Source organism: Sminthopsis crassicaudata, chromosome 2 (assembly GCF_048593235.1).
Source record: "Sminthopsis crassicaudata isolate SCR6 chromosome 2, ASM4859323v1, whole genome shotgun sequence".
Taxonomy (NCBI): Eukaryota; Metazoa; Chordata; class Mammalia; order Dasyuromorphia; family Dasyuridae; genus Sminthopsis; species Sminthopsis crassicaudata.
The window spans coordinates 230,509,959-230,582,047 of NC_133618.1; the positions used below are offsets into that span (position 1 = coordinate 230,509,959).

Consider the following 72,089-nt stretch of genomic DNA (forward strand, 5'->3'; position numbering starts at 1 on the left):
AATTGCTGTTTGGCTATTAAACCTCTCCATTAACATGGCCTCAGCCTATCTTTCTAGGCTAATTGCACATTATTCACCCTCACACACTCCACACTCCTACCAAACGGGCCTTGTTATTCCTTGGCCCATGACACTGCTCCTATCTTTATGGTCTCCCTACTTGATGCTCCTTTTTGAAACTCTGGACTCCCTTCTAGGCTCAGCCCAGTTCTCCCTTCTCCAAAAAGGATGCCTTTCCTCATTCCTCTCCCCCCTTTCTGTACAATTATTTATTTTGTATTTATTTTCTTATCTGTGAATGTGTTCCTTCCAAGTAGAAATGTAAGCCCCATGAGGGCAAGAATTATTTTCATTTTTTGTCTTTGTTACCAGTGCATGTAAACGGTGTCTAATAAATTGTTTGCGAATGGGTTATAAGACTTTGGCTCCTCTCATTGTTTAATCCCAAATCACATTTTCCAACAAACCTTTATGGGAATTCTTTTTGTTTATGCTCATCAAGAGGTGCAGTGGATAGAGGGCTGAAAGAAGACCTGAATTCAAATCTAGACTCAGATACTTGTTAGCTGTATAACGCTGGGCAATTCCTTTAAATTCTGTCTCAGCTCTGTCATCTGTGAAGCGGGAATAATAGTTGTACCTACCTCGAAGAGTTGTTGTGGGCAGGATGTTCTTTGTAAAACTTTTCACACATCTTAAAATGTCACATTATTAAGTGCACGTTATCACCATCATGAGCAGTGGAAGGTGCTTGGTGCGCCAGCCAGGCTACAGGAAGCATGCTAAAAGTCCCAGCATGCTAACTGACCCCAGTCTTCCAACCATTTTAGCTGGAAAGACGCTGGTGTCCTGCCAGTCAGCCCAAGGCCTCCTTTCCTGGTCCTGCTTTGGGCCTCCCCTCCCCCATTCCTGGCCACAGCCTCTCCTTGGGGCGGCCCTTACCTGGTAGCGGTTTACTCTCTCCTGCTTCATCTGCTCGAATCTACGCTTCAGCTCCCCCTGCCTCTCTGTCCTTTTCTGGGCCCGTCCAACGTACAGGACTCGACCCCCGAGCGCCTTCCCATTCATGCCGCTCACAGCCTGGGAGAGAGAGTAGCCAGAGCTAGGAACAGACAGGGCCGCAGCAACACCTCTCCAGGTCCTGCATGAGCCTCTCCTAGAAAGCAGGCCATTCACCCCCGCCTCGGTCTCCCTATCACTGGGGAAGAGGTATGGCCCAGTGATTGAGATAAGAAGGCAAGGAACCAAGTCCTAGCCCGTCGAGTCACCAACTCAGTCATTTTTTAATTTTCAAGTGATCCTTCCCTCTTTTTAAAAATCTTTCTGGCAGAGGAATGAACCTTACTCTCAGCAGAATTGGCTCAAATAAAAAATAATATATATACTCAATAGGGGTACAGAAATCTCTCTTACCCTGCACAAAAATAGGAAGGCAATGGGATATGGGAGATAAAAAAGAGAGCATATTGGGGGAGGGAGTGGTCAGTAGCAAAACACTTTTGAGGGAAAGAGTGAAGAGAGAGAGTAAATAGGGGGAAATACAATTAGCAATAGTAATTGTAAAAAAATTTTCAAAGCAAGTTTTTCTGCTGGAATATTATTATTTTCTGGGAAATAATGAGCAGGAAGGAAAAAAGACCTGGGTAGTCTTCCATGAACAAAGTGAAATATACTGTATGTAAAAGTAATAGCAATGTTCTGGGATGTTCAGCTGTAAATGATTTTGTTATTCTCAGTAGTACAATCATCCACAACTTCTCCGAAGGACTTATGATGAAAAATCCTGTCCATACTCAAAGAAGGAACTGATTGAGTTTGAGTACAGATTGAAGCATTCTCTATTTCTCTCTCTCTAACATAAATTTTTCTTGAAGATTTTAATTTTCATTAGGGTGGGAGATCCACATTTTCTTTCACAATTTGACTTTTATGGAAATATTTTGTATAACTTCATATGTGGTTTTTTAATTGTGAGAGGTGATAAAGGAGAGAACTTATAACTCAAAAATCTTAAACAAATATAAAAAAATTGTTTTGAATGTAACTAGGGGAAAACATCAAATAAATTTATATATGCAAAAATAAAAACAGAAATCCCTCTGAGAATCAGCACAAAACTGTAGATAGAGGAAACAGGTCTGTAAATCAAGAAGACCTGGGTAGCCACAGTCAAGTTACTTGACTTCAAGGCTCTCAGACAACTTTCTAGGATCCCAGTTTGCAGATAAATTTGTAAACTCAGAGTGAGAGTGATCCTTCTAGTCCTCATTTTATAGAAGAGGAAACTGAAGTGTACAGAAGTACAGAGTGCCACTTAAACTCACACTGCTGAGTAAACATTAAAGGTAGGATCTGAACCCATTTTGGGGGACTTTAGTGTTCTTTCCACTTTATCATACTTAGAAGACATTTTCATCCTGAGAATTCCCTATAGGAGAATGGCAGGACTAGAACGCCTCTAAAAACAAAATAGTATATTTCAGGGTCTGTCATTCAAGGCTTTAAGGTTTTACCATCTGATATTCCAGGAATCTATGGAAACCAAGAGGTTATGGAATATGCGAAGAGGCAGACCTTTATTCTGTATCATCAGTGGTCATCAAGGAACAAATGCCAAGTCTAACATTTCTCAAAGGAAATGCAGGCTGAGCATCTAATACTTGGATATTCCAGACCTCACCAGCAAGAGGCCCCCTCTGGGGACTCCCTTGTCTTCTCCTCCCCTACCCCAATACAAGGAAGGGAGCTCCTCACCTTCTGAGCTTCCTCATGCTTCTCAAAGTTAACAAAACCGAAACCTCGGGAATGGCCATTTTCATCTACCATCACCTTCACACTCAGAGTCTTTCCTGAGAATAGGTAACAGCGAGTCAGGCTTCATGGACAGGGAGGGCCCATGACCTCCCACCTGTCCAGCCAGTCCCAGATTCTTACCAAACTGAGAGAATAGTTCCTCCAGGCACCGATCATCCACGTCTTCCTCAAAGTTCTTGACATAGATGTTGGTGAATTCTAGTGCTCGTGCCCCCAGCTCTGCCTCCCGTTCCTGCCGAGACTTGAAGTGGCCCACAAAACTGCCAAGGGGGAGCCCTCAAAGTCAGCATCACCTCCCCCGAAGACTGGACCCACATCTTTCAAGGCTCCTTCCTACTTCAGAACACCTCTGATTCTCCCCACCCCATGCTTCACACTCCCATAGCTTTTAAAGTTGCAGGAGACTGGCCTTGCTTTCTGTAACATTACTTACTGCTCATCTAACAATCTCCTGCTCAAAGGTCCTTTGACCTACTGGACAAAAGGGTACATACAGGCCTCCTCTGCATAGAATGAATCCACAGGAGTTAGAGGCAAATTCATGAACTCTTAAAATACCTAGTATGACCTTCCCCATTCCCCCCACTACTCTACTCCCATTATTCCCTATCCTTTAAGGCTCAGCTAAAAAAAATATTTTCTTCTTAGTCCACTTAACCCAATTTTCAAGTACTATTAAAATTTTCAGTTTACATCTCAGAAATCAGCAAATACCACAAATCATAGCTTAGTTTGTTTTGTTCATTGCCTAGATTTAAGAAAGCAAAGGAAAAATCGGCAAATGCAGAGTCAGGTTAAAAGTGTATCAGATATTCATTTTTCTTCCTTCTTTCTTTTCTGGAGAGTTGGATATTAAACTTTTACCAGAATACTCCCTTATCCATTACCTTCTTCCTTCCTTCTCCTCCCGCTCCCCACATTGTACTATCACTAATCTTTCACATCATTTATTTTCTATATCCTTTCCCTCTCCATTAGGCTAGACTGCTTAGATCTGGACAATGAGAGGCAATGTGACAATTAGAAAGAGCCTTGGATCTGGAGTCAGAACTCCAGTTCAGAACTACTTTTCTCATCTGTAATATGGGACTAACATCTATTCTCACAGTCTAGATTTGGGAAAAACTCTATAAACTAAGTCTTAAAATCTGTCAACTAGTATTTTTAAGGGCTTACTATGTACCAGGCAGCAAAATGGGACAGTGGCTAGAGGGCCAGATCTGGAGTCAGAAAACCTGAGTTCAAATCTGGCTGCAGCTACTTAGTGGCTATGTGATCCTGGACAAGTCACTTAACCCTGTCTGCCTTGGTTTCCCCATCTGTAAAATGAGCTGGAAAAAATGGCAAACCATTCCAGTATCTTTCCCAAGAAAACCCCAAATGGAATAAACAACAAAAAAGTATCAAAGACGCTTCTAAACACTGTGGATTAAAAAAAAAAAATCCCAGCCGTCAGAAAGTTTATAGTCTAAGGAGGAAGGTGACATGCAAATGTTGTACTAACAGGATTCAAGGTAAACTGAATATGATCATAGAAAGCATTAAGATTAAGTTGTTGCATATAAAATGTATGGGATTGCCTGTCATCTAGGGGAGGGTGTAGAGGGAGGGAGGGGGGGGGAAATCTGGAAAAATGAATACAAGGGATAATGTTATTAAAAAATTACTCATGCATATACTGTCAAAAGTTTTTATAATTATAAAATTAAAAAAAAGATTAAGTTGTTGGAGAAAGGTTTCTCTTTCCATCTTTATTCCTCTACCCTAATCCAATTTGGTAGCAAGAAGTCACTCCTGAATCAGAAGTCCAACCCATATTCTCATCTTGATTTTACCCATGCCTTATAGAATTCTGATTAAAGTCAACTTCTTCATCAAATTGTATAACAAGGGGGTCGCAGGAATCAAGGAAACCAAGAAAGTCAGGAGGTGGAAATGAGGAGGGAGAGCATTCCAGAAATGGGGGGGAGCCTGTGAAAATACCCCAAGTTGGGAAATGGAGTCTTGTTGAAAAACCGGACCAGATTGTAGAGGGCTTTTAAAAAGCAGAGGATTTAATAATTGAGTCTGGAGGCAAGAGGGAGTACCTGAAAAAAATTGGAAAGGAGAAGAGGCTTGCAGTGTAGAGATCACTTTGCCTGCTGAGGAGAAGACAGACTGGAGTAAGAAAAGATCTGAGTTTGTTGAAATAGTCCAGGTGTGGAACTGCTAAGGGCCTGGACCAGCATCGCATCAGTGTCCAAGAAGAGAGAGAACAGAAAAGGAAAAATGGTGTGAGGGTAGAAACTTCAGAACAGACTGGATAAGGGGAGGGAAGCAGGAATCAGACAAGTTTAGGGTAATGGCTGGATTCGCCAAGGTAATTGGGAGGAGGCTGTACCCTTGATACTAATAGGGAATTTGGGAAGGAGGAGGTCTGAGCAGAAAGAATACTCTGGTATTGTGAGCTCTGACTCCCTCAGACAGCCTCACCCATAAGCCAGAGGAAGACCTCAGTCTAGGCTCACCCTCAATCCTTCTAGAAGCTCCTTGTTTCACAGGCAGTGATGGAGAGGACCCTCTCTAACCGGAGACTCCACGCCATAGCTACCGGGGCCCAGCTCCCCTGAGCATCCAAGCTTGGCTTCCCAACCAGAAACCCAGAGATGCGTCCGCCCTCAAAGGCTACTCACACTTTTCGGTCATTAAGTAGCATCCCATTCATAGTGTTGATTGCTTGGTTTGCAGCTTCTTGTGTCTCAAAGTGGACAAAGCCAAATCCCCGGGAGCCGTTTTCATCACATACCACCTGTGATAGAGAGGGAGCAGGGTAAAGGGGGAAAACACAAAAGAAAACTCACTCCAGAGCATTACTACCATCCATGGCCACCCACAGTATAACCTCACTCAGCCATCCCTTTCTCTTTCCATCGTTACTCTCCTACCTTAAACCAGTTTGTTAGGAAGAAGCCAGTCCTGAATCAGAAGTCCAAACCATATTCTCATCCTGTTTTTTTTTAAATATATTTTTCTACACATTTATTTTGCTGTTCAATCATTTTGAGAGTTTCCAACTCTTCACTTAGTTTTCTTTTTTTTTTAATTAAAGCTTTTTATTTTCAAAATATATACAAGTATCATTGTCGACATTCTCCCTTATAAAACCTTGTGTTCCAATTTTTTTCCTTTCCTTCCCTCCACCCCTTCCCCAATTTAATATATGTTAAACATGTGCAATTCTTCTATAAAGTTTCCACAATTATCATGCTGCACAAGAAAAATCAGACTAAAAAGGAAAAAAAAAAGTAGAAAGAAAATGCAAGCAAACAACAACAAAAAATGAAAGTACTATATTGTGACCTCCTTATTCATAAAATTCAGAAAATCAAGTGCCTCCTTATGGGCTTGACACCACTGCTTATCCATAGAGAAAGTTTGACCCCTCCTTTTCTGGACCAATTTGCCCTTCCTCAGTCAGCTTGGACTTTCTTAGCCAAATGCAGACACCTGGAAGATGCTGATCCCATTGCAAATTAGAATTCCCACACTCAAGTGATCCACTAATGTCAACCTCTCCTCCTTAGAGATTACAGGTGTGAGGCACCACACCTGAAATCATTTATACTAATGAGGGAGAGCCTATGTGAGTAAGTGAGTAGAAGAGAAGACTCCGCTAAGATAAAAAGTGATCTCATAGGGGGATGCACTAGGACATAGAGGGGCCTGGGAAAGATTTCCTGCAGAAAGTAGAATGCAGATATCATCCAAATTAATTTTCAAGGCATCCCTTTTATCCCATGACTATGCTGTTCTGAAATCTGTCGTGACTTCCCTTTGTCTAAAAAATATAAGCCAAAATTCTTCAGCATTCCTGCTCATGTGGCCCTTAACACATTTCATATTACGCCTTAAATTTTAACCTGTGTATCTCTCTCTCTCTTGACCATGAGCTTCCAGGGACAAGGAAAGCGCTTTCCTCAGTGCACAACACAGAGAGCTGAGCACAGCCGAGAGATTTTTTCCAATGAGTCCTTCATTTCTTCAAAGAGCAAGGATAACCTTTTTAATGGATCCCTTATTTCTGTGATGTCTGAATCCTTCCACCTGAGCAGGCAAAAATTCATCTAACCTTTTTTATCCCATTTAGTTCTGACTGCTAATCCTTCAAAGATCCACCCAGGATGTGGGAGGCTTTCTTTGAGGTGTTTTACCATTACATGGATCCTAATATGATACTTGGGCCATCATCCCATCCACTAACCCTCACTTTCAGAAAACGACTGGTCCACATTCTTTTCTGACTACATATTTCCTAAATCTTTCTGTTCCTCAGGTACCTAATATTTTGCCAACTAAGCTATCCAGGCACTCAGGGGGAGACTGAAGATAAGGAGACAGTAGAGATGCTGGAGAAGACGGGAGGAAAGGGCTCACTTGTTTATGTAGAGGGGTCACTCAGTATCTAATGCAGGAGTAGAACTTGGGTCTTCCTGACTCCAAGCCTAGCACTTTACACAGTACCACTTATATGCTAAATAGAGAAATTATATGAAGCACCTAATGAGGGTTTTTTTGTTTTTTTTTTAAGAAGAACAGTGATAAATGCTGTGAAAACATGGTTTGGGATTAAGAAATAAAATCTGCCCAACATCTTACTTTAGAAGCTTTTCATTTATCTGCCTAAAACCCATATCCTAATTCAGAGTTCCTTACCTAGATAGTAAGTTTTCACTTATTTATCACAGACTTTTTTTTTCTCCCAGAAGAATCAGAAGGGGTTGAACATGAAATATACCAAACATTACATGGAATTGACCAGTATTTTGACAGGAAGCACATGAAGGCCTTTTCTACATCAATTACATACATTAATTTTTTGAAAGAGAAACCAGAATCTATGACAAAAATCCTTATCAAGCAGAGAGAGATCAACCAAGAATAGCACTGTCTTAGAAAAACACTCATTTCCAAAATTTTATGGAGGAAAACTGATACGTGCAATCTTGCATTTGCTGTTTTAATAACAAATAGCAGGGCAAGGAAAAATAAGTCTATGGAAATCTGGGACCTTGCAATTACGCCATATCACCCCTAAGAGAATTTAACAATAAAAAATGGAAAGACAACAACCAGAAAAAAACAAAAAAATAAATAAATAGACCAAATCTATCATTTGCTATTCCTATCTTTAAATCAATACCACTTCTAGCATCCTCCCTCTCCTTCCATCAACAGACACAGGTTGTCATCACCTCTCTGCAATGGCTCCCAATGACTGCCTGTCTTCAGTTCCTCCCTTCTTCTCCACACATCTGCCAAATTGATTATTCTTCAAGGAAAAATCTATTAAGGTCACTATCCTTCTCAAGAAGCTCTAACTCCCTCGAGCCTCCAGTGTAACATTTCTTCACACTATTTCCATAGTTGATGATAGTGGAAAAGTTGGGAGGATTTGGCTACAAAAAAATCTTGGCTTGCTACTTACTACATAATCAACTAACCTCTTAGAGATAAAAAGGGGAGGGGACGGGGACTGGGATAGAGGTTAAACAAGCATTCTCTCATTTGATTCAACACAGACAGGCTGCTACCTCTCATTTTATAAATGAGGAAACTGAGGCAAATAGAAATTAAATGACCTGCCCAGGGTCACACAGCTACTAGATGCCTGAGGCTAGATTTAATTCAGGTCTCCTAAACTTCAGGCCCAGCCCTCTTAGCCACTATGCCACCTAGCTGGGTTGGGATAGATGGCCTAAGGTTCCTTCCAGCTTTGGGGATTCATGATCTTAAAATCCCAGCCATCTGGGACAACCTGGTAGACATACATGATGTATCCCCTCTCCCTGTGCCTTTAAACAAGCACTCTCAGTCTCTCTATACAGCCCCCCTCAAGGAACTTATATTACAAGAAAATGTACATAGATGAGCAACTACAACTTTTCTCTCCCTTTCCACACACTTACCTATACATATTCTTAGGTATGTGCAAAATATACATTATATGTGCTTATATATCTATACACATTACATCTGCTCACATATACATAATTTGTATACACAAATGGGCAAATACAAGTTTTACATATTATAAAAATACACAATTCAGGTGTAAGAAATATGCATATTATCATTTATTGTACTCTTCTACTGTTTCTCTCCAATAATAACTAAGTTCCTTATAATCCCCCTATTTGTATATGTGTGAAATGTCTTTTACTACACCTTTTTTACTACAAAGCCAGATTTGCCATCTGAGGGGGAAAAAAACAAAACAAAACAAACAGCTTTTTTTTTTTTCCTTTTGTATTTTGATAAACACTGAAGAAAGCTGGGGCTGTTAAAACTTTTATCTTAGGTAAACTCGGAACTGATTTGTTGTAGAAACTCTTACTACTTTCAATACACAATTAGTAGTAATGGACTTTTTTATATCTGTTTTTAGTTTTCATTTGGACAAGTTCTATAATTAAAGCCATTAGAATAAAATCTCTGAACTATTTTAAAAAATGAAAGTAAGTTCCTTGAAAGAAGAAACCATTTCATTTTTGTATCCCCAGGGCTTAGCATACAATAGGTGCTTAAATGCTTTTTAAAAAGAAGTTTTCTTTTTTTGTCTATCACTTATATTTTCCAATGTATCCATCTCCTCTTCCCCTCCCATAGCCACCTTTTATAACCAAAGATAAAAAGAAAAGGGGGAGAGAGAAACAGTTCAGCAAAGCTTGATTATCAAAAGTCTAACACACTATGCAGATAGAGCCTCCCACCTCTGTGAGAATGCTGGGTGAGTAGATTCTTTAAGATGACCTAGGCAATAAAAAACAATTAGAAAAAATCAGAAACTTGTGTGGGAGCCCACAATTCAGAAAATGTAGGAAACCATAAATGATCCCCAAAAAAAAAAAAAAAAAAAAAAAAAAAGCAATTGAAGACACTGACTCAATGATCATTAACCCCCGTGCTACCTTTCCATCACTATAAAGTTTTCAGTAGAATTCCTATAAAAAGGAGAAGAGTTTTACAAGCCTATTTTCTCTAGCAGAAACCTTAAGCATCACACAATTGGCAGAAAGAAAGAAAATATAAGAATCCGCTATTTGTTGATTTTATTCCACCAAGTCAGTTTTTTAAAATGTACCTTCAAAAGCTCTCCTCCTACAAAGTATCTCCAAACCTCAATGAATGATTAATTGATGATTAACTTGTGAGCTACCTGCATATTAGAATATACTAATAATACATTAAAGCTGGAAATATTAACTAAATCAAGATCATCTAGAGAATGGAGAAAACAATCAGAGAGGGAAAGGTTACAAAGCTAATTAAGGGAAGATCCAGACCTGACATTTAGCTATAGGATCAGACTAATTTTCACAAAGTCAGTCGAATAGTGGTTCTCAGACCATCACCACTTTACAGCACTGGCCCCTCCATTCTATCAGTCCCACAGGTCAAATGCCAAACATGCCTCAGGGCTACCCCCTTCCATGATAGGTGCTTGGGTCCCCAACACTCATACCCACCATTTGCTGTCAGGGTAGCCTGTTCTTCCCTGGGTGTAGGCATTGGCCCAGGCAACAGGTAAAATCCTCAGAACCTAGAACCCACCTTACAAGAGAGGATGTTCCCAAAGGCAGAGAAGGTGTCATACAAGGCCTTGTTATCAATGGAGTCATCCAAGTTCTTGATAAAGATGTTGCCAATTCCTGATTTCCGGAGCCCTGGATCCCGCTGGGACCACATGATACGGATGGGCCTGCCTTTGATGACCTCAAAGTTCATGGTGTCCAGTGCTCGTTCCGCTAAACAGAAAGGAAAGGTTTTGGGATTCCAGGGAACTTTCTGCCTGGGGTAAGAGGGTCAAGAAAGTCCCCAGAGTGAAAAAAGGGATCCCTGAAGGAAGCAGTTCTCAAGTCCAATAGGCCTCATTAACATTCATTTTTTATTTTAAATTAAAGCTTTTTGTTTTTAAAACATATGCATGGATACTTTTCAGCATCCACCCTTGCAAAATCTTGTGTTCCAAATTTTTTCCCTTCCTTTCCCCCACCTCCTCCCCTAGAGGGCAAATAATCCAATACATGTTAAACTGTGCAATTCTTCTATACATTATTTCCACAATCATCATAACATGACAACTGGAATTGTTGGAATTTCATCAAAAAATGCAATGTTCCAACCTTCTGATTTTAGACAGGAGAAAATGGAGATCCAGGAAAAGAAAGGAACTGTGTTAGGTTCTAAGCCCTCTACCATCATATCACCTCAGACACTTAATTTGTGTGTGCCTTTAAGCAAGGCACAACTTCTCCAATGCATCTGTTAAAGGAGAGCAGTGTTACTTGTAATAGTTACCTTCAGGGTTTTCAAAGAGTGTTTTACAAACCATAACATACTCTAGAAATCTCAGTTATGGTGTGAGTGAAAGATTTTAAAGGGCTAGAAGGGAATTTAAATGGGAATGGGAAACACACATGTAGGCACTGGAGCCTGTGGTGAAAGGTTTTGTTTAAAATAAAAAAAAAAAAAAAAAAAAAAAAAAGGCTCAGAAGCTATAACATGTATTTCACTATTTTGTTTCAGATCAGCCTATTTCCTTCCAAGATGTCATTTCCACTCAGTCCTCATTTATATATTATCATTTATATATTACTTCAATGCTCTAAGTGCTTCACAATTTTTAGTATCTAATTTGATTTCCAAAACAACCTAGGAAGGTAGCTGTTACGACATAGTCCTTCCCTATTCAAAAAATGTACTGTGTATGCATAGTAGGCACTCAGTAGTAGTCCCCGACTTTAGGAGCCCTTTGTTGGCCATTCAAAGACCTGTTCCAGTGCTCACATTCTGTTCCCGCTGTTCCGTGGCTCTGTGTTCTACCAGAAGTCCTACAAGCCCCGGTTTTTATTTAGCTTTCAAGGGGCCGCCTTTCCCCAGGGCGGTGGAAGGCCGAGGGCAAGATCCGTCTAACACTAACCACTCCAAGGAAGCCATCGGGAAGCGGGTGATGCTCCGGGAGTCTAGTCAATAACACAGCTCATCTTCTTTCCTTCTCCGTACTCATGGGAATAATAAAAGCCCCTGTTTCACAGGACTGTCGTACAGAGTCTTGTTACTGTGGCAATATTGCCTAGTACAGGCCGGTCTCCTTTGATCCTCTAAGGAACAAATGGGATGAGAGTCGCATTTTGCAAAGCAGTAAGCTCGCATAAAGGGAGCGGTAACTTCGCGGCGAGTCAGAAAAGCCACGCACCGGTTTGATTTTGGACAAGTCCCTGCCACTCACTTTCCCGTTTTTTAAGGAAGGGGCCGCACTACTAACTTTAAAAGACAGAGCTCCTCTCCAGGAGAGTGGATCTAAAGGTTCTTTCTCTCGGAGGGGCTCACTTTTACTTTACCGACAATGAGACTGGTTAATAGGATTCTCCCCACCATCCCCCGAGGCCACTGCCCCCATAGTTCTCCTCTTGGGGCACCACCTACATTTTTGGATATTAAAAGAAAGGGTGGGGAAAGTGCCTAGTAAAGTTGGCTAAGTCCGGTACCACAGGGAGAGCAACTTCTGCGTGGGGAAGGCGGTTGCCAGAGTAGGGCTGGATCCGCCACATGCTGGAACAACTGTATTGGGGGCTTCCCTTTCCCACGTGGCCGGGCCCGACGGCCTCTGCGCCTCTTCCCCACCAGAAGTTACTCCGCTTTGCCGAGCGTGGCTCCCGCATGGGTTGGAGGGAAAAGCCCACGCCGGACCGCTCAGCCCGTCCGGCCCCAGGCGCTGCCGTTTTGGGTGGAAGCCGGCACACCTCGGGGGATCGCTCGGGTGGGCGGGGAGGGGGGAGGAGGTGTCCGGCGCCCCGCCGGCCGCGCCCCTCTCCCACCGCGGGGGCTTCTCCGAGGCTTCTCGGGGGGCCCGGGGCTGGGGGGCTTCCCTCCCGGCTGGGCGCGATCGCGCTCACCGTCTGCGGGCTGCTGGAAGTTGATGTAGGCATAGCCCAGGGAGCGGCGCGTGGCCATGTCGCGGCAGACGCGGATGGACATGATGGGGCCCGCGGCCGAGAACTTCTCGTACAGCATGGCCTCGGTCACGTCGGTGTGCAGGTCGCCCACGTAGAGAGACGCGAGGGGGTAGCCGGGGCCGCTGGCGTTCATGTTTCACGGGGAGGCGGGCACGAGCTAAGGACAAGGCGGAGCGGAGGTCTCACCAGCCGGGCTAAGACCCCGGCACGTGGGGGCGGCCCCCACGACGGCCCCAGATGGAGAACGCAGGGCCTCGGGGCTCTGGGCTACAGCTCCCCCCCAGCCTAGCCCGCTTCTCCCACCCGGCTCTGCCCCACAGCTCCAGCCCCCCCAGCCGGGCCCCGGGGCTCACGCTGGCAGCGTCCTGGGAGCAGCACAGCAAGGGGCGTCCAGCCACACGGGAGCAGAGAAGGTGGTGGCTGCGCCCTCCGGAGGCAGCCCGGCCCCGCCCCTTCCTTTACGCCTCCCGGGGTGGGGTGGGCCAATCCCAGGGGTCGGGCTGGGAGGCCGAGGGGGCGTTGCAGACTTCCCAGGCCCGCCGCAGCTTCCCGACGGAAAGGGCCGGGGATGCTTAGTCTCACCTGCCGCCCCGAATGGGCAGCTCTCAGGTGCGCGCCTCCCGGCTCTGCCCTCCCTGCTGGGGGCAGTTAGGCTGTTAAATGGGGGGGCTGCCGGCAGCAAGGAGCAGGAGTGCAGGAGCCCTGGAGGACCTCAGTCAGGCCTGCTGCTGCTGCTGTATGACCTCGGGCCAGTCCTAGCTCTAGCTGGTCTGTTTCTTCTGGGGCAAAATAATTGGATTTGGACTATCTGCCTCTCTCGGTCTGTTTGTCCTCTGCAGTCACAGTCCCTTAACTTTCTGATACTCCCGTTGACTTTTACATGCAGACTCAAAGAATGGAAGGCCGGAGCCAAAGCCTATTAACCCTTCTAGTCTTTGGTCTGCGGAATTTCAAGAGGCGACATCTTTCCCGCCGGTTTCCACCCCAGCCCGGCGGACCTCGGAGAAGTGGCGTTTTGGTTGGGCCCTAACTGGTTAGCGGTGTGTGACCTTGTCCCTGGGGAGGGTCAGAATCTGAACTCCTCTTCCTGATTCTAAGTCCAGCTTTCTGTCCAATGCAACTGCTAGGAAAGGAAGGAAGCAGCAGCCTGTGCACCAGGCCCTGCATTAAGCTTCTCTTTTGCTCCCCACCACCCTGGGATGCAGGTGCTCTTGTTGTACAGTTGCTTGCTTAGGGTTACACATCCAGAGTCTGAGAATCCAGGTCTTCTAGACTCCAGCAGCATTGGTCTTATTCACAGTGAGACGAGATCTGGGGATGCTCTAGGGAATTTTGTCCTTTTAGAACGTAATTCCCCGGGTTGCCAGGTGTTCCTTCCTAAGAGCAGAAGCAGGCCTACTGCTTCCCATTAAATAATAATTCCTTCAACTATCCCTCTGAATGGAGAGTGGAAAATCTCCACCGAGCCAGCCAAATTTCCCAAGAGGGCTTCGGTACTTTGTGGGGGGAAGCTTCCTTCTCCAGGCCTCAAATACTTTCTTTTCCTCTTCCCTCTTTAGACAGTAAAGCCCTTGAGGACCAACCTATCTTTTTCATACTCGTTTCCCCAAGTGCTTAGCACATAGTGGGTGACGTTACAGGATTTTGAGCTGGAAGAAACTTACCTAATCATCTGGTCCAATGCTCTTTTTTGAAGGGAAAACAGGTCCCAGGGCAATGTGATGTGGCAGAAATCTTGACTGGGCTAGGGACTGAGTGACTTGGACAAAGAACTTTCCTTCTCTTCCTAGTTTTTGGTTCCTTCCTTTGTACAACTAGGAAATGGGACTCTACTGTTCAATCATTTCAGTCAAATAAGACTTTTTATGACCCCATTTGGGGTTTTATTGGAAAAATTCCACAGTACCACCTAGATGCCTCTGTGGGGAATGGGTCTAGATGATAACCTTTTAAGTCTCTTCCAGTTTTTAAACCTATCATCCTGCACTTGTTACAGCTATTAAGTAGCAAAGCCTTGGACTGGACTCTCAATTTGAAATGCTCTTTTTCATACCAGACAAAGGTGCTTACCAGAGGGGCAGATTATGGCAAGGAAAGTTTTTGCAAGAATATAGCTCTGAATTATCATACACAGCAACAGCAAGATTAGTCCATGATCAATTCTGTTGGACGTGGCTCTCCGCAACAATGAGATGATTGAGGCCAGTTCCACTTTTTCAATGATAGAGCCATCTACAGCCAGAGAGCGGACTGTGGGAACTGAGTGTAGATCACAACATATATTTTTTTTATTGTTTTTATTTACCAGATATATGCATGGGTAATTTTACAACATTGACAATTGCCAAACCTTTTGTTCCAATTTTCCCCCTCCTCCTCCCCCCATTGGCAGGTTGACCAATACATGTTAAATATGTTAAAGTATAAATTAAATACAATATATGTATACATGTCCAGTTATTTTGCTGTACAAAAAGAATCGGACTTTGAAATAGTTTACAATTAATCTGTGAAGGAAATCAAAAATGCAGGCGGACAAAACTAGAGGGATTGGGAATTCTATGTAGTGACAACATAGTATTTTCACATTTTGTTGTCATTTGCTTGCATTTTGCTTTTTCTCATTTTTTTCTTTTTTGATCTTTTCTTTTTGTGCAATATATTTGTGAAAATATGTATAGAAAAATTGCACATGATTGACATATATAAGATTAATTGCCATCTAGGAAAGGGGGTAAAATTTGGAATACAAGGTTTTATGTTGAAAATTATCCATTCATATTTTGAAAAGAAAAAGCTTTAATTTTAAAAAAGAATATAGCTCCGACATGTTTTTAAAAACTATCCATCATAATTTTTTTGGCCTACATTTGTAACTGAAGGAAATGCTCAATTTCAGTTAGAATTTAATGAAGTTTTTTTTCTTTTTTTCCCCCATCCAAGTTCATGGCCCTCCTATAATCTAAAGAATCTCATAGGAGGGAGATTTCAGTTAGATTTTTGGCAGGAATCTTGCTTCAGCAAAAAGGCAGAGGAAAAGAGGGGCTTCCTTCCCAACTTTTGTGTAGTGCCATTAGATTTAGATGAAGCCATATATAGCTCTTGGTTTAGTACTTGATTCATGATAAACCTTCTTTGTTCAAAGCATTACAATAATGGACCTTACTTTACAGATGAGAAAATTGAAGGTCAGTGACTTGGTTGCAAAGCTAATGAGCATTGAGGATTCTAATCCATGTCTTTTGACTTCATCTGGATCCTATTATTCTAAAGGAGATAATTTTAGGATGGTACAAACCTGCCAGAAAGGAGAGAGATTCTTTTAGGATGATCCTCGAAGATGTTTGCACTGTACTGCAGATTAATTCACATGATATGGGGCAAATGCCCTCATATAATTTGCATCTCATTAAATCATTCTTTGGAGGTAGTGGGAAGGCAGAGAAGTGTTAAAACTAGGTAAGCAAAAGCTCTACGATGAAGAATGTCAAGTAACCCTCCAATTATTAATGTTTTGGGTTTTTTTTTCCCCCTGAGGCTGGGGTTAAATGACTTGCCCAGGGTTACACAGCTAGGAAGTGTTAAGTGTCTGAGACCAGATTTGAACTCGGGTCCTCCTGGATTCAGGGCTGGTGCTCTATTTACTGCCCCTGAATTATTAATGTTTTTACTCATGATTGGAAGACCAAGAAGAAAATAAAAAGCGAAAAGATTGTGTTTTAATGAAAAGTTCCTATTTGCAGTAGTGACAGAACATCAGATTATCAGAAGTGTTGGATCACCTTGTTCAACCAATGTTTAATTGGGAATTCACTGCCCTGCTCACAAAGCCACTGGAAAATTGTAGGTATCAATTTATAAATTTTTTTTTCTGAGACAATTGAAGTTGTGATTTACTTGCCCAGGGTCACACAGCTATGAAGTGTTAAGTATCTGAGAGCAGATTTGAACTCAGGTCATCCTGTCTTCAGAGCTGATGCTCTCAATTTATAAATCTTAAGTGATACATTTCACTTTGGAATAACTGTAATTATTAGGAAAAAGCCTTCACTTGTATCATACTAGTCCTTCCTCCTTTCCCTCCATCACTCCCCATGGTTCAGAGCTCCATTCTCTGAAGTCCTTCAGAATAAGCCCAATGCCTCTTTCATATGACTTTTCAAATGAAGTTGCAAGATCTCTTCTTAAAAATTTTCTCTTAACCAATCACCCTGAGTTTCAAGTGATCTTCTTTTAAAATCTCTCTTAAGATGTTAGGCTTCTTCTCCCAGTGCACTCTCATTTAAGTACAGATTGGACAAGGTGACATCCCATACCTCATTCTTACTATTGCAGGTTAAGAAGCAAAGAGGGAACTTTTCATTAGAGCAGAATGGATCTTTCCTTTCCTTTCCCATACACTGAGCAGGCTCCTCTGGGCATCTAATTTGTAAATGTCCTTCCTAAACTGAATACAAGAATCCAGATGGTCTAAGATCAAGGTAGTAAACTGAGTGGAAAGATTATGCCTCCCACTTATTCTGTACAAGGTGCTTATTGACATATTCACTTCAGTATTAGTTCTGTGGCTACATCCATACTGCTTAGTTTGCTGTGTTAGAATACTTCACATTTCCTTAGCACTTCACATTTTCCTGATGACACAGTGAGGCATCCCCATGTGAGAAATAAAGAAAACATAATTGAAGAAGGGAAAATGGGCTGAACTAGATAAGTCTTTAAGTCTTTCATGAAGGCCTTGAGATTCTTCTTGTGTCTCTGGTTGTAGAGCTATTAAGTGGTAGAGACACATGTTACTCAAATTTTTAATGTTTAATGATTTTCAAAGATTTGCAAATGATTTTCAAAGATTATCTCACATCTATAAAGTTGATAGTAATATTCCTATTTTACAGAGGTCCACAAAGGCAAAATAGCTGGTCAAAAGTTATACATCTAATACGTGCAAGTATTTGGGCTTCCTTTTCTTCATATGTAAAATGAAATCTGACATGATGACTTTTAAGGTGCCTATCAATTCATAATGAATCATTAAACAAACCTCTAGTCCCGCCTATACTTAACTTCACCCTGGATGTAATGAATCCTAAGATTAAAGACTATATAATTCATAATGTTCATACATAAAAAATTACTTATTATGATAAATGAAAAAGCCACCCCTCAGTGGAAAAGGAAACAGGTTCTATAAAACCAAAGGTTTGGTAGTATTAAAACAGTAAGTTGCAGCAGAAATACAGATCTCAACCAGGAAAAGAACGAAACAATTATTCACAGAGAGGCCTGATTTAACTGATAAAATTTTTTATTTCACTTTTGAATTCTTGTACACTCTTCCTGATTATTCCATGTAAGGTGAAACTAGAACTGTTTAAAAGACAGACACAAATCTAGTACATCAATAACCAGGGATTTTGTTTTTGCTATACTATTTTCACAACCACGTATGTGCTACGCAATATACCCATCACAGAAGCAAACGTTAGGCAGAATACTGGTCAGTAAAAACAAAGCAAAAAGAGCTACCAGATATACAGACAGGCTCGGTTCCACATTCACTACTGCGTTGATCAAGCGCCAAGGACTAACTGCACAATGGTTCAGCGGGGGGAGAAGGGGAGTGTTTTTGTGAATTTTTCTTTTTTTTTTTTCTTTTTTTTTTTTTTAATCAGTGCATGAATTTTACTTGTTTTAGCAGACAATGGACAAACAGATGGTATTGACAGCTCAGTGGAATGTTAAGGTGGCGAGACGGTGCTGTGAGACGATAGGCCTGGATGCTTGGAGTCCTTTCCTGTGCATGGTTCATGCAACATTCTGAAATTACAGGGTCTCATTTGGGCACGCCTGATGTCAGGTACTAACAAGTATGTTAGGGCTGCATTCCAGGAGGAAATAATGGGAACGGTTACCTACTGACTTAAGTCAGATACTGGATATGACTTAAGAGCAGCATATTTCAAAGAACTGGAGGAAGACTGAATGGTGGCACCTGCAGTTCTGGCCTGTCCACAAGTCCTGGAAAATTCCCCTACCCCTACCCCCTCCCCCCACCCATATATTCACAAAAAGTAAAGCAAAAATATACAAAAGGACAGAATTCACAAAGAAAAAAAGAGATAGGTAAGAAGAGACCGAAAGAAAGAAATCTAGGAAGGAAATAATTACACTAATAAGTGGAGAGGACAGTGTGGATAGAATGGCTGGAGGCCACATTTTTAGTTCTAAATTGGGAATACCCTAAAGTTTTTTTTATTTTAAATTTTCCTAGAGAAAGGCAATCTTGTAAGTACACAATTCTTAAAGGTAATATCCAGCAAACAAATAAGGCCATTCATAAAATATGTATCTTTTCTTGCTTCAACTCACTTGTCACAATGAAAGGATGATTCCACTATTTAAGCATAAAGTTGCAAATTGGAAACTCATTGCTGCAGGAAAGAGGTTTTGTCACATCTAGCTGCTGAGAGGTCCTTCCAATTCAGAAATTTTGTAATTCTATGATTCTAGGTTATATGTGCATTGGACCTTATTTAGCTTCAAAATCCAGGTGACTGTCTCAATGGAATTTGGAGGTCATGGGTCAACCTTCCCCAGAAGAGAAGGAAACTTAATAGTGACTTTCACTAGTTCTGGATTGTAAACAGCCCAAAGTGATGGATGCAATCACTTTTTTAGTTGTCAATGAGCTGAAATACTACCAGATGGGTGTTTTATTCCTTGTCCCAGTGTCACAATATAATCTCTATAACTTTCTGTACAACTTTACAACAGAATTGTACTTTGACTATTTGGATATCTGATTAAACTTTCAAAAAAGTTACACATAATTCAGGTCTATTTTTTTTTTCTACCATAAAGAAAGAGTTCTGCTAAGTTACAAAACCCCATAATCACAGTGTTCAGTTGTAAAAAAAAAAAAAAGAGAGAAAGAGAGAAAGAGAAAGAGAAACACTCAGTAATCCTAACTGTCAATATTAATTAGAATCAAACTCCAGAATGCCATCGTTATTTGTTTTTACCAATCTCAGTTTTTGATACAAACACCAACTGTTCACCCTACAGACTGTTTTTGCTATGCTGAGGTTGTGAAAAGTTGACGTACGATTCTTTGTCGCACAAAGGGATATATGTGTAGGGTACAGAGTGATATTGAACAGACAGTGGAGCATGATAGCCATTAGTTCTCTCCCTCACCAGCATCCCCTTCATCACCCTGGTTTTCTGATGTCCATAACTGTAAGAAGAAAAAAGAAAGCATTCACTTATGCAATTAGCCTGAATTCATGGCTCTCTACAATGCTAGTTCTAACCTACTTTTCCTAATATTATCTTCTGCTAGTCCCCACCTCCACACACTACAAATTATAGTCTCTTGAATATGCCCTCATTCATTCCTATTTCCACACCTTTCTGCTTTCTTTCTCTTCTCTTTCACCTAAAATGCCCTTCCCTACCGATCTATTTCTTGATCTAAAATCATTGTTCAAAATCTAAACACCAATTACTTTATGAAGTTTTTCCTTGATTCTTTTCCTCCCTTACCCAGAAATAATTTTTCTTATTTGATCTTGTAGCATACTTTACTTATGCAACAGCCATATTCTTAATTTGTATTATGTCTGCACATTTCTTTTTTCTCTAATAGACAGCAAACTCCTTGAAGCAAGGAGCATATCTTATTTATGTTTTTTTGTTTCTGTTATTTTTTTATATGTACTGTATTTATTTATATTTTACATTTTATTTATAATAGTATCTAGCACAGTATATTGAACAGTATTTTACAACAGTTTGATAAATAAATGAGCCACATAACATACTATTTACTTGTAAGTGAGTGTAAATATAAAAGTTTTAGTTAGGAAATGTATAGACCTGGAAAATTGTATAAAGGGATCTATCTGAGAGACAAATGAACTTCTACACAATCATTTGTTAGAATGCATTACCCAAAATGTCAACAAACAACAAAATGCTAATGTAATGTGGGGAAAATAAACAAATAAATAAATATGTGTATATATATATATATATATATATATATATATATATATATATATATATATATATATATATTTTTTTTTTTTTTCCGTAGGATTCCAGCTTCTAGAAAAAATGATGATAAACTCACAAGAAGTGGCATCAATTATCTGAGGGTAGTTCCCAAGCAGAGTAGGGATGAGATAGATAATCAAAGAGCTGTGCTACTTACAGTGAGATTGTCCCTGAGTAACTGCATGATCAGAGTACTATCTTTGTAAGATTCTTCATTCAGTGTATCCAGTTCAGCTATAGCTTCATCAAAGGCCTAAAACAAACTACAAGGATTTAGCAGAGAATTCCTTGGCACTCATTCTCTTAAATCAATTTTTCCCTTTAGCCAAAACAATAAAGAAAACAGTTCTCCATTTCACTCTTACATTCTGGTAACACAGCCTATGATCCAGCTTAGCAAATTTCAGCTTATGAACATTTACAATAATCATTCCTCTAAAGATAAAGACACCTCTAAATGACAAAATGCCAAATGAGAACATTAAGAGCTTCTTGTTTGCAGGCCAATAAGAAGCACTGCCATCATGTGTTCTTTGCTAGGTCCACTAGATTTCTGAGTTATACAAAATGTTTTTGATTTATTTGACAATCTAATGCTCAAAAACATGGATAGAAAGTGCAATGAAGTTAAAATCTTTGAAATGTTGAATGGAGAAGGAACAACAGGTTATAAAATCCACTACTCCTAAAACTAATTCAAAATTGAGCTACAAAACACTTTTTAAGATTTCATTTTAATTCCAAGTTTCATTTAGAAAAGTTCTAAAATAGCAGTGTATTTTTGAAAGAACATGGAAAAAGCAATTAGGTTATTTAAAGATCAAAGTGAGGATATAAAAACTACTTAGATGAGCACAATTTGACTTCAGGTCTTGATATAATGAAGATCATGCTCTAGGCCCAATAACCAGGGGAGAAAAAATCCAAGTTGTTCCATTCCACCCCAATATTCCCAAATAACTCTAGATGAGAAAATGAAGAGAAGGGGATTCAATGATATGTTTACAAGACTCAGTTCTTACATTGTGGGCATTTCTTCCCCAAAGGAGTGGTTTTCACAGAAGACTATCTATGGAGTAGCTCAAAAATAAGTTTCAGATAGGAAAAAAAAATATATATAAAACAATCCTTTCTGTTGGTCGGTGACCTATTCTACTGGGAGACACAAAAAAGGGTCCACTCACCGTTTTTGCCAAACTGCAAGCTTTCTCGGGTGAATTTAGTATCTCATAGTAAAAGACAGAGAAATTGAGAGCCAAGCCAAGTCGAATTGGGTGTGTGGGCTGCATTTCTTTCTTACTAATTTCAAATGCTTCTTGGTAAGCCTGTTGAGAGTTTGATACTGTGGCTAGGAAAGATTAAAGAAAAAATTTTAAGCTTCATTCATTCATAGGTTAAAAGCATTATAACAAGTTCTCACACAGTCTGATAATATTTTGTCAAAACTAATTTAGCCAAGTGGATAACATGTTTTTCCCTCAAGTGTAGCTAGATCAGTGACATCTACCATAGTCTGGTGCTGATAAAACTGATTATACTAGTAAGTCTAGGGCTTCCCCTACTACATGTTCCTTTCAAAAAGACAGTAGACTGGTGGGTCCACAATGAGCTAAGTTATACAGTCATGAGATAAACTTTGGGTCATTTCTGGAAAAGTAATCCAGAAAGGTAAAGAGAGAAAGACTCACTGGCTTCCAACAGCACAAAGTATGACTGAGGATCAACAACCAGATAATCTACCCAGTTTTATTCCTTTGAAAACACCAAAAGCAACAAAACAAGCAACGCAGCTCCATCTCTCCACCAAAATCAAGTAAAGATAACTCTTCAGCCAATACACACCCATCAAATCTGGTATTCTTTGTGTTTTTTTTTTTTTTTTTTGGGGGGGAAGCTGTCAATTAACTTTTAGCCCAAGATTAAAGTTTGATGATAACTTCAGTTAACCCTAACCTTGGCAAAAAATCAGGTTATTTTGGACCTTTGGGTCACTGCAGTTTCTGGTTTCCAATGGCCAAAAAACATCCAACAAGACAGACCTACTGCATTTCTTCAGTGTGTCCAGTACAGTTGCAAGGCTCTTATACTACGGTTACTATTGCTGCTTTGTTAACAATGATGCTTTTCTATATGGCTAAGTACCTGGACTCATTCTGGACATTAGCATTTCAGTTCCTTAGGGAGCTTTCTCAGCCATTGGGGGGGTATGGGGTGAGGGTCGAACAATCACTTCTATCTTCCTTTTTGAGTATTTCTGAATAGGGGATTCAAGAAAACTTAAATTGTAGCTTTTCCTTTAATGTAATTTTTCAAAAGATGGAATCAAATTTCCTAGGTCAGAGATGACAAGTTTTTGCTAAATGCTTTTAAACATTTTCTTGTCAAACTAGTTAACAGATATTCTATCTGTAAATAAATGTTATGTTTTCAGAACATTAATTTGTATATATATAAAACATATATATATATGTATGTGTATATATATGTATGTATGTGTATATATATATATATATATATATATAAAGACAACTATTTAAATCCTGTAGTTTACTACACACATACATACAAACACATGTAGAGGCTATAGAAACAATAGTTTCTCACAGGTCCAACTTAATATTAATAGCAGTAATATCTACTATTTATATAGTACTTTAAAGCTTATAGATCAATTTACAGGTCGTCACTTGAGCCTCTTAATAGTACCATAAAGTGTTATCTATCATTATATTTTATAGATTAAGAAAGTGAGGCTGAGAGAGCTTAAATGACTTGACCAGGGTCATATAAACTAATAAATGTCTGAAACAAAATTCATATTAAGGTTTTCCTAATTCCAAGTCCAACATTATTCTTTGGGTCATCTAGCTGCAGCTGGAAAGTCACATCCCTGAATAGGATATCATCATATACACAACTTCCCTGATGTGGACCTCAATATCATTTTTGATAGGCCCTTGGGCAATTGGGGTTAAGTGACTTGTCCAGGGTCACACAGCTAGAAAGTATTAAGTATTTACACTCTATCCACTGAACCATCTAGCTGCCCCAATAATCGTTTATATTAAATATCAATCCTGAAAATTTTAACCAACTTTTTGTTTTAAGTTTGGTGGATTGTATTTAAACAGTTCAAGTATGTTTCCTGATTTTGAGATACTAAGTGCTATTGCATAATTGTCATTCCACTGAATGTGTCCAACAGTCCCATGAAACTGACAATATATATATATACCACCCTCAAATAGCTTCAGGTGCTAGGATTTAAAGAGAATTTGTTATTATCCCCCCCCAAAAAAAGATTTAATTTTGAAATTTGATGGATCATTGTTCACATCACATATAAAGACAGAAGCAAATGAATTAACTTTAGTTAGCTAACATGGAGTCTGATCTAGTGAATTAAGATTGTGGTATCACCACCAGTTAAAAATAGATCAGGCCACATCTTAGCCATCACAGATGCTTTCAAACTATCAAAAACAAACAAACAAAAAACAACAACAAAAAATACCTTGCCAGATTCAAACTTCATTTCTAAAAGAGATATATCCAAGTATTCAAGGGAAAGATTTTCTGAAAGTAGTATTACTAAATTAAATTTTAACTGCTGAAATTATGGTATAAATATAATAAAATGTTATTTTATTAACAAATTATTAAATAGATTATTTCAGGGAAACCTAAAAAAATTTATATGAAATGAAAAAATAAAATAAAATAAAGTGAGCAGAGCCAGGAGAACAATTTATACAATAATCCACCATAAAGCCAAACAATTTTGAAAGATTTAAGAACTCTGATCAACACAATGTCCAACTACCATTCCAATGGGTCAAAGGATCGGTGCATATATTTTTAACCCCGTTTTACAATGAGAAAACTGAAACTTAGACATTTTTGACTTGCCTAAGGTCAAATGACAAATAAAGGCAAAGAAAATATCTAAATTCTAGTCTCTCTTGACTCTAAGTCCAATATTTTCCCCACTAAAGCAAATTCTATTTAAGTATGTATATAAGTTTTTACTTGCATATTGTTTTTACAATGCATAAATTTCCTTTCATTCCTTTCCCCACTCCAAAGAGCCATCTCTTATAATGAAGAATCAAAGGGAAAAAAATGAGCAAAATCAGTACATTAAAAAAAAAAAAAAAAAATATATATATATATATATATATATATATATATATATATATATATATATATATATATATATATATAAAAAACTATATTCCTTATTCTACACCTAGGACCCTTCCCTCCCCGCCAAAATTTCTGTAAGCAAATATATACTTTCTCTTAAAACCCAATATAATTTAAACTAAGTCCCAAGATAAAGATATTAAATATTCAAAGTAGCTTCAATCTTGGTTATTTAAAACATTACTTACTTTGTTTATTGTCTCCAGATGCTACCTCAGAAAGATATCTGAAGTAATCACCTTTCATCTTTAAGTAGAAGACCTTACTTTCTGGTTGTGTGGCATTGAGAATAAGGTACTTGTCCAAAAGCTCCTGAAAAGAAAACCACATTCAAGATTAAGGATTTAAGGTTTTATTGCGGTTATTTTTAATACAGTTAAGATATTCTTAAGTAACAAATTACTTCTTGTTATAGTCATGTTTGGCCATTTATTTTAAAGATACACTTTTTGGACAAAACACAGTCAAGAGCTCTATTAATTAGGAATACCATAGAAAGAATTCATGTACCAAGCAAGGGATTTATCAACCTAAAAAAGGATCTCTAGAATCCCTTCCAACTATGAATGTTTTATCCCCTTTTATCCCATGTCATATCAAAACATAATAATAGTACACACTTTCCACTAAAGATAATTTACAAATTTCTTTCAGTATTTCCCTTGCCATCTGAGTATACCTTAAAAGTTCAAGCTTTATAGAAAATGATACTCCTTTCTGGAATATAAGTGCTAAAATTCTCAAGATCAGAGCTGAAACTATAGAGAGGCAAGACAAACAAATCTTCCTTGTACAAAGAAAGTACAACCTAAAAGCAATTAGTTTGGGATAAGTGGCCTGTGTTATAATAAGGTCACAATACCTTAAATGAACAATCATATAAAAAGATATATGATTTTCAAATACAGTAGCAGGGGAAGCCCTTAACTTTCAAGCCTGGCTTAGACAACACAAAATGCCTAATTCAGGTTGTTCAGATGTGACTCTCCTACTTTGAAAGGGAAAAAAAAAAGGAGGGAGGAGCTAAATTGCAAAAGTTTAATAGTAATTTTATGCCCCACATTGAAATACACATGGAAGGCAGGAAAAAGGAATACTAGCTCTCTGACAGCGAAGTTTCATAGTTTCTCAAAAGGAAGTTGGGGTAGAGTTTTCTCCAGGTATATAAACTGGGGCAATTCCCTGAGGTCCTATCTGGCTTGTGATTGGACAATGAGATAGGATTATCAGGAATAATGATGACTTCTTTTCCTTTTCAGGGCTGTCTATAATGTTCATTTGAATCCAATTTCACCCTCAATTCACCCTTTACCAAACATCAACTAGGTTCAAGGAACCAAAATACAGACTACCAAAACAATTCCTGACTTCAAGGAACCTGCCTTACACATAAGTAAATAAAAGGTAAAAAAGGAGAAAAATAGATTATGAAAAACTGCATGTAAGAGGTGGCACTTGAGCTCAGTCAAAATTTTAAGAGACAAAAGTGAGAAAGTGCACATTTCAGGCACATTTCAGTGCACATTTCAATGCTAATGATAGCATTAAGATGGGAGATAGAATGCTGTTTAGTCTGTAGCTTTAAGTTGGTTTAACTGGATCTTAAAGCTTGCAAAAAGGAGTAATAATAATTCTGGAAAAGTGGGTGGAAGCCAGACTACATGAATTCAAACGCCAGACTGAAATATTTTTTATTTTACCCTGGAGGACACAGTGCGCCACTAAAGATTTTTCAAGAATGACATGGGCAGATTTATGTTTTAGGGATATTAATTTGACAGCTACATAGACTGGAGAGAAATAAATTAGAAGGCTATTATAATATTTTAGTTAGGAGGTAATAAAGCCCAAAACTAGGGTAATGGAGAGACTGATAGAGAAAACATGAAGTACAGTTGGAAATGTGGATATTTGAAAGGAAAGCAGTGACTTACACAGAAATGAGAAGTTTAAAGAAGAGTTCAGTAGTAAAAATTATTTGTTTGGGACATTCTGAGTTTTAGACAGTATGGAATATTCCAGTGGAGGTGTCCAGCAGGCAGGCAATGATGTATATATGAATGCAGTTCAGGAAACAGACTGGAGATATATACATAGGTCTGGTAGCCACTTTCATGGGCAAGACTAATGAACCCATGTTAAAATTAGGACCCTTATAAAACTGTTTTCACTGGGTATGTGGGGAAGTATTTGCTTCAGATCTTATGTTTCTGCTAAATACAATAATGCCTATAAGTGAAGAATACTTTTATAGTTATAGAGTAACAAACTATTTGTATATGTGACATATTCTCCTACTGAGCTATAAATACCATGAGGACAGAGAAAATGTCTTATTCAACATTTGTACTAGAAGAAATAATGAGCAGACTGATTTCAGAAAAGCCTAGATTTACATGAACAGATGCTGAATGAATGAGCAGAACCAAGAGAACATTGTACAAGCTTATATGATGATCAACTATGATAGACTTATCTCTTCCAAAACTAAGATTCAAGAAATTCCAATAGACGTGGGATGGAAAATGCCATCCACATCCAAAGAAAGAACTACAGAAACTGAAAGTGTATCAGAGCATACTATTTTCACCATTTTTGTTTGATTTTTCTTTCTCATGGTTTTTCTTTTTTATTCTGATTTTTCTTTTACAGCATGACTAATATGGAAATATATTTTAAATGACGGTACTTGCATAACCTATATCAGATTGCTTGCTGTCTTGGGGCGGAGAGAGGAAAGAGATAAAGAAAAAAAAATTTGGAATTCAAAATCTTACAAAAAAGGGTGTTGAAAAATTTTTGGAAAAAATTTTTAAAAGAATGTCTTATGCATCTTTCTATCTCTTGGAATGACTAGCACACAGTAGATAACAAAATATTGGAACAGCTGCTCAATTACCTATACCAAAAGGGTAGACACAGACAAACCCTTTAAGTAGGCTGTTCCTCAGATCATTTTTATGTGGCTTTGGAATGCTTTTTTTGCATTTCAACTTCTCACTCCATCCTGGAGTGATATAATATTGGTTATTTTTTTCTCTCTCAATTCCTACCTATTTGCTTTAACTCTTTATTGAGGAGAAAAAACTGATGGTGAAAGACTGCTTTTTCTCATGGGTAAGCCTAAGGTAGGAAGAAAAAAAAAGATCCTAAAGTATAAAATCAAATATTCACTATAAAGTAAACATTACAGGGAAAAAGATAAGGTTACACACTTTGCTGCAAATGCATCTATAGGTTTCTAATATAATCAGAAACATATCTAATTAGAAACTAGATCATTACCAGCATAGACAGAATAATTTAACTGAAATAACAATGGATTTTAGAATCAGAAGATGCGGGTTTAAGTTCTAGCTCTTATTTACTAGCTATATGACTATGACTACTAAGCCTTAAAAACTCAGTTTTCTCCTTTGTAAAATGGAGACAATAAACCTTCTACTACCTACCCTAGTTTTGTTGTGAGATAAAACACTCTATAAGCTTTTAAAATCTATATAGATGTTAAACATTATTATTATTACCAGAACATCATTGCAGATATCCTGCAATTCTGCTTCGATTTTCTCACGGTACTCTCTGCCCATCTGCTGCTTCTTCTCACTTCTCTCTGTCTTCTGCTCAATGCTGGAGATTACTCTCCAGGAAGAACGTCGGGCGCCTACCACATTCTTGTAGGCTACTGAGAGGAGGTTCCTCTCTTCATTGGACAGTTCATGCCCTTGTTCAGTGACTGCTTTCATGGCAGCAGCCATGTCATCATAACGTTCCGCCTGTTCAGCGAGTTTCGCTTTCTGCACAAGCTCACTTTTATCCATGGTCATTCCCTAAAGTAAAAAGATAGAAGAATAAATATTAATTGGCTAGATACCATAGGGAACAAACTTGAACACTTCTCAGCTAATACTAGAACTAGAGAGGCCTCGTTTTATAGATCACAGACCAGTAGAGTTGGGAACCTCAGATACAAAATTTTAAGATTAGATGGAAATTTAGAATAAAATCTTGGAGCTCAAAGGAACTTCAGATTTAGTTGAACCTGTTATATTTTATAGAGAAAGACAAAGAAGTGACTCTGCCCAGGGTCACAAAGTCAGTGGCAAAACCAGGATTAGAATCAAAGTTCTGAACACCTATTAAGTGTTTTTCAGGGTCTTTACCACAAATTTTCTCAGATAATGACAAAAGCAAGATAGTAGAACTATCCAAATGTGCATTTCTTTGGAAATTGACCAAATGACATGAGTTTCACTCAACTTGACCCCTTTAGTAATGCTTATTTCTTTCTGAGCTGATTAACTTTAGAGAGAAGACAGATTTTGATCTAAGTGTATACAAAGTGAAGAGTATGATGATAAACTTAAATATATTTATTACACCTAGATATGGTTTCATCTGACTGTAAACAAAGGTATGGTGACAAAAGTTTTCAAATAGCATATCTTTTTGTAATTTTTTAACCACATTTTAATACTGACAAGTATTATGGCATAGTGAAAACAGTACTGGATTAGGAATCAGAATTAAATTATGACTGTACCATTTACCAATCCATGTGACAACATCCAAGTTACTAATCCAATCTAGGTCTCAGTTCCTCAAGTATAAAATAGACCCACATGGATATTCTATTTAACCTTAAATCTTAAATTTAATCAGAGAAGAAATTCTGTAGGTAATATCTCTATTATAAAATGCTCAGCTTAGTGTTATCCTATACTTTGTAATCCCAATTCAGTTGTATACCCAAAATAGGTCTCAACCTTTACCCAAGCTGATTCCATTTATATCTATAGTCACTATATACAAAAATGGCAACTTCACAATATATCGAGTATTGTGCAATGATTCAACAAACACTTTTTAGAATCTACTATATGCCAAGCACTGAACATACAAAAACAAAAATTAAATATTCCCCAACCTCAGGGAGTTTACAAAGTACTTGCTCCACAATCAGCCCATGAGATAGGCTACACAATCACTCAAGACCAATCTTTTTTTTTTTTTTTCTTTATTAAAGCTTTTTATTTTTCTTTCTTTTTTTTTTTTCTTTTCTTTTTCTGAGCTGGGGTTAAGTGACTTGCCCAGGTCACACAGCTAGGAAGTGTTAAGTGTCAGACCAAATTTGAACTCGGGCCCTCCTGAATTCAAGGCTGGTGCTCTATCCACTGCACTACCTAGCTGCCCCAAAGCTTTTTATTTTTCAAAACATATGCATGGACAATTCTTCAACATTAGTCCTTGCAAAACCTTGTGTTCCAATTATTCCCTCCCTTCTCTTATGCCCTTTCCTAGATGGCAAGTAGTCCAATATGTTAAACACAGTAGAAATATATGTTAAATTCAATATATGCACACATATTTATACAATTATCTTGCCATTCAAATCAAAAAGGGGGGAAAAAGAAAAGCAAAATAAAATGCAAACAGACAAAAAAAAAAAAAAAAGAGTGAAAATGCTATGTTGTAGTCCATACTCAGTTCCCATAGTTCTCTCTCTGGGTGTAGAGGGCTCTCTTTATCACTAAACAATTGGAACTGGTTTGAATCATCTCAGTGAAGATGAGCTACATCCATCAGAATTGATCATTGTATAATCTGTTGCTGTGTACAATGATCTCCTGGTTCTGCTCATTTCACTTAGCATCAGTTCATGTAAGTCTCTCCAGATCTCTCTCAAATCATCCTGCTGATTGTTTTTTTGCAGAATAATATTCCATAACATTCATATATCATAAGACCAATCTTTTACAGATAAGCAAAGTGAAGTTCATAGTTTAAATAAATAATTTATTTGGTCAAAAAATGAAGAGTAAAACTAGGACTGTAAGAAAGGTCTTCTAACCTTCACATCTTGTGTTCTTCCCACTACACAAAGTTGACTCTTGCCAATTTTACATGAAGTATATCTTCATATCAACTATAGAGTATGAGTTCCCTAATGGTAAGGACTATTATTCCCTTTCTTGATATCCCTGGCACTTAGCATAATACTTAGTATGTAGGTTTAAACATATCAAAATATATAGCATTTAATACATATCTGCTGCCTTGATCTGCTAAATTTTTTAACCCTACACTATGGCTTAAAAGATTGGAGTTAGAAAAGGTCTAAACTTGAATCCTGATTCTAATAACTATATGGAAAAATAATCTCTTTGAGCCTAATTCCTCATTTGTAAAGTGGGACTAATATCTCACTGAGATAGTTTACTAACCAAATGACAACATATAAAGCACTTTAAAACTTAAGACTGATATGCAAATATCATCTTTGTAAAAATTCTTTCCTATTCTAGCACAAAGCACTCTATATATACTACTACTATTCTGTGCTACAACTAAATCAAAGGTTTTCTTCCAACATGTAGACCACTGACTTAAAGGATGCTTGTATGCCTAGATCTCAAATCAAACAGGTGAAGATGTTATCAGATTTTAAAAAAATTATCTCACTTCTGTCTGCCTCCCTCTCATCATGTCCCTTAAGAGGGACACAACACAGCTTGAGTCAGAGAAAGAGTTAAAACCCTAGGTAAAATGTCAAATAAGACTGAATCCCATATTTCAGAGCAAGAAATATTTTTGAAATTATCTCATCCAATAGTCTCAAAATATGGTCCAGGTATCCCCTGAGAGTCTCTGATACTCTTTCAGGAGGTCAGTAAGATCAAAGCTATTTTCATCATAATGTTGAGATGTTCTAATTTCTAATATGGTAAATATTGATAGTTATAATCCATATTAGCAGAAGGTCTTTGGAGATCCTCAATTATTTTTAAGAGGGAGTTTTAGAACTAAAAAAGTTTGAGAACTGCCTTCATTTTATTTTTAAAACTTTTATTTTTAAAATTTAAATTAACCACTTAACTGCCAACTTCTGCCCAGGACCTTTTCCTCAAAATAAAGTATTTAAGTCAAACCAATAAATATAGAAGCAGCATCTGACAGTGTATTTCACATTTTATATCCACAGAATTTCCTTTCCCTTAGGCTATATACACATTTTTACTAAGATAGAGGTGAGGGTAGTTATTACAATTATTCAGGTCAGGGCAGCTAGGTGGCGCAGTGGATAGAGCACCAGCCTTGAATTCAGGAGGACCCAAGTTCAAATGTGGTCTCAGACACTTAACACTTCCTAGCTGTGTGACCACCCTGGGCAAGTCACTTAACCCCAGCCTCAGGAGGAAAAAAAAAATTGTTGAGGTCAACTGTCTTTTATTATTGTTTTCATTTACATTACATACATTCATACAATGTTGTCATTGTATATTCTATGCTAGTTCTCCTTATTTTATCCTCCAGTGACTTACATTAACCTTCCCATGTTTTTCTGCATTCCTTCCATTCATCATGGGGGTTCATAATATTCCCTTACATTCAATGCCCCCTAGTGGACAGACACTTTAAATCCAAGATTCTTTTTTCTACCACTACAAATTTCATCATAAATATTTTGGTAGAAAGGACATTTAAAAATCTACTTGAGAAACACTCCAGCAGCGCAAGCCCCTCACTTTATAGAGGTTGAGAAAACTGAAATGACTTGTCCAAGGTCACAGAACTTCATAAACAGCAGAGTTAAGACAAGGTTCTCCTAACACCCAATGTAACGCTAACACTACATATTCTCCTGGAGAATCACAGTTACAAAATTTAGCATCACTATAACATTAAGTTTAAATGATTGTTACTTGCTCCCAAGTAATTTCTAACAATTCAACATTTATTCTCACTGGGCTCTTGAAAGATTTAGACTGCTCTGTCCAGTAGCCAATTATTTATCATAGCACTCATAGCAACAAATAGTATGGGAGAATGAAATTATTTACTATATAATAATTTAAAGAGTAGCTAATATAGTATTTTACATTACTTGCTTTTTTTTCTGAGGAGGAAGAGGAAATCTGCAATTCTATCAATGTCCAGATGTCCTGGTGAGGAAAACCCCTCCCACCAATAGAAATCAGTAATTGATAAAACTATAAGGTTTTATAAACTTATCTGGAACACTAAGAATTTCAAAGACTTGTAGAAGGTCACACAGTCAACATGTATAAAAAAAAAAAAAAAAAAAAAGTTACCTACATCTCACACTCCATATCACAATAGGTCAAAAGGGGTACCTGATAAGTAATACAATAAGTAAATTAGGAGAGCAAGGGATAGTTTGCTTATCAGATCTTTGGAGAAGGGAAGAACTTTATGGTCAAAGAAGAGCTAGAGAACATTATGAAATGCAAAATGGATAAAGTTGACTGTATTAAATTAAAAAGTTTTATACAAATAAAACCAATGCAGCCAAGATTAAAAAGGAAGCAGAAAGCTGGGAAAAAAATTTTATAGACTATCTCTAATAAATAAATGCCTTATTTCTAAAACATATAAAGAACCAGATCAAATTTTAAGAATATTTCACTAAATGACAAATGGTCAAAGGATATGAACAGACAATTAATTTTCAGATGAAAAAATTAAAGCCATCTATAGTTATATGAAAAAAAATGCTCAAAATCACTATTTATTAGAGAAATGCAAATTAAAACAACTCTGAGGAACCACCTCATACCTATGAGATTGGATAAGATGACAGAAAAAGATAATAATAAATGTTAGAGTGGATGTGGGAAAACTGGAACACTAATGCATTATAGGTAGAATTCTAAGATGATCCAACCATTCTGGAGAGCAATTTGGCTATGACCAAAGGACTATGAAACTGTGTATACCCTTTGAACTAGCAGTGCCACTACTAGTTTGTATCCCAACGAAATCAGAGAGAAAAAGACCCACATCTACAAAATTATTTGTAGTAGCTCTTTCTGTGGTAGCAAAGAATTAGAAAATTAATAAATACCCATCAATTGGGGAATTACCTAATAAGTTATGGTATATGAAAATAATGGACTATTATTGTTCTATAAAAATGATGAACAAAATTATTTTAGAAAGGCCTAGAACGATTTATATGAACTGATGCTGAGTGAAACAAGCAAAAACAGGAAAACACTGTAGCACCAGCATATTGTGAAACGATCAACTATGATAAGACTTGGTTCTTCTCAGAGGTTTAGTGATTGAAGACAATCCCAATAAACTTTGTATGGAAAACATCATCTGTATCCAGAGAGAGAACTATGAAGACTGAATGTAGAGCAACATATACTATTTTTATTCTCTTTTTTCTTATAGTTTTCCCTTTTCATTTTCAGTTTTTTATTCAAACATGATTTATATGGAAATATATAAAAAAAATCAATGTACATGTATAAGTAAAAATTGTTTTTACACATAAAAGTCTCTCCCAACCATCCCAAGCTTAATGAGAGGACAATTACTTCAGAAATCACAGCCTGAATGGCAAAAATTTATGGCATTTTCTGCCTCATGGCATTCCACAAACCTCTTTACTTAGTACTGGGATCATTAAGATATTGCCAAGTATCCTGGGTCTAGGAATACTATAGCCTTACAAATCAACACACTTCCTGTTTCATGATTCTTCTACAATACCATACTGTCTCATACTTAAACTCTGGCTGACTTCAAGGTCTTCTATCATCTGGAATCATAGTAATCTAACTCATCTTCTATCATTCTCCAACACATTTTCTTGTAATCAAACAAGCTTCATTACAGTCCCCAAAACATGCCTTGTTCATAATTACTTTCATTTCTTTGCTTATAATTTTCTCTCAAGGAATCCCCCATTACTATTTCAATTCAATGAACATTTGACTATTAGCTATGCGGAAGGAATAATACCTACCCTAAAACCAAGCTTATATTCTTACATGGCACTTTCCCTGACATTTCTTCCACATTCCTCCATATCACTGTCCAATCAATGCTGGACTGTGTACACAGCAAGCGCTTAAGTTCATCAAATAATCTTGTCTCTTTGCACAGAGAAAATGCAGGTTAACTAATGTTCTAGCCATCTGCACATTAAGATAACAATAGAAATCAAGTTTAGAACATTGGGAAAAAAATAGCTTACCATTACCTTAAGCTGACAGAAAACCTTCATTTATGACACCACCACTTTGACATAAGCAACTTGAACTGACAATCTTCTTCAAAATGGATGCCTATGTTGATGATAATCTGTAACTAGGTCTTATTTATCTGTTAAAAAATGAACTTTCAGAGTGTTCCAAATCACTACTGATCGGAGAAATGCAAATTAAGACAACTCTGAGATACCACTACACACCTGTCAGATTGGCTAAAATGACAGGAACAAATAATGATGAATGTTGCAGGGGATGTGGGAAAACTGGGACACTGATACATTGTTGGTGGAGTTGTGAAAGAATCCAGCCATTCTGGAGAGCAATTTGGAACTATGCCCAAAAGGTTGTCAAACTGTGCATACCCTTTGACCCAGCATTGCTGTTATTGGGATTATATCCCAAAGAAACACTAAAGAGTGGAAAGGGACCTGTATGTGCCAAAAAGTTTGTGGCAGCTCTTTTTGTTGTAGCTAGAAACTGGAAGTTGAATGGATGTCCATCAGTTGGAGAATGGTTGGGTAAATTGTGGTATATGAAGGTTATGGAATATTATTGCTCTGTAAGAAATGACCAGCAGGAGGAATACAGAGAGGCTTGGAGAGACTTGAATCAACTGTTGCTGAGTGAAATGAGCAGAACCAGAAGATCACTATACACTTCAACAACAATACTGTATACATCCTCATACATCCTCATCTGATGGAAGTGGAAATCTTCAACATAAAGAAGATCCAACTCACTTCCAGTTGATCAATGATGGACAGAAATAACTACACCCAGAGAAGGAACACTGGGAAGCGAATGTAAATTGTTAGCACTACTGTCTATCTACCCAGGTTACTTATACCTTCGGAAGCTAATAATTAATGTGCAACAAGAAAATGGTATTTACACACATATATTGTATCTAGGTTATATTGTAACACATGTAAAATGTATGGGATTACCTGCCATCGGGGGGAGGGAGTGGAGGGGAGGGGATAATTTGGAAAAATGAATTAAAAAAAAAAAAAAAAAGAAGAAGAACTTTCAGAGAAGATCCAACTCACTTCCAGTTGATCAATGATGGACAGAAACAACTACAACCAGAGAAGGAACACTGGGAAGTGAATGTAGATTGTTAGCACTACTGTCTATCTACCCAGGTTACTTATACCTTGGAATCTAATACTTAAAGTGCAACAAGAAAATGGTATTTACACACATATATTGTATCTAGGTTATATTGTAACACATGTAAAATATATGGGATTGCCTGTCATCAAGGGGAGGGAGTAGAAGGAGGGGATAATCTGGAAAAATGAATACAAGGGATAATGTTATAAAAAAAAATTACTCATGCATATATATTGTCAAAAAAATTATAAATAAAATTAAAAAAAAAAAAAAAAAAAAAAAAAAAAGAACTTTCAGGAGATGACAAGATCGTAATGGTTCATAACCAAGACATTGTTCACTCCTGGGGCTTTGACCCAGGATGTCAATTTAAAAGGCACCAAAAGGGAAGCCCTAATTTGCTTCCTAGAAAATTTTGAAAGGCTCAAGCCTAATCAGTCACTAGGACTGGTACTAATATAAAGCACTCCATTAAGATACCAAAGCAGACAAATATACTCCTTAGACGTAGCAGTCAGTTAAAGCCATTTCCCATATAAGTGGCAATCAGAGATATTTACATATAAGTTTGAGAATATTTGTAGTTAATATATATGTACTTGATGGGCATCTGTTCTGAGCCACTAAATTTGTCAAGTTGAGAGGGTTGGAAAGTACTACAAAAAACTATTAATTGAAATGTTGCTGCAGAAAAACAAATATTCCTGTTTTTAGTGGTATCCTATATGAACACAATAAAATTTCCTTGAAATACAACCTAGTTCAAAGGATAGAGCAAATGAGCCATAAGTTAAATTTCTCCTTTTCCCAACCCTTCACGAGCATGCTATTTTCCTGGCGAGATATAGAACTCAGAACAGAAAATTGTCATATGCAATCCATTTTTCAGAGGCTAAAGAAGAGTCAGCATAGGATGAATGTAAACTATTCTTACCTATAGCCAATACATATGTATTCAGAGGAGTGTGAAAGACACCTGAGGTTGACCAGAAAAAACTTCATCACACAAGAGATAAATCTTGGCAGAGCTCTATGGGATAGGAATGGTATATTAGTTTGGCAGAGTCCAGGAACAGAAAGATCCAAGCATGGACAGTTCCTCCAAGGAAGGAAAAAGGAATTATATATTCAAACAAATCATCCATTATCTTAAACTAAGTACAGATCCAACAAACATCAGAACTGATGAACTTGTGTTTGACTTTTCCTATCTCTATCCATATAACTGGATTATTGGTTGATCCCACTTAACTACCCAAGTGTTTTGTCAATTTGTGGGGTTTTTTGTAGTGTAGTCAGTTAAATAACTTTAGTATAATAATAATTTAGCAGTTTATAGTTGTTTTATAAGCACTAGAACAGAATGAGAGAACAAGTCAGAAGATTAAAAAAAAAGTGAGGGCTGTATGAGAGGAAAGAAAAATTGGTGGACAGTCAAAAATGTTAGATGATCAAGAAGTCAATCTGGTGAAATGATTAAGTAACATAGTAGCTATATATTGTCCTAGTTATCCACAGTATTCTAAAGCAAAGATTACAGAGATGGATGTTAAGATAGTGATGCTATACTACTGCAAAGGGTACAACAAAGTCACAAGAACCATGTGGTTTGTGGGTGTTAGCCAGAAAAAGTTGAAGAGTTTCTGGTTCTTTTGTGTGCTGCTGGGAGAAAATCACTCACTGAAAACACCCACTCTAAAAATTTTTGTGTTCCTTTCCACACGCAAAATTAAGAATCTGATAATGATGGTTACTCCATTCAAATTTCTGAAACATTATTAGAAATAGAAATTAGTCATCTAAAATACAGATCCTAGTGCTATGGGTTTCTCTAACCACATACAATGAACAGTGACAATCTGGAAGTGACAATCCTCAATGGGAAAGAGGTTGTCTCCTAACACTTGTCCCCATTCCATTGAGTAATAAATAGTATTACTAAATGTGTGTTCAATTAGAAAAGTTTAACTTTAAAATAAATAAAAGATAGGGGTTAAATGATATGCCCACTGTCAGAGTCATTGGCATAAATGTCAAACCCAATGTCTTTTGGCATTAGATGTTCTATCTAATAAAGACTATAGGCTGTTTTTAAAAATACCATCTGTAACTAGAGAATAATTTCAGAAATATATTTAAATATGTTAGTCCTAAAAATAGGAGTTTAAAGCATACAAAAACATTTGACAGACTATTAGAGGAGACTTGATCCAAACTCATACATGTATGTCTAAAAAGAGCCTAATAGATTGAAAACCATTCAACAAATACATATTAGTACTGTCTACATGCAAGACATTATGGATACAGATAAAAGCAAAACAGTTCCCGACCTATAACTAGAAGGAACTAGAATTGTACTGAGAAAATAGAACATATATATAGGTAGGTACAAGGAGAAGACAGAAAATAGTAACTGGGGAGAATTGAATTAGACAAAGTTATATGGAAATGATACCTGAAATCCACATTGAAAAAAACTAAGCATTCTAAGAGGTAGAGGTGAGAAAGGAAGGCACTTCAGGAATGGGAGATAATCTATGCAAACTATATGGAAATGGGAGATAGAATGCTGAGTTCTGGAAACTTAGTAAAGCCAGTTTAGGTAGAATGCATAGCAGGCAAAGTTTGGAAACATAGATTGGATTCAGATTGTGGAATGTGTCAAATGCTAGGTTGAAAAAATCTGTTTAATCTAGGAAATGGGAATACAAGAAAGATTTATAAGCAAAAGAATATAGTGGTCACACCTATGTCTTAGTAATATTAATTTAGCAACTATACAGAAGATGAATTAGAGGAAGAGAGAAAGGAGTGAAACCAATTATGAGGCGATTTTGTGAAAAATGATGGTGATATTAACAGAGTAACAACTATGTGAAGAGAAGGGAATGTATGTGAGATTTTGTGGAAGTTGAAATGAAAAGCCTTAGCATCCAGTTAATATGGAGAATGGGCTGCAAACATAATTGTGACTAGGACAATGGCGATATCAACAGAAATGGGAAAATTTAAAGGAGAAACAAGTTTGGTTTAGAGAAGATAATGATTTCTGTTTTAGACATAAGTTTGAGGAGTCATATAATTGACAGATAATTGAATCCATGAAAAGTGATGAGATCCTTTTAAAAGGAAAAAGGGTTTAAGCCAGGTCCTGAAGGACAATCATTCTTAATAAGTGAGAGGTAGATAACAATTCAGCAAAACAAAATAAAAAACAAATCACCACCAACAAAACTAGGGGTAAGCAAAGCCACAGAAGACAATGGAAGAAAGATTATCTGGAGGGGTAATGATCGTTGACATTTATATGGCACTGTAAAGATTACTATGCCTTCACCCACATTTCTCTCATCTATTCCTCCTAACAACTTGGTGAGATAAATATTACAAGTATGATTACCTCTATTTTACAGATAAAGAAAGTGATATACAAAGAGAATAAGAGATTTGCCCATGGTCCCCCTTAAATACACATGTAATTAATTAAATGTCGACTCTTTTCTATTATACTAAACTGCTTCTAAAGTTAAGTTTCTGTTTGTCTTGTCTCTGGCTCTTCACTTTCACATATATGCACATACCTAGTTCCCACGTTTATATGACAATCTAAAGAACAGACAGAAGTGGCACTTTGTCTTTTTTGAAATCCATTCCCATCTTATTTCTATTCCATCTTTCCTTTAGATTTTCAAAAAAAAATTCATGCACTCTTACACATCTATATGCAATATGCATGAATGTTATTCATACATGGATACTTCTGCTAAGTTTTCACAACAAAGATTTAATCCCTAAACCAAAGAAGTATACCCAGACTGGATGACCCATGAAACCCTCCAGAGACTATATGTGTAATCAATTCCAGAGTTTGATCACTGTTAGAAATGAAGTACTGTTTGTTATATGGATCAATTATCAATGGTTATCATAGATCTATTCCAATCCAACTAGCATTTATTAAACATCTGTGTAAAGCTCTATGTATTAAGAGATATAAAGAAGAAAAACAGTCTCTGCCTTCAAGAAGCTTAGATTCTACTGATTCAAATAGAATTTCAAAGTGTCCTTTGTTCCCGATGGAACAGGAACAGGAAATGTTCCTGATGTCTGTTCTTTTTAGTTCAACCTCATTTTAAAGGCAAATTGAAGTCCAAGAAAGAAGTGAATTGACTAAAATTTAATGAGTTGTAGAGCCAACACAAAGAGTTGGATCTGCTGGACTTTCATGACACAAGGCTGCCTCCTACAAAGAAAAAGGCAAAAACAGTTCTTTAGCCTTCAAATGAAAATGAGAATTGAGAATATAACAAAGGATCAATAAATGCTATATACAGTCAAAACATTTTAAGGCGACCCATCTAGGGGCAAACTCTAATACCTAATAACATTCATACCTGCTTTATAGTGTTTTTGAATACCTTTAGCAGATGAAGACATTTCAGAAATAGCCTTCACTATGGAAACTTGGTGGGAAGTGGGAAAAAAAAAAAACACAAAATAAACTATTTAATTAATACAGACTAAAAAAACACAACCACTTACATTATATATAGAAAACTGGCAAGATAAAAAACTAAGTCATCTTCACTGACCTGCAGTCTGCTTGGAATGACTTGTTCTCTGGATGCTAAATAGGTCATTGATCCTTTTCATCTCTTTCCAAGTATTAGAACTAGATATATGTGTCTACATTAAAAAACATTTTAGGAGAAAAATCTGTGAGATTATTGGCTTTTAACACAAAAGTCAGCAAGGGGACAGACAGAAAAAGTAGACTAAAGTACTAAGTACTTCCTTTGAAATGTTAAGTTCACCTCACTTACAAATGAAGGGAACCATCATTTACAATCAAGTTTACAAAGATTATCTATTTTCTAATATAGGTTATTAAATAGATCACATGATAAATAATTAAGCCCCCAAAAATCATTTTTTAGTTCAAATTATTGAAGGTTGCCAACATGGCTAAATTTTTGTGGTCTCTATTGCTTGGGAGAAAATTAGGTAGGAATAAGGTAGAAAGAACAATAGTTTTGTGAGTTAGAAGACTGGAGTTGAAGTCCTGGTTCTATTTATTATGTAACCTAGTACAAATCTCTTAACATAGCTATCCTTTACCATCTAAGGCAGGTAGAGAAGGTTCTTGGCCTAGAATCATGAAGAACTCAGTTCAAATATAACCTCAGATGCTTACTAGTTCTGTGACTCTGGTTAAGTCACTTAACTTTTCTCTGCCTCAACTTCCTTAATAGTAAAGTAGGGATCATAATGGCCCTTATTTCAGAAGGCTGTTGTGAGGATCAAAAAACATATTTATAAGTAGTTAGCACAGTGCTTGAAACACGATAGATAATTAATAAGTGCTTGTTCCTACTTCACTATCTCCAGCTCTAAACTGGATAGAACTAAATAATAATGGATAAAAAGAGCTTTAAGGGTTATTCAGATGTCAATTATGCTTCTAAACATAAATATACTGTTCAAGACCTTGTGGAATAGTGAAGAGTGTTAAGACTAGAAGTCAGGAATACCAATTCTTTTACTAACTACTGTGTGACACTAGGCAAGTCACTTTATCTCACTAAGAGCCTTTTTTAAATAGAAGTGATTTGATGATCGTTAAAATGCCTTACAATTCTTCTTGACAATTCTGAAATTTTCTGACATGTAACAAACATCATTCTTTCTCTGAGGAAAGTAGGGGATAAATTAAATTCTCCCTTAGATAAACAAGTCAATCATTTAGCCTAAGTGAGTCTGTTACAATGCTGATACATCTTAGAACTCAGTATTCTTGGTCCAATGCACTCTCCAATAGATGACATTGCTTATTAGGATGCCTATTCCCAAAGAAATATTTGTGGGAATTTAATATGAGAAAAAGTAATAAGCCAATACAGAAAAACTGAGGCTGAGAGTCCATCCATACCTTTAAATTACAATAGAAAAGAACTGGGGATTTCTGGGGCTAAGAAATTAAGTTACTAGACTGATAAGCCAGGAATTGCCTAAAAATAACTGACATTGTTTTCTGCTTTATTACATATAGTATAGTGCAAAAAGAGAGAAAATTACAGTATTGAAAAACTCACTGTTAATAAATACTGCTCCACCCCCCATTCCTACATACCAGAACCCTTCAGGAATCCCTATGAAAGACAAAGTTCATATGTTCTCCACAGATTTTGTCTTCAGGACTACAATTTTTTGTTTAAGCACAATTCTGAATTTTAACAGAACATACTAAGGACTAAAAAGCATTTGCTGTTTGTTGTGAAGTTACCACATTATGTTTTGAGCTATAGTATTTATCCAAGAGGTTCATTGTCTCATTTAATGAAAAGTGAGTGACTGGACAAATATTATCTACTGATCCAAATCTACTGATTTATCATGAAGATGCTATTTTCTTTACCACTTATGACATTATATGCTAGAAGACAAAGTGATATTCCGAATATTCTGTTCTTTTACAGAACAGATTTTTTTTTTAAAATCCAACAAGTAGAAAAAATGCATTCTTATATCTAATTGCCTAATTGACCACATGACTTGTTGCCTAAATTGAAGATCAAAAAATGGAGTTTCCCTCTAAGTAATATCTGCAATAAGATAATAACTTAGAATTTTTTAAGAATAGACTTGTAATTTCACAGTGTAGAGAACTCCTAGAGAGGAAACTTTTAATCAATGCTGATGATCAACAACTATTCAGCAACTTAACAGTCTTAGAGATTCATGTGGGCAATGAGTTTTTTTTCCCCAGGGTTACACAACTAGTATCAGAAGCTGGACTTGAATCCAGATTTTCCAAATTCAAGCATCAATCTGTCTCAAGAGATAAGGTATTATAAGCAAAAGAAGTATTTTTATATGAAATTCCTGGTTATGCCACTGTGAATGCAACATGTTTACAACTGGGCTGGATCACAACTGTAGGTACAGAAGGTATCTGATATGTCACTTCCATTTTTTATGTCAAGTGACCTGAGTCAGTACTCTGGCAAAGTACTGGAACTCTACTAGCCTGATTATTTAGGAATTTTACCCAGCCTGCTTTGTGGAAGTTGTTCCATATGATATCCCATGCTCTAGTTCTAAAATGGTACCAATAGCCATTACTACTATATAATAGGCCAATTTCAACCATAACCTGGGGAATGACACTTGTTGATAGGAATACTATTATTAAGTATGGTCTAGGCCGAATCACATGTATGAAAAAAAAAAGTTCTGTAAAATGGATCCATGGTGTCTAATCTCACAAGGTGAGCTAAATATTATATATAATCCAGTGTGAACTGGCCTTTCATATCCAGAAGTCAGATTTCATGTCTCAGTTTAAGCCCCCCCAAAACTCACATGGTTTTATCCTCAGCTTTTCCTCTAATACTCTCAGAAGAAATTCAGGAAAAAGGACAAGACCAGAAGGAAATGTTCCAGCTAACAGTGCGGTACATATACTGAAAGGCATCTATAACATAGAGCACAAAATTGAAATTCATATAGATTGACAAGGAAAATCTAACTTTCAGACCCCAGACTGCCATGTATTCATAATATCTATGTAAAGGCATTTTTCATGAAGTTTCACAGATTCGCATGTGTATTCGACTTCTCTGCTTGTGCTCAGCAACTTTCTCTCCGGCTTTCCAGAGTCACAAAATCTGGCCAAATTCCATCCACCCACACAGGGCAAGTCAAATCAGGGTCTGATGCTATCTGTGCTTAACAAAGAGAGTACAAAGAGGGCCAGGAAGAGGAGGAGTGTAGATTTTTACAGGTGGGTTGATAATTCTGCACCACCAACCATTACATATTTCCATTTTCCAAAGGCAATGGCTTTCTGGGGATGAAGAGGAGGGGGCAGAAGAGAAGCTACCCAGTTACACACTCCCCACCGCCCATTGTACAGATTCCAAGTCCAAAATGTGACTGAGCCCTGAATAGAAAGGTGACTGACAGACAAATATACATATATATATATATATATATGTATAGTTTAATTAATATTCCCCAAAGAAAAACGTTCCATTTTCTTTCCTCAATTTTTTTTTTTTTTTTACTGGAAATACATGACTAAATTTCCCGAAAGAGCTGTATTTTCTGAATTCCAATCGTATTTTCTGCTTTGCGTGACATCAAGCGCACTGACAGAGCCCCATAAGCACCGAACGATAAAATGGTTTTACTGCAAAGCGGAGGGTGGGAGCTCATTTCCTCCTGCGCTTCCCAAGGTTAAACCCCTTACTCACCCACGGCGGGCCTAGCTAGAAGCTGGGAATGAAGAAAACACCCCCATTTCAGCGAACAATTAGATTTATTCGGATGCTCACAACGTGGGACGCAGGCAACGCGCTGCAAGCACCCTGACCTCGGGGCCCAGCTGGTCTCTGGGTACCACGCCAGGGTGGGAAGGGGAGGGCCGGGCGGAGGTGGCGTAGGCTGGATGCTGGGGCACTCTGGAGAAAGGGGGAATGATGGATGGGTGGATGGCTAAACAGGAGACGGGGCCAGACGCGGGCCCCCAAAGGGAAAGGAAGGGGAGCGGAGGGCGGCCCTAGCGGGAGGCGCGGGCCCGGGCCGGAAACAGGGAGGGGCCGGCACGGGCCCGGGCAGGGCCGGGACGAAGGAGTCGGACTCTGCAGAGTCCAGGACGGGCCGCGCGCCCCCGGATGACCCCGCCCGTCCGCCCGCCGGGGGTGGGGGTGGGGGGGTGACCGGCCTTCCCGAGGGGAGTTACAGGCTGGGCCTCCAGGGGCCCCGCACTCACCGTGCAGCGGGCGGCGCGACAACAACACACTTCCCGGCGAGACTTTGAGAGCTGCGACCGCTTCCCTCCCCGAACCTCTCCGCAGGCAGCTACAGCAGCAGCGGCTGTTCCCCTGGGGTGCGGCAACGGCTACGGCGGCAGCGGCTGCTCCACTTCCGCTCCGGTCGCCGCTTCCGCTCTGAGGGAAATTTTGTCCCGCCTCCTCCCCTCCTCTCCCTTCCTCCCCCCGCTACCTCCTCATTGGGCCCCAGAGAACGAGAGCGTAGTGCGGGGGCGCCGGGCCCTGAGTGCAGGGGCGCTCCGGGAAGACAGAAAGCCGGAGGAGGAGGGAGAGGAGGAGGCGCGTGGGGGCGCTGGGCGTGAGGGAGGGAAGACACACGGAAACGGGGTGAGGGGACCTAGAATTGGGGAATAGGCCCAAAGGTGAGAAAAGCGTGGAAACGGAGGGGAGGGGCGGCGCTCTGGCTACCTTATTTGATAGGGAGATAGAAAAAACCGGTTGCTTCATTTTGACCTAATGTCTGCGCTGTCCCTAGGTGGGCTTTAGAAGGACAGAGAACTTCGGAGCTGAAAGGACATAGAACAGAGAATGTTCTGGAAGCTGGAAATGCTTTAGCATTAGAAAATATCGGGATTGAGGGGGTCCTTATCATAGAGAATGTCAGAGCTGAAAGGACAGAGAATGTCAGAACTGAGAGAGGGTCCTTACCACAGAGAAGGGCACAGCTGAAAGAACAGACAGTGTCAGTGCTGGGAAGGCTGTAGAACAGAATGGCAGGACTGAGAGCGTCCTTACCACTGAGAATGTCAGGCCTGAAAGGACAGAACAAGAACATATCAGAACTGAGAGGGTCCTTACCACAGAGGGCGTCTGAGCTGAAAGGACAGAGAATGTCAGTACTGAGAAGGCTTTGTCCCCCCGTAAGAACGAATTCTCTTCCAGTTAAGAGTAAGGAGCATAGTGAAATTCTCTGAGATGATATAAGTCAATAAGCATTTATTAAGCTCCTCCTACTAGCCAGGCACTGTCCTAGGTGCTGAGCATACAAAGAAAAGGGAAAAACCCCTTCCCTCACCTCAAGGAACTCCCAATTGCGGGGGAAGACAACATACAATGAACTATATACAAAGTAGCCTTATACAGCATAAACTGGAAATTCTTGCAGAGGAAAGGCATTAGCATTAAGTCTGGTATTTGCAGGCAATGGTATTTGAACTAAGATTTGAAGGGAGCTAGGAGATGGAGAAGTGGAGGGAAAGAATTACAGATATGGGAGACAGTGACATCATAAGATGGAATGTCCTGTTTGAGGAACAATGATGTGGCCAGTGTTAGTGAATATTAAAGATGAAGGGGAATAAAGTATAAGAAGACTATCACAATAGGAAGAAAACAAGTTATGAAGCTTAAAAAACAAAAAGGATATACACGTGTACATACACAGATGTATATCTGTGCATATATATTAATTCTGAAGATAATGTGTAATCATTAGAACTCATTGAATGGTACAGCATCATACCTGTGCTTTAGGAAGATCACTGACTAGAGGATGGGTGGCTGTGGGGAAAGGGGCAGGGAGACTAATCAAAAGGCCACTGCAGTAATCCAGGCGGGAGGTGATGAGAGTCTCTTCGGGTCAGCTGAGAGAAGCAGGTGTATAGAAAAGATGTTATCAAAGTAGAATCAAAAGATTGCTTATGGGAATAGAGAGTGGAGGGTTGAAGATGACACCTATTTTGACATCTTGAGTGACTGAGAGAATACCTATATCCTAGACAATAATATCAAAGTTTAGAAGAAGGGAAAGTTTTGGATAAAAGATAATGTTTTCACATTAGGTATAAATATGTTTAGTTCAAGATATCTCTGATACACCTAGACCTAAGTCTAGTGATAAGGGAAAGGTTAGGGTTAGATGTATGGATGTGAGTATCATCTGCATAAAGATAATTGAATCTATGATGAAATCAAGTCAAAATGCATGGAGGGATAAGAGAGCATTGAGGGACAGTCACAGTTAGGAAGAGGGACCTGGTTGAAATTCTTCAAAAGATATTGAGGAGTAATCAAATAGTTGGAAGGAGAGAGCAGTGTCATAAAAACCTAGAATAGAATATTGAGGGGAAAAAGCATGATTGACAATGTCAAAAGCTACAGAGAAATAAAAAACACATCTTTTTAAAAACCTTGATTTAATTTTTTTGCTTACAGTTTAGGTTCCAAATTGTCTTCCTCTCCCTCTTTCCCTCCCACATTTGAGAAAGCCACCATTTGATGCAGATTTATAAATATATGTAAAACCCTACTATACATCTGTTTCTCTGGAAGTATATAGCATCTTCCTTCACAGATCCTTTGTAGCTTTTCTTAATTTATTTATTGACCTAAATACAGAATAGAAAAAAAAGACACAAAACAAAACAAAACATTGTCATGTGCCAGCAGAACATCAGAAAGGATTCAAAATATATAGCAATAAATTTTTATTTCAAGAAAGCATATATAATGGTAGAAGAAATTTTATTCATGAGTGTCCATATTTACTTTGCTTCCTTGTAAGTTATTCTTTTGTTCTCTGCTGTGGGCTTTTACTTTATTCTTTTTCCCCCTTTTCATTGTCCGCCTCCTCCAAGTGGGTTATAGTTAAGCACAAATACATTTATATATATATGTGTGTATGCATATACACATATATTTAACACACATATACATACACATTAACACCCACAGACCTATACATATATCTCTCTATATACCTATATATCTATATGCATATATTCATGTACACACACACAAACACATACATACATACATACATATTATATATATGTATATACATATATATATATATATTTCTCCATATGTAAACATGCATCTGAAACACTACTAACATGACTGGCTTATAAAATAGATTTCTCTCTTGATTGAATTCTTAAGTTTGATTTTGAGATTAATGATTACTAGCTCTGCTTTTTTTTTTCTAATAAATTCTATTCCTGATCCTTGTACTGTTTCTATGTATCTCTTATTTCCTATCCCTGCTAACTCTTCCACTTTAATTCTGTTCCTTAACTTGCCTTGTTATTACTTAACCTTTCCCCACCCATAGACCCCTTCCTTATCTTCTGCCCCCTAACCCTTTCCTTCCTTTTTTATCCCAATCCCATTAATCTATGCACCTTATCCCACTGCCATTATTCTACAAATCCTTCTGTATCCCACCTTATCTTTTATCTCTTGCCCAATAATCTATATATCTTGTTCCACTGCCATAAATTCACACGTCCTTCTATACCCTAATTTATCCTATTCTCTTCCCCTTTTCCTACCCCCTATTTCTTATAGATTTTGGTTTGAAATACCCTTTAAGCATATATGTAGTGTTGTCTATTTAATCCATTCCTGATGTAGATTTTATTCTTCCTCTGCATCTCATTTGTATAATGTGATTATTATTTTTACCTTAATTCTGCCCTAATCTTTCTTTTGAGCTATCCTGTTGTTGATAACAATCTTAAACATATGGTATATATTTCCATATTAAAAAAAACTTTATTCATGTTAAGTTTCTTGAAATTAATCTTTAATATTGGCTCTTATATGTTAAATTTTCTATTAAAATTGTGTTTAATTGAGAGAAAATCCTGAAAATCTGCAAGTTTAATGAATATCCATTTTTAATTCAATATTATAGGTAATTTTGCTGGATGTGTTCTTTTTGGCCTCAGGCCTAGTTCTTTTGATTACTGGCATTTATTATTCCAGGACCTACAGTCTTTTATTGTGGCTGCTGATTAGTCCAATACAATTTTAATTGTAGCTCCAGCATGTATGAATTGTTTTTTTCTTGTTTCTTGCAAAATATTCTCTTTGATCTGGAGGGTTTTGAAATTTGACAATAACATTCCTATATGTTTTCCACAAAGGATTTCTTTGAGTTGGTGACCAGTGGATTTTTTTCTATTTCTACTTTCTCCTCCTGTTCTATCACTTCAGGACAGTTTTCTTAGATTATTTCTTGCATTATTGTGTCAAGGGTCTTTTTTCCCTTAGCTTTTTCTTATCCATAAGTCTGATAGGTAATGTATTACATGTTCTTGTAGTTTTCTTAAATCTCCCTTTATATCTAAGTTATGTGTCTGACTTTACCATGGTAAATGGTGTAAAATATTGATCTATACCCAATTTCTGCCAGATTACTTTTCAGTTTTTCCAACTTTTTTTTTAACCAAATAATGTATTCTTAATTCCCAAAGTTTAAATCTTTGCATTTGTCAAATACAAGGTTACTATAATCATTTGCTACTGTGTTTTGGATACCTACTATGTTCCACTGATCTACTTTTCTATTTCTTAGCCAGTCCCAGCTAGATTGCTTTTTTATAGTCATTAACAATGATTATTCTGAGATCTTATATTCTCTATATCTTTCAGTTAATTGTATCATGATAAAGGAAAGCTATGCTGTGGTTTGTTGTTTGTGAAAGCTAGTTCATTCTCTTATAACACTCTCATTACAAATACCCTAATATGTGGTATGCATTGATTATTCTTATGAAAAATTTTATATAGATAGGAAATTAAATATATATTTATAGGTTGATAATCACTGGTGGCCCTTTTATTATTATAATAAGGTCCCAAAGTCATTCTACTCCTTTGATAATTTCCCCTTCCTCTGATATTTTAAAAGTCTTCATAATGTTGTCACTTTCAGATTTCTGGGTATACACCATCTAATTCAGCTGTTTTTTTCTATCTTTGTTTTTTCCTATGCCTCTGTCTTTTATAAGGAAATCTAGATCTGTTATGTTAGAATACAAATATACTAGTTCTATTGTCTTTTATGGTAAATGGATTTTTTTTAATAAAAATCTTTGCAGAATCCCCCCCCCCATCTTTCATAAGTTTTTAAGCAACCTTTTAGTTTCACTCTTAAATAACTTGTAGTTGGATGAACAACTTAAAGAGCTCATTATTAGCATATGTTTCTTGAAAACCTATCACTACAAATGGTCAATAACTTTAGTCAAGAATTAAAGAAGAGAGTTGTGTTGCCTTTGGGAGAAAGCATTTTTTTTTTTCATTACCCCAGATTCTTTCTGAAACTGAAAATAAAAAAAGTTATTGCCTAAATATTTTTCTATATATTGCCATAAATATTCAGAAAAAATACTTGAAATCTATACTTAATTTACAAAATAATTATTTCATTACAATTTCATTTCATTGGGAATTTTGGAAGCATTTGTTTTCTTTAAATTTATTTACTTATTTAATATTTTCCCCAGTTACATTCAAAACATTTTTTACATTTATTTTTAAGATTTTTGAGTTCTAGGTTCTTCTCTCCCTTATCCCCACCCACAATTAAGAAATCACATGTGAAGTTATGCGAAACATTTCCATAAAAGTCAAGTTGTGAAAGAAAACATAGCTCTCCCACCCTAATGAAAATTAAAATCCTCAAGAAAAATTAAGTTAAAAAGAGATAGAAAATTGGAAACAATATTTTAAAAACTAAGGATGTTCCTGATATCCACTTCAAGCAGATGTCATCTGGTGACAGTCTTGGCACCTCCATTTCCAATTGAACTAGATTTTCTGCATGTCTATCACCATCACTATCACAAAATAGTGAGAACCACTCTCTCTATTCAAAATCACACTTATTGGCATGCAAGATTTTTCAATTTACCTCATCATGTCACTGAGATCCATGGAACTGGTGGTTTTCATGCTCCAGGTAAACTTCATGGCACAGAGCTTTGTTCTCTTGTTTTCATCCATGTGTTCAGCTGGCACATTGCGACTTGATCCTTCATAGCTCCCATTCCTCTCATATTCAGTTGGGAGCCTTCTTGTGAGTTTTGTTGTTAATTTGCTAAGAAGATTAGAGGAGCCCCTACTTCTGGTCTGGGAAAATAGATTTGCCTCATGTGACATGGATGATTCCAAAGAGGACCCTCATTTCTAATACTAATATTCTTCTGGCATTCCTCTATGATCATAAAGAAGAAAACATTACAATGTAATCTATGAAGAATTGTAAATGAGTATCACCAAGAGTACAATGGAAAGGCACAAAGTATATGAGTGTAGGCCACAAACACATTACAAGTTGGGACTTGAACAGTAAAGATTGATTTTTCAATTAACCTTTATTAAGCACCTACTATGATCCAGGCACTGTGTTAAGCACAAGGAATACAAAGACAAAAATGAAATAGTGCCTGCCCTCAAGGAGTTTTTTATTCCATTGGGGGAGATAACATATACATAACTATTTATATTGTATAATATATGTGGAGGACCATTTTGCGGTCTTGTGAAGTGGGTTTGGGCCTGGTTTCTAGTCCCTGTCCAAAGCAAAGATATTATCAATTGTCTCCTAATTGGTTCTCATCTATTACAGTGACTGGGGGCTATGTCAAAGATGATTCACTATTGAGCCAAAAGAAGCTGGCTTTTCAGTAAGATATAAAAGCAAAGGAGAAGCTCCTCTTCCTCCCCACTTTTTTTTATTGGCCAGCACTCTTTTTGAGACACATCCAGACCAATTATTCTGTGGACTTCCAACAAAAAGCAAGGAGAGAATTTTCTTTTCTGCTCCTAGTGACAATAGTAGATGCAATAAGTATATCACATGCCATTCACTTGATATGTATTTGTCAAGGTGAGTCCAGAGAATATTCATGTCCTTGACTGCCTTTACTTCTTAGTATTTTGTTTTTCCTGTGTACATTCCCCTCCACCACCACCCAATACCCCTGACCTCCTAACAGCCATTCTGAGAAAAAGATGTTTTTATTCTTGGCAGCTTGCTCATGAGTTCAAAAGCTCTAAAGTTCCTGATTTAGGATTGGTCACTTGTTAGAAAATACTACTTACAACAACTTCTTGAGACCATTGCTAGGAGATTTCTAATGTTTAAAAGAACTAAGAAAGCCAGAAAATCAAAAAGTTATGAGTTGCTTCAATATAAATCCAGAGTGAATATGAAGTGCCTCTGCAGGAACCCACAATTCTCCCAATACTCTCTTTCCTGGGAGAGTAAAATAGAGGTGATTGGCAAGTTATTGTTTCATATTTTAAACATTTGTTAATGTGAACATGTAAATCTATTGTGTTTTAAGTCCTTCATTTTTGGAGGGGGTTATAAATAGCTGTCCTATACACAATTTGTATTACCTTATGTAGTATATACTTTTTTTCTTTCTAGAAAGGACTCTGTTAATCCCTTTTGAGATATTTCTGAACAGGGTCGGTGGGGGGGTAGGGTGAGGAAGGCAGGATATGACAGGGAGAGGAAGGGTGGAACAGTGGGTGAACCGGTGGTAATACAGAACTAAGTTGGCAGGGTAAAAAAAAAAAACTTTAAAACAACTCCTCAGGAATATTATTGTTCTGTAAGAAATGACCAACAGGATTATTTCAGAAAGGCCTAGAGAGACTTACATGAACTAATGCTGAGTGAAATGATCAGGACCAGGAGATCATTATACACTTCATCAACAATACTATATGATGATCAATTCTGATAGATGTGGCCATTTTCAACAATGAGATGAACCAAATCAGTTTCAATAGAGCAGTAATGAACTGACCCAACTACACCCAGCAAAAGAACTCTGGGAGATGACTAGGAACCACTACATAGAATTCCCAGTTCCTCTATTTTTGTCCGCCTGCATTTTTAAATTTCCTTCACAGGTTAATTGTACACTATTTCAAAGTCCGATTCTTTTTGTACAGCAAAACAACTGTTTGGACATGTATACATATATTGTATTTAATGTATACTTTAACATATTGAACATGTATTGGTCAACCTGCCATAGTGGGGGGAGGGGGAAGAAGGGAAAAAATTAGAACAAAAGGTTTGGCAATTGTCAATGTTGTAAAATTACCCATGCATATATCTGGTAAATAAAAACTATTAAAATAAAAAGAAAAAACCCAACTCCTCAAATTGAATTTTGGAGTGACAAAATCATCAAAAGGTCGGGGTGCTAGCCTAAACCTTAAGATCTATCTCAACTGAATCTTTCTTTGGAGGCAGATACATCAGGGGCAAGAGCAGCTTTAGGAGTTCTGGAACACATATTGTGAGAGATTTGGACAATTGATCAGAAGGAGATTACAGAGGACCCTTTTCTGACACTGGTATAGGATTCTGTCTATTGTCTATTCACAGATCTGGGTCATAATCCTAAAATGAAGAGGTGTGCTAGCACACTAGTCTTTATGGTGACAAGGGAGTAGGGACCCTGATTAGAATTTCAGGATGAAGTAGAATATTTGTAGTCACTCCTGGGGTGCAGGAGCTTTAGTCTTAGGTCGAAGGCAGAAAGGACTACTAATTCATGTGACCCCAATCAGGAGCCCAAGTCACAATTAAAGGGTCATAATGAGTGAAAGCCACTGTGGTCACAGGAGCAGGGACCTTTGTCATAGTTTTAAGGCAAAGAATACTTATATTTGCCCACAGGCCAGGAGAGCAGTGACCACATTTCTCCCTAGATCATACCATTTTGAAAGAACTAAAAACTTATAGAACCCCAGAACAGATTCTGAAAACAGTTGCACAAATGTTATGGGAAGATTAGCTGTGAATGATTTTGCTATTCTCAGTAATATGGTGATCCAAGACTATTCTGTAGGACTTATAATGAAAAATATTATCCATATCCAGAGAAAGAACTGATAGTGTCTGAATACAGATTGAAGTATACTTTTTTAAAAAAACTTTTTTTTTCTTGAAGGTTTTTTTTTGGGGGGGGGGAGAAAATCCAAGTTTTATTTTGCAACATGACTTTTATGGAAATGTTTTACATAACTTCACATGTACCTTCTCAATGGGGGGGAGGAGGAGAGAAGAGACAATCTGGAACTCAAAGTTTTAAAATAATGTAAAAATTGTTTTTACATGTTACTGGGGAAAATAAAAGTATTAAAAAAAAATAGGAAAATAAAGGTGTATGTGTGGGAGAAAACAGCTGCAAAACACCACCCAAAAAACCTGAAGCTTGAAACAGCTCCACTCGAGGAGCAGAGCCCAACTTTGACATAAAATTAGAAGTCAAGAAACAGGCTAGGAAAAAAGAGTAAACAATAAAAACAGGGAATATCAAAACAAATGCAGAAGAAGAAAATACAATCAAAACTGCTACATTCAAAGAAAAATATAACTTGGTTTGAGCACCCTCCCCAAAATTTCATGGAAGAACAGGAAATGGAATTTTAAAATTAAGTAAGAGGGGAAATTTTAAAAATAAAAGGAGAGAGTGATGAAATTGAAAGTAAAAAAAACATTTTGATTGGTAATTTGATTTAAGCAAAGAAAGAAGAAAACTAAGTTACCAGTTATCAAAAATGAACAAGATGAATCCACCATCAATGAAAAGGAAATTTAAGTAATTATCAGGGACTATTTTGTTCAATCATATGTCTACAAATCTAACAAACTAAAGGAAATGGATAAATATTTACAAAAACATAAATTGTCCACATTAAAAGAAGATGAAATAAAATATTATAAATCACCTTATTTAAAAAAAGAAACTGAACAAACCAGCCATGAACTCCCTAAGAAAAAATCCCCAGGATCAGACGGATTCAGGTGAATGCCACCAAACGTTTAAACTAATTCCAATTATTATAAACTATTTTAAAAACTAATCAAAGGAGTCCTATTGAATTCCTTTTATGACACAAATATGGTGTTAATACCTAAATTAAGAAGTGGAAAAAAAAGATAAAGCCATAGACCAATTTCCCTATGAATATTGATGCAAAAATTTTAAATAGTAGCACACAAAGATCAATACAATATTTCACAAAGTGAAATAACCAGGTAGCATGTATACCAGGAATGCAGGATGAGTTCAATATTAGAAAACATATTTGGCCATTTCAATAACAAAACCAACAAAAATCACATGATATTCTCAATAAGTACAGAGATGCTTTTGACAAAATGCAGCACACATTCCTAGAAAGCATAAGGATAAATTGAACTTTTCTTAAAATGGTAAGTAGTATCTATTTCAGACTATCAACTAGCATTACTTGTAATGTGGATATACCAGAAGACTTCTCAATAAGATCACTTTTTTATTTAATATTATTTTAAAAATGCTATGGCAATAAGAAAAGAAAAAGAAATTGAAGGAATTAAAAGTTAACTAGGCAACAAAACTATCACTTTTTATTAAAGCTTTTTAATTACATAACATATGCCTGGGTAATTTTTCAACATTGACCCTTGCAAAACCTTCTGTTTCAAATTTTCCCCTCCTTCCTCTCATCCCCTCCCCTACATGGCAGGTAGTTCAATAAATTAAATATGTTAAAATATATGTTAAATCCAAATGTATGAATACACATTTATGTAGTTATCTTGCTGCACAAGAAAAATCAGATCAAGAAAGAAGAAAAAAACTGTGAAAGAAAACAAAATGCAAGCAAACAATAGAGAGAGTGAGAATGCTATGTTGTGGTCCACACTCAGTTCCCATAGTCCTCTCTCTGGGTGTAGATGGCTCTCTTCATCACTGAGCAAATGGAACTTGTTTGAATCATCTCATTGTTGAAGAGAGCCACGCCCCTCAATTGATCATTGTATAGTCTTCTTGTTGCTGTGTATAATGATCTCCTGCTTCTGCTCATTTCATTTAGCATCAGTTCATGTAAGTATCTCCAGGCCTCTCTGAAATCTTTAGTATTAGATTATTTAGTTTCTAATTAATTTTGGTCTATTTCTCCTGACCTTTTGTTATGAATAATTTTATTGCATCATGATCTGAAAAGGATGCATTTATTATTTGTCTTTCTGCATTTGATTTTGAGGTTATTATGCCATAATATATGGTCAATTTTTGTGAAGGTGTAGACAAACTGCATAGGTGTGAGTTGAATATGAAAGGATAATATCTAAAAAAATAAAATTATACGGTGAGAGAGAATGGGAGGGAAAAGGGGGTGGAATAGTATAAATAGTATAAATAAAAGGAAAGAGCTTTTACAGTGGAGGGGAAGAAGGAGAGGAGAAGGGGAGTGAGTAAACCTTATTCTCATCAAAACTGAGTCAAAGAGGGATTAACATACACTCAATATGGGTGTAGAAATCTATATATTCTATAGAAAACAGGAAGTCATTGGAATTTATTGAGTTAGGAAATGACATGGTCCTAAACCTGTGTTTTTGAAATATTATCTTGGCAATTGTGTGGAGGATGTATTGAGGAGAAGAGAAATTTTAAGCAGAAAGATTAATTGCAATATTATCACAATCGTCCAGATGAGAGATGATGAAGCCTGGATTGGAATGATGGCTATGTGAGAAGAGAGAAGGGGAAAGACACAAGAAATATGGAGGTAGAATTGACAAGAGTTGGAAGGAGACAGTGATTACATTAATGTTGAAAATTTGGGCAGCTAGAAGAATGGCTATGCTCTGAACTGAAATAGAAAGTACAGAAGAAGGGTGAGTTTTTGTGTAAAGATAAGAATGTCAGTTTTGAAGAAGTTGAGTTTGAGATGTCTCCTAGACATATAGTTTTAAATATCCAGTAGGCAATTGGAGAAGCACACTTTGAGCTTAAGAGACATAAGAGGATTTAATATATTCATTTGGGAGTCATTTGCATCAAGAGAATTAAATCCATAGAAACTCACCAAGTAGGGAGCATATAACAGAAGAATAGAAAAGAGTTCCTAGTAGTGCCTTGGAAGATACACCCAGTTTTGTGATATAACAATGATGAATCAAGGAGTATGATATAGAAGGTGAATCTTATGAAAATAATAGAGTGGACAGACAGGTAGGAGGAAAAAACTATGTCGGGAAAACCATGAAAAGAAAATATACAGAGAGAGAGGCTGATCAACAATGTTAAATACTTCAAAGAGGCCAGAAAGGATACGTATTGAGGAAATGACATAAGAATCTGCAAGTGAGGTTACTAGTAATTTTAGAGAGAACAGTTTTAGTTGAATGATAAAGTTTGAATCTTAGATTGCAAAAGGTTGAAAAGTAAGTGAAAAGAAAGCAAGTGAAGGCAGTAGATAGAGATCTTTTTCTAGGAGTTTGGCTGGTTTTTGTTTTCCAGAATTGGGGAGTATGTTTGAAAGGAGCAGGGGAAGAGAAATTCTAGAGAGAAAAAGATGAGATGATTATTGGGCAGGAAGGATTAAGGGTGCATATAGAAGGATTGGCTTTGGCAGAGACAGGTCATCTCTTCAGTAGAGACTGAGGTAAAGGATGAGAGAATGAAGAATGTCTAGGGTGTTGAGACATGTAGGTAGGGGGAGAAAGCCAAGATGGTGGAGTGTAAGGAAGCAATGTGGTGGGTCCCTCCCACAAAGTCCTCTAAACCCATCTAGAAAATAAAGCAGACTGAATCCTGATGGGTATATCTAGAGAAATGATCACAGTGAATCCTTTATATAAGAAGATAGGGAAGCCTACAGACATTGGCTAGAATTGGTCCAGAAGTATAAGGAACAGTGGTGAGAGAGAGCTGTGCACCAGAGCAAAAGGAAGTCTCAGATCCATATGTGGGCTTACCAGACCCATATCAAAGCTCTATTATACTGGGGTACTGATATGGGGACAAATAAGAATTTTGGACAGGCAGTATTTTTCCTACTACTCACTTATGTGACACAGATCCAGAGTGGAGTGAATAGCATTCTCTTGTAGGGAGTTGCTGGGATAGTCTGAGAAAGAAGGAAGTTCAGAAGTCAACAGCCGTGGTGATATAGTGCAGATCTTTTAGATCAAAGCAGTGTCTTACTTTCAGTCAAACCTACAGAGCAATAACCAAGGGGAACCTACAATTCCCCCACTAACTAACAGAGCTTTCTAGTTAGCTAATAGGAGTGGCAAAAAAAAAGAAAGAAGGAAAGAAAAGAAAAAAGATTCATGTCATAACGAGTCATAACAGTAACATTCAAAATACAAACACAGAAGAAGAGATTAACTTTAAAACTTCTACAGATAATGCTTCCGAGAAAAACACAGATTGGTCCCAGATTCAACTAGAATTCCTATAAACGAATAAGGAAGAATAGAGAAATGTTTTTTAACATTTGGATAAGAGCACTTGAAGAAAAAATGGAAAATAAATGAGAGTAATGGAAGAAAACATTAGAAATAGAATTAATATCTTGGTTCAAGAGATATAAAAAATTTGCCCACGCAACAAGAACAGGAAGGTTAGAGAAATTTATCTCACATAATTAGGGTTACAAGAAAACATTTATACAAACAAGGAAGATGGGAAGATTTATTTGTCTGAACTGATCTTCCAAAAGGAAGAAGAATTCGCGCGCACACACACACACACACACACACACACACACAGAGAGAGCAATAGGTATTAAGGGAGGGAAAGAGAAGAAGGGAGAGGGGCAATTATAGGAAGGGTAGAGTAAAGTAGAGATTAACCCTAAGCAAACAAACTCTAAGAATGGACAAAAATATCTATAGCTCTTTTTGAGTGGCAAAGAATGGGAATTAGGGAACAAGTTATGGATAAACAAATTATGACATGTAATGAGATACTATTGTGCCGAATTGTTATAAGCATAATTACAACCATGACTAATGAAGGATTAATGAGAAACATGCTATCAATCTCTTGAAGGAGAGTTGAGGGACTCAGAATGTAGAATGAGACAAGTGTTTTCATGGATATGGCCAATGTGAAAATTTGTGGGTTTTTTTTGACTATGTAAATTTGTAATGGGTTTTTAAATATATGTTCTCAGTTGGGAGACGGGTGGAAGAGAGGCAGAGAAATAAAATGAATCTTGGCTGTTTAAAACAAAATATTTAAAATTTTAAAAGTCCTCTCTTCCCCTAAAAAAGAGAAATAGAGGAGGAGAAAAGAGAGAATTCTTGGCAAATGCTTTCAGTTTTCATAGTCAGCAAAGTCTTCAGTTGAAGGGTTGGAGAAGAGAATACAGTGGGAAACATGAGAAACAAAGAAAATTTTTGGAAAAGCTTCTGGGGAAATTAGCAGATAGGTGGCACAGTGGATAGAGAACTAAGTAGGTCTTCAGTCAGGAAAACCTCTGTTCAAATCCAGCCCCAAATATTTGAAGTGACTCGGGGCACTCTGTTTGTTTTAGTTCTTTATCTGTAAGATGAGCTGGAGAAGGAAATGGCAACCATAGCAATATCTTTGCCAAGAAAACTCCAAATGTGGTCACAAAGAGTTGATCATGACTGAAACAATTAAACAACCATAGTCAACCTGATTATGTGATGTCCTCTAGATTCATTCAGAAATGTGAGTAGAAAGGAAGGAGGCAGATAACTGGGATTTGTAAAGGTGTGAGCTTTGATTGAAAAGCAAGAAATTCAGAAGTAGAGTACAGAATAGATTTCAGTTAACTATCAGTAGGGATGAGATTGGGTCCAATCAACAATAAATTAATTGATAAAATTATATTTAATAAAGTAAATTAATTAATGTAAGTAATAAATTTAAAACACAATTAATAAACAAATGTAAATAAAAAGAATCATTTCAATAAGTTATATTAATTAAGGGATTTTAAAATTTTTAATTATTAATTATTAATGAAATCATTAAGAATAAAATGCAAGTAAATTTGGGGCTATGACCTAAAGACAACAAAGAGATGTTTTAGAGAAAAAGATGAGCTGTATATGTAGCTAGAGTAAAAGATATCTTATTGACAAACCATAGGCTTGCATAGGTGTGCTAAGGATGTCACAAAAATAGAGACTCCCAAAATATTGAGTGGTCCTCTTAGGGTGAACTTCTGGGAGGACATATCTAAGAATTACAGAGGATACTTAGGCATAGGTGGGTCACAATCAACACTGTTGAAGGTAGTATCCACACCATTAAGATCACAAATTCATTTTAGTATTTATACCTCAGCAGTAAGGTCACAGATTTAGAGGTAGATGGGATCTTAAAAGTTATTGAGTCCAACCATCTCTTCTTCCAAATGAAGAAAGAGAGACATGTGGTTGAGTATTGCATTGATCAGAGTTCCTAAATCTTAAGAAAGGCAATTGAACAAGTCATCAATGAACTTCCTGAGAAAAAACTCCCAGGTCAAAAAGGACTCAGAAGCAAATGCTACCAAACATGTAAAAACCAACTAATTCTAATACTATGCAAATTATTTGGAAGAATGAGTAAAAGAGATGTAATATCAAATTCCCTTTTTGACACAAATATAGCACTAACACATAAACTATGAAGATCAAAAATAAAGAAAGAAAATTATAGACCAATTTCCCTAATAAATATTGGTGCAAAAACGTTAAGTAAAATACTAGCAAGGAAATTACAGCAAATATATCTCAAGGATCATCATATACTATGATGAGATGGGATTTGTCCCAGAATGCATGGATAATCCAAAACATATCCATAACAAAATCAAGAGAAATGGTTATGAGCATCTCAGTAGATGCAGCATTTTTTTTTTTACAAAATACAACACCCATTCTTATTAAAAACACTAAAAATTTAAGAATAAATGGAGCTTACCTTAAAATGATAAGTAATATTCATCTAAAACCGTCAGTAAGCATTATCTGTAAGGGTATAAGTTAGAAGCCTTCCCAGTACATACAATCAAGGGTGAAGCAAGGATGCCCATTACCATCTCTATAATTCAATATTGTACTGGAAATTCTAGCATAGTAATAAGAAAAGAAAAAGAAATTGAAGGAATAGACAATGAGGAAACTGCTACTCTTTGCATATGATACAATAGTATATTTAGAGAATCGTAGAGAATCAACTAAAAAAACTAGTGGGATCAACAACTTTAGCAAAGTTGCAGGATACAAAATAAATCTACATAAATCATCAGCATTTCTAAATATTACTAACAAATTCCAGCAGCAAGAAATAGAGAAATTCCATTTAAAATAGTTACAGATAACATAAAATACTTGGGAGTCTTCCCAAGACAAAGCCAGAAACTATATGAACAAAATTACAAAACACTTTTCACACAAAGTCAGATCTAAACAATTAGAAAAATATTAGTTACTTACAGATAGGCTGAGCTAATAATAAAAATGATAATTCTAGCTAAATTTATCTATTTATTTGGGGGTGTACCAATCAAATTACCAAAAATATTTTGTAGCACTAGAAAAATAACAAAATTTGATGAGAATTAGGTAAGGGGTAACCCCTTTTGGTTGGGCGCAAGGATACATAGTTAAATGCAGTCTAGTGCCGGCACAGAGTCCCTGTAAAGGAATTTACATGTTCGAAAACCTAGATTGATAAAAAAAAAAAAAAAAAAAAGGTTTATTTTATGGGTTTGGAAGTAAGGGTAAAAGTAGAAAGACACCAGGGCCAGAGCTGGTCACCGGGTAGACAGGAACCCTTGGCATGGCTAACATAAGAATGCCATGTTTGGGCTCCTGCAAAGAATGGGCTCCAGGGTTCCCTTTTTCTAATGGAGGCTCCTGGTGGTCTTGAAGGTGGGTGAAGTCCCAGGCTCCTGGCTGGTCTCTGCCAGGGTTAGCATTGAATACAACTCAATGGGTTTTTAAATAAGGAAGAAGCTGTTTGTGGGGGTTAGGTAAACCTGAGCAGATAGTGGGGGGCTGGGAAAGCCCAAGTTCATTGGAATTCAAAAGAGTGCTTTTGAACAGGATTTGTAAATCAAAGATCCTAGCTTCTTCAGCCATGGGGGGTGGGAATCAAAAAGGAATCTTAAAGGGACCTCAACCTACATCAAATTCATCCAGAAGAGCAAATGGTCAAGGATATCAAAGGAATCAATGAAAAATATGTGAAGGAAGGTTTCAAATAATATTATAAAGTGGTAATTATCAAAACAATTCGATACTGGCTAAAAAATAAAGTGGTGGATCCATGGAATAGATACAAATTACATTTTAGTAAATGACAGTAATCTAATATATGATAAGTCAAAAGATCCAAGCTCTTAGAGAAAAAACTCATTATTTGACAAAAGCTGCTGAGAAAACTGAAAAAAAAACCTAAAGCAGAAACTAGGTATAGATCAACATCTCACACCATATACCAAGATAAGTTCAAAATGAATAGATAATCTACACATAAAGAGTAATGCCATAAGTAAATTAGGAAAACATGGAATACTTTGTCAGATATTTGGATAAGGGAAAACTTCTCTCCTCCTTGTTCTGAAGCCAAGTGACTCTGCCAATCTCCCTCCCCCTCCAATCCTTGACTCTGATTATCTTAACATCAAACATTCAGCAAAGACCAACAGTGAGAAGAGCCATTTAGTAATAGCAATATTGTATGATGAAGAATTGTGAATGATATAACTATACTCAGCGCTATGATGATCCAAGACAATTCCAAAGAACTCATGATGAAACATACTCCTTCTCCAGAGAAAGAACTGACATTGTCTGAATATGAACTGAAGCATGCTATTTTTCACTTCCTCCCTCCCTCCCTCCCTCCCTCCCTCCCTCCCTCCCTCCCTCCCTCCCTCCCTCCTTCCTTCCTTCCTTCCTTCCTTCCTTCCTTCCTTCCTTCCTTCCTTCCTTCCTTCCTTCCTTCCTTCCTTCCTTCCTTCCTTCCTTCCTTCCTTCCTTCCTTCCTTTCTTCCTCTTTCCCTTCCTCCCTCCTTCCCTTTCTTCCTCCCTTCCTTCCTTTCTTCTTCCCTTCCTCCCTCCCTCTCTTCTCTCTCTTTTTTCTTTTTTTTTTGTCTTCTTGTAGTTTTTCATGATTACATATAAATAAACTATAATTGTTTATCATCTCAGAGGGGGGGGGAGAGGAAAGAGGGAGTGATAGAATTTGGAACTCAAAAAAAATTTTAATGTAAAAACTTATTTTAATATGTAATAAGGATAATATTATATTTTTGAAAGAATTTGTTCCTTGCATCAAACTAAAATCTACCTCCTATTGTTCCCAATTCTTCCTTCCAGGGCCAAGCAAAACAAGTATAATATCTCTTTATATGTCTGTCACATCACCATAGAAAACTTTCCAAAAACTCTTTAAATTCACTGTGCAGCATTGCCAGCCAGCCCCCTCCTGCCCGGGCACCCTGATGGTGGTGAGAGCTGGGAAGGCTTTTGCTTTGCCCAGAATCTAAAATGTTCCAAACACCTGTTTTGCAACTGGCTCCATGGGGAAAATTTCAGAACAAGCATTCACCCGCTGGGTAGCACCATGGGCTCAGTTTCAGGCTGGGAGTCAGCAACCCTTAAGGTCAAATTCTGTCAACTGTGGGAAAATTATATAATATCTCTGAGTCTCAGTTTCCTCATCTGTAAAATATGGGTAAAATAGCATCTACCTGTGAGGATCATGTAAGAAAACATCTAAAGCACTATAAAAGCCTTGAAGCGCAATATATTGTTATTGCACTTTTATTACACACCATTGTTATAATTGTTATTGTTATTATATAATTGCATAGTCTTGGTTTCCAAGTGAATATTTCTCATATTACTCAGTTAGGCCTTGGGGAGTAAGGCAGTCATAGTGAATTCAAACAGAAATAATCCTGCAGCTGAGAAATGGACTTAAAATGGTATCTATGGCCTATTGTATTTTTATAGATGTCTAATCTTAAAGATGTCTAATCCAGATTTTAGAAAACCCTGAAAAGACTTACATGAATTGATGCTAAATGAAGTAAGCAGAACTGGAACACTGTCACAGTAATAGCAACATTGTGTGATGATCAACTTTGATTGATTTAGCTCTCCTCAGCAAAGAAATTATAAAAAACAAATCTAAAAGAACTATGATGGAAAGTGCTATCCACATCCAGAGAAAGAATTATGGAGTCTGGATGCAGATTGAAGCATACTATTTTCACTTTTTTGGTTGTTTTTATTTTTTGTTCTGATTTCTTCATTTACAACATGACTAATGTGGGAAAATGTTTAATATTATTGCACATGTGTAACCTATCAAATTGCTTGCTGTCTTAGGGGGAGGAAAGAGGGAAATATGGAATTCAGTATCTTATAAATATGAAAGTTGAAAGCTATCTTTACATATAATTAGAAAAAAATAAAATACTATTAGGAATAGAAAAAATAAAGATGCTAATTATATTCCTGATAAGCTTCTACCACTTCAGTACTAAACCTCCCCACTTTCTTTAATTGATACTCTCATAGTATAGTTACTATTCTGGTTGTTACCCTCTGGAAGTATCCTCCTTGAAAGTAAATTTGAAATTTAAAAGATACTCTAATCAGAGAAGGGGACAATATAACCATCCCATTATTTTAGATGTTGTTTATGGTGTTCAGTCATTCAATTGTGTGTGATTTTTCATGACCTCATAGACTATAACAATCCAGGATCTTCTATCCTCTACTATCTCTTGAAGTGTATCCAAGCTCAGGTTCTTTATTTCCATAATACTATATATCCATCTCATCCTTTGCTGCCTTTTATTTTTGTCTTCAATGTTTCCCAACATCAGGGTCTTTTCAAAAGAGTCCCACTGTGTGACTAAAGTATTTAAATTTCATCTGCCGTATTTGACCTCCCAGATAATAGCCTGAATTAATTTAATAATTGATTACTGTCCAAGGCTGTCAAAAGTCTTCAGCATCACAATTCTAAATCATCTGTGGCACTCAGTTTTCCTTATCACCCAACTGTCACAGATACCATTGCTATTGGAAAAATCATAACTTTGACTAGATGGACCTTTGTCAACAAAGTGATTCTCTACTTTTTAATATGCTGCCCAAATTTTCCATAATTTTCCTTCCCAGAAGCAAGTATCTTTTAATTTCATGGATGCAATTGCTGTCTACAGTGATCTTTGAGCCCAAGAATATAAAATCTGACACTACTTCCATCTCTTTGCTCTGTATTTTCCAGGAAGTGGTGGGACCAGTTGCCAAGACCTTAGTTTTTACTTTTTATGTTAAGCTTCAAGCCATCTTTTACATTCCCTTCTTCTTCTCTTCTTAATTATTCTTCACTTTCTGCCATCAGAATGGTGTTTGCATATCCAAGGTTGTTGATATTTCTCCCCGCAACCTTAATTCTGTCTTTTGATTTATTCAGCCCAACAGATCGCATGATGTGTTTTCATATAAATTAAATAAATAAAATGTTAATATACAGCCTTATTGTACTCCTTTTCTGATCTTTAACCAGTCAGGTGTTCTATGTTTTGTTCTGACTTTTCCTTTTTGGTCTGCAGACAGGAGACAAGTAAGATCATCTGGTGCTACCATCTCTTTCAGGGCTTGCCTTTATGGCTCTATTAAAATACCACCTAAGACTGTGTTAGCTTCTTTACCTTAAAGCATTGCAAAAAATAAGATGTTATAACAATAGCTAGCATTATGTCCCTTTACGATTTGCAAAGCCCTTTGTTTGTGCAGGGTCACACAGCTAGAGAGTGAGTGAAAAAGGGTTTTACTTCAGGACTTTTTGACTCTCAGTGTAGCCCATTGAACCACTTACCTGCCTTACCAATGCCAATGTTTGCCACTTTTGTGTGTGTGTTTCTTTTCTCCCCAAAGCCACGCAGTGTTCCAGCATCAGGCCTGGAGCTAGTCTGCAGAAGAGTGAGGTGAAATGGGGAAAGGGAAGTAGGCCTGCGGTTTGTAGATCTTTCCACAAGGTGGCACCGGTGAATAAAATTCCAGTCCACTGTGCTCCATCTTTATCAGAATAGTCTGTTCAATTGATCACCTATGAGTTAATTCATTGGGCATTATGTGAAGTGCTGGGCAAAATAACAGCAATTACTCGCATTCCAGGCTTGCTGCACATGACCTTCCTGCACTCATCCTACATTCCAGTTCATGTGGCCTGCTTGCTGATCTCTCTCTGTACAACCTTTCCATCCCCATGACTTTATACAAGCTGTCTCTTGTTCCAGGAATGCATTCTTCCTCACCTCAGCTTCACAGATCCTTTCGAGTATCAGCTCAAGTGCTACCTCCTCCAGAGAGCCTGTCTTGCCTTCCCTGCCCAGTCACTCCTGATCTCCTCCAGAAAGACTTTCTCTCCACTTATCTGCTATTTATTCTGCATAGGTCTTGCACATATGTAGTTCTTTATATGTCATCTCCATTAGAATGGGATCTATTTGAAGGCAGGACATTTTCTTGTTTTTCTTTCTATTCCCATTGCTTATTATAATGTGCTTATATAATAAGTGCTTAATAAATTCTTGTTTTTTTTAACTATTTATTTATTTTTTAAAATAACTTTTTATTTACCAGATATATGCATGGGTAATTTTACAGCACTGACAATTGCCAAACCCTTTGTTCCAACTTTTCCCCTCCTTCCCCTCCTCCCCTCCCCCTGATGGCAGGTTGAGCAATACATGTTAAATATGTTAAAGTATAAGTTAAATACAGTATATATTAAATTCTTGTTGCTTTAATGCAAATTATATATTTGTCTTTGTGTATGTGTATGCTATGATATATATGTGTGTGTGTGTTGTGTCCCCCAATAGAACAGAAGTTGTTTCATTTCTATCTTTGTACATCTAAGAGCTACCACAATGCCTGGCCCATAATAGACTTTTAGTGGAGTTTCTTGTTTGTTTTTTGCTGAGGCAATTGGGGTTAAGTGACTTGCCCAGGGTCACACAGCTAGGAAGTGTTAAGTGTCTGAGAACAGATTTGAACTAAGGTCCTCCTGACTTCAGGGCTGGTGCTCTATCCACTGCACCATCTAGCTGCCCCCCCCCCCATAGACTTTTAATAAATGCTTTTCTTCAATTGAATTTGTATAGTACTTGTCTGACTGTACCATCCTACCCAATAAACTCCATTAACCTTATTATTCCCAAGCTGGGCCTTCAGCAGTCTTTTTGACCTTTGTCCTGCCATTAGCCTTCAATGACTGAAGGAAAGAGTCGGGCTGAAGAGTTTGCACACCTCTACTTCCCTTATATCCAATTCTCTTGCAAGTCACCTTCATGATGTTTTTGGTCCTCTCTGAGAAATAAGGATGAACAACAATTATGTCCAAGATCGGATATAAACTTTGTTTAGCACCTAAAGCTTTTAACACCGTGGTTTCTTTCCTACCTTTCTTTTTTTACAGTACTCTCCAGGGAACTCTACATGATACCGGATGGCCTATTTTGCTGTTTTGCATATACATAGTGTTCAATCTCCAGTCTCAGTCAATAAACTTATATTAAGTACTTAGTATGTGACAAGCACTGTGCTAAGTGCCGAAGATACAAAAAGAGGCAAACCCAGTACTTGAGGAGCTCACAAGCTAATGACAAGGAAACTTTGTACAAATAAGATAAAAAATAATGGAGAGAAGGTACTAAAACTAAGAGGAGTTGGGAATGGCTTCTAGTGGAAGATGAGATGTTATCTGGGACTTAAAAGAATCCAGGGAAGCTAGTGAATGGAGGAAGGATTGAAGTAGGGATAGATTTAAGGCTGGCAGACTCCTCTTGCAGCAGGCTATACTGGCCCTGGAGTGAGGAGAATGGGTTTGAACAGTGTGGCGCAACGGAAAGAACTCCGGATCTGGAGTCCAAATACCAGCTCTGCCTCTTACCATTTGGGGACATTTTACTTCATTCTTTGGGCCTTAGTTGTCCTATCTATAAATTGAAGAGAGGAGGAGAGTCTTGATGATATTAAAATTCTACCTCTAAATATGGGATCTTTTAAATTATCTTTTCTATTTAGTAGCTGTGTGACTAGAGCCTCAGTTTTCTCCTTTGTAAAATGGTGATAATACCTGTAATAATTAACTCAAAGCATTTTATATGGATGAAATGTCAATGGATAGAGTTTTGCAGATTTTAAAGTTTTTATGGAAAGTTAGTATCTCATTTTATTTTTATGTTAGCTCTATGAGATGGTATTATAAATATTATCTCCATTTAACAGATGATAAGGTAATTGAGATGAAGTGACTTCTCCAAGGTAAGGCATGAATTTCTTGCCTATGGTAACATAAAACATGGATCCTGAATCTGAAAATCTTATAATTCAATTGGGGAGAGAGGAGAAAGACAACAATAAGAAGATGATACAAAACCATAAATCTAGTTCTTCAGGAAGAGAGATAAGGATATGGAAGATTAATTCACTCTGCCCATTTTACAGTTTGTGATAAATTTGACATGATGTTAGTGAGGGAAGGTAGAAGATCTGAAAACCATAAAATGTCAGAGTTGAAGGGACCTTAAAACATGTATTATACGATATCAGAGATAGAAGAAATGAATCTTAAAATATAGAGTGTTGCTCAACTAGTCCAATCTTCTTATTTTCTACATAATGGGAATGCAGACTGCACAAAGATTCCCCAAGTGCTTCCAGTGGACCATATGTGGTTCTATGCTTTGGTGTGATTCAGCAAACCTGAGGTGATCCTAGGTCTCCTCTGAACCATGAAAGTGTCCTATCAACAAAATACTACATCAGTTTAAAAAGAGAGACAGCTTCGAGGTCCTTTCCCTTCCTTCCAGTCTCATGAATGCTTTTCCTTACCTTGGCAGCATAGCATTTGTTCCTTCGTGGCACATAAAGTAGACATCGACTAGATAAGCTGAACCTGGATCTGGTTGAAGCTTTCTAGGATATGGTGGGAGTTTAACAAAAGGAAGAACGCAGTTTGAACAGTGCAATACTGAAGTGAAATGCCTCTGCAGTAGTTTCACAAACTGCTCATTTTTTCATTTTTAAGTCAAACTCCTGGCAGAGTATATAACATACTTGTGAGAGTGTTTTATGTTTTGTTTTTAGGAAACAAATACCTGTTGCATACCTGATTGATATTGTATATTGAGTATTTTTCTACTACCTTCTTTGGAGAGACCCTAGATGCAAGCCAAAACTAAACTTCAAATAATCTTCTCCTGCTGGAATTGGATTTTAATAAACTAAAGAAATAAGACAAAAGAGTCTTATCAGGGGCAGCCAGGTGGCGCAGTGGATAGAGCACCAGCCCTGAATTCAGGAGGACTGAGGTTCAAATCTGGTCTCAGACACTTAACACTTCCTAGCTGTGTGACCCTGGGCAAGTCACTTAACCCCAGCCTCAGGAAAAAAACAAAAACAAAAGAGTCTTATCCTTTTTTAGAAGGTCAGGTTTCCTCCAGGGTTAAATTTAGCTACCATATGATTGGGTACTAAGTAGAATTCCTTAAGAATGCCTTGAGGCCTAGGAATCATTGCTAATTTTTACTCTTGGGGGTTCATCTGTCTGTCACTGGGAGGGGAGAGGATCAAAGGATCACCTAAAATTTGTTGTGCTAACCCACCGACTCATTTCAGTGATAAGCAATAGGTGGTCAGCTGGAAGCTCTATCTTTGTTACTTATAGATTAGGAAAATGAGACTCACAAAGACTTCCCTCAAGGTCACAGAGCAAGTTATTGTCAAAACTGGGTCTGAAACTCAAGGTTCACGACTCATCCAGAGCCCATTTCAATACACCAGGTTTGAGGAATATAGGAATTTCTTCCTTCTGATTTCTCTGAGTAGCATCTTTTTGGGTAAAATACACAACAGCAAATACTGCTTATTAAAGAAATGTGGATAATTTGGCCCTGAGGTTAATTCATGTAGCCATTGAATCAGGTTAAAATTGCTACTTAATAAAAAAAAAATCAAGAAAAAATTAATAGAGCAGTGTAAAAGTTTGCAGCAAGTAAGAAAACACTGAGCTTCTGCCAGTCTAGAGAGTGATGCCCCGAGATGAAGGAGGCATTGTTTCCCTAATGTTAAACCATCTTAGCATCTCTTGTAAAAATCCTGTGTGGTAAAACTTCTTTGATAAATCATAATTTATTTGACAGAATTGTGTTTAAATTCTTTGAGTTAATCTTAATTAGTGATATTGGCCTACAATTTTACTTCTGTATTTTTTTCTTTCCCTGGCTTAGATATAAGGAGTATATTTATCTCAAAAATTGAGATTCCCTCAATTTTGTTTTGTATATGCATGTTTTTTTAAAAATATGTTTCTGGTTAAAACAGATTATAGGGTTTTGCAGTGTGGTGCATTGTCTGGATTTGTTTGGAGGAATTTGTGGACAGAAAGTCATCACACTGTTTCCAACTATTCCACCATTTTCCAGAAACATTTCTGACCTCAATGCTCTCATGACTACAGCTTCAAGAAGGACTTTTCATCACATTAAGTTATGTCAATTTAAGTCATCAAGTCCAAGACATTTATTAAGTGCTTATTATGTGTCAAACATTGTGCTAATCATTGAGAATGCAAATAAAAGTAAGAAGAAAGATGGTCTTTGCCCTCATAGAGAGTGTCAATACAGATGAAAAGAGGAAGGGGAAAAATGTCCTTGTGCTGAGTCACAATCACAGAGTGCACAAGGTCAAAAATGTAGAAACAAGAGAAAGGAAAGATGGCTGGTCTGGGCCCTTTCTCAAAGCAGATGTTCTGAAGAAAACTCACCAATGGGCAAAGGGGACGACAGGAGCAGAGGAAATTTCTAAGGGGAGAAGGGGAGGAGACTTGGTGGTGGCAAAGCCCAGAAAGTTAGGTAGTTTTTTTTAACGTCTGTTTCAGTTCTAAAAATTGGCTTCTAAATTGTGACTTTTGTCTCTGAAGCAAATATGATCTTCAGGATGCTGCTTAGTCCAGGTTTGAAAACACTCTGGATCCTCCAGCAGCTGCCTGCATGGTTATCGAATGTTGTACGTTAGCAAAGAACCAGACAGCAGAAACATGAGACTAGAAAAGGCCTGAGAAGAGGAAAGTTCCTCTTGCAATTGGTGTTCAGCACTTCCAGTTTCAGACCCAATACAGATGCATCGTGGGATTCCTGCCATCTAGAAAATGAAGGTAAAAAGAGACAAATTTCTCCTGGCAAATTTTCTGCACATCAGTCCACCACTAGATGTCTCTGGTTCATTTTCTAGCTATTGTCCATAACCTTGATGGGAAAAGGCTGATGACTTCTTTTGTATGCTGTCTTCCATTCTGGTGACAAGAGACAGGAGGGAATCAGAAGGGAGACAGGGTACCTGGCAAGAAATGCTGTGCTCATCAGGATGTTGGCTCCGGCCCTGCAAGTCATCCAAAGGATGCATTTGTAGCTCTCCTGGGAGCTCTTTCACTGCGTTTCTCAGCTTTTACTTTTTACCTGAGCAAAAAGAATTTGAGGAATGAGGCTCGTAAAATGCTATGAAGGGCTTCAAAACAAAGAAGACAGATTATCAGGACTAGAAAAGACCTTGAATTACAGAATAGCAGGGCTGGTCAGGGTTGGAAGGACCTTAGAGAATATCTACTCATACCCCTCTCATTTTACATGGTGAGAAACTGAGCCCCAGAGAGACAAGTAATCTACCTAAGATAACATAGTTCATAAGAACCGGAGTTGGCTCTAAGAACCAGTTTACTCTAAACCTCCAGTTGAGGAAACTTCCATTTGAGTGTAGCCACTCTGACTATAAACCTGGCTGAACTCATGATGCTCCATGCTCTTTCTGATTCTTCTTTGCAAGTTGGTATCTTACCCCACAACCATTTTCAACTCCCTTTTCTGTGTAGTCTTCCTTCATCAAAATGTAAGCTCCTAATGATGAGAAGTAAATGATGAGGAGTAAACTGTGGTCTAAACAGAGATGGGTCAGTTCCTTTTCTCTCTCTCCTTCCTTCCCCAAAGTAACCAAGGGCGGTTCCGCAGCAAAGGAATTTGCTACTTATGCTGTATGGAAACATAGTCTTTCTTGATTAGAATGGAATCACCGGAGAGCTGGTGGGCAAAATGGCTGCATGGTACAAGGCCAATTTTGCAAAGAGTAGGTTTTTTGAGTTCTCTCTTTTATACAAGAGCACAATCATTCAGATGCAGTGATGTAAGGAGGTTCCTGAGAGTGATGTAAATAAGATAAGGATTCTCTTGTTATCTTTTGAGTAGAGACAGAAGTCTCTTCCCCTGCTGTGACATTTGGTCTGTTTGAGCAGATTAGAATGGGGGGCTGTAAAACTCCAACCAGCTCAGATAGCCCAAACTAGTTTGACCACATCAAAGTCCAAGTCCCAAATGGAGTTGGAGATCAAACAAAGAATATCAAGGGGCTACCGCCCTCAACACTTAAATATCTTAAAGGTCCTTTT

At 37.4% G+C, this 72,089-nt stretch overlaps 2 protein-coding genes across 5 annotated transcripts in view; both read right to left on the bottom strand.

Moving 5' to 3' along the window:
* The window catches only part of PABPC1L (poly(A) binding protein cytoplasmic 1 like), a 29,363-nt gene extending 16,114 nt beyond the window's left edge, over positions 1–13,249 (bottom strand). For all 4 annotated transcript variants that reach the window (XM_074288507.1, XM_074288505.1, XM_074288504.1 and 1 more), the window contains exons 1-7: positions 13,163–13,249; positions 12,750–12,966; positions 10,405–10,598; positions 5,487–5,602; positions 2,935–3,074; positions 2,755–2,849; positions 943–1,080 (exon numbers count right to left, since the gene is read on the bottom strand). In XM_074288507.1, the coding sequence (XP_074144608.1) occupies positions 943–1,080; positions 2,755–2,849; positions 2,935–3,074; positions 5,487–5,602; positions 10,405–10,598; positions 12,750–12,942 (876 nt within the window). In that variant the 5' untranslated portion in view covers positions 12,943–12,966; positions 13,163–13,249. The remainder of the gene's footprint in view (positions 1–942; positions 1,081–2,754; positions 2,850–2,934; positions 3,075–5,486; positions 5,603–10,404; positions 10,599–12,749; positions 12,967–13,162) is intronic.
* Positions 13,250–18,096: 4,847 nt separating this feature from the next.
* YWHAB (tyrosine 3-monooxygenase/tryptophan 5-monooxygenase activation protein beta) lies at positions 18,097–45,215 on the bottom strand. Its single transcript, XM_074288511.1, has 6 exons — positions 44,991–45,215; positions 28,601–28,903; positions 25,262–25,385; positions 22,052–22,215; positions 21,025–21,120; positions 18,097–20,046 (listed from the first exon to the last, which is right to left on the bottom strand). The coding sequence occupies exons 2-6, from the start codon at positions 28,898–28,900 to the stop codon at positions 19,990–19,992; spliced, it is 741 nt and encodes a 246-aa protein (XP_074144612.1). The 5' UTR covers positions 28,901–28,903; positions 44,991–45,215; the 3' UTR covers positions 18,097–19,989.
* Between the last annotated feature and the right edge of the window lie 26,874 nt (positions 45,216–72,089).

Bases quoted from the DNA above. Each gene is read 5' to 3' on its own strand.
- YWHAB (XM_074288511.1), bottom strand. From the start codon at position 28,900: ATGACCATGGATAAAAGTGAGCTTGTGCAGAAAGCGAAACTCGCTGAA. The intron at 25,386-28,600 runs GTAATAATAATA...TTTTCTTTTCAG, and splicing joins ATATCTGCAATGATGTTCTG to GAGCTTTTGGACAAGTACCT. The intron at 21,121-22,051 runs GTGAGTGGACCC...AGTTTGTTTTAG, and splicing joins CTTGCAGTTTGGCAAAAACG to GCCTTTGATGAAGCTATAGC.